The sequence below is a fragment of the Augochlora pura genome, chromosome 9 (assembly GCF_028453695.1).
Source record: "Augochlora pura isolate Apur16 chromosome 9, APUR_v2.2.1, whole genome shotgun sequence".
Lineage (NCBI taxonomy): Eukaryota > Metazoa > Arthropoda > Insecta > Hymenoptera > Halictidae > Augochlora > Augochlora pura.
Window position 1 is genome coordinate 10,852,926 of NC_135780.1, and position 66,876 is coordinate 10,919,801.

Sequence of the window (66,876 nt, forward strand, 5' to 3'; positions counted from 1 at the left end):
CGTTCGTGTTCGAGTCACGTGCGTGTGCCACCCAGCATCGGCGCCCGGACGCCTAGCGAAATTGAATCGACGGCCTTTCCACAGATTTCTCGATTGTTATTAGTCGACCGTGGATTTTACGCGTTTACGAGAAGAATGAGCCGTTTGAATGCAGTACGATAACGATGTTCAAGGAATTCATAAACGCTATTACATTCCTGTCTACTCGTTAAAATCGCTAACGAGAAAAAGAACTGTATACGCAAGCTGGCTTTATCCTACAATCAATGCACAGCGTTCCCAATTTGCATTAACAATCCGCAGTCTAGTTACCGCACACCCTTGTTATCTTCGATGCCATCGGGATCAGAAATATTGTAGTCTTTGCTCCACGATCTTACAGGAAGCTAGAAAAAGCCTCGGTTGTTGTCTTGTTGTTCGATAAGTGAATCGATCGTTTCTAAGTGGAACCGATGCCCACCTGTGAAACCGTGTTCCGTAAGGCGCGGCAGGGAAGATCTCGTAATCGATGGACACGCGACAGTTCGCAAAGGTGGTAGTTTGACGAATAGGAGTGTTCTTTGACCAGGCACGGTGCAGCCGGTATAGGTGTGCACATAGTTGGATGCGGACACCGAGCGAGAAAGCTGAATGAAACCACCTGACGAGTACGAGTCGATTTCGTTTTGGCATATGGCCGACCAGACGGATCAGCTGACGGCATTAGCCCCGGTGTGTGGTATCGATCATCCTCTAGCCGCGTCTCCTCGCGTTCTCTCGCGTAGGAGTGGCCACCAGGCATGCTCCGCGCGGACCCGACCTACGACAACATCCTGTCGATCTACGAGAATGTCCGAGATTCGTCAAGTTTGTGGTTACATACCAACAACGGCTACATAACCTCTATATGACGCCCTCCTTAGACCATCGTTCGCAGCCTTCCAGAAGCAGCGTCTCCCTTTATCGAATTAATTGTCGGATACGTCTGTCTCGTTCCGGTCCTGTCGAAATGCGACGCTTCCGACGCGCGCCGCTGCCGTTCGAGGACTGTCGGGTATGCAGCGATATCCGGTTTCGGTTGAATCGAAAACCGATATCGTTTGGAAACCGTGGAACGCGGCTCGAATATCTCGGAACGTCTCGCTCTTCGATCGACGTGCACGAAATCTGGATCATGTACACGTTTCGATGGAGCATCGAAACATGCACATAATTGGTTCGTATGTACCTGTCCGACGAGAGGGGGAAGATGGATTGTATATTTCCGCGAGAGGTTTTCAGAGCGATTCTAACAAACGAACGAAGCGCCGCGAGCGTCTGCCTATGTATATATAACCTATATCGTGGCGATGGTAATTTCCAGCGTGCCGATTTACCAAGAGCCGCGATTCAAGAGGGAAGTGAATATCGATCCGGAAGAAGTGTTGACCCTCCTGTCCCTGTGGGAGAACGAGCGTCGCAACCGGTAAGAACTTCGCCGCTAATTACGAACGAACGCGTACGCCTCCGAGCCAACGTAGCCCGGCCAATTTTCTACTTTTTTTTTTCTCTCACTCTCCTGTTTTTCTCTAGAAACTGGCACAAGTACATGAACGAAGAGTACGAGAACATAGACGAGGACGGCAATCTTCTCGAGGAAGAGGACCCGCGGAACGGTGAGTGGAGAAATTGGTTGGTTCGCACGATTTACGCGAGATTTATACGCGATTCTCATACGATCGATGGCGATTGTCTTTTACAGTGCTTCCCTGGATGGACTCATCAATGTACCCGCCTCGCCGATACAACGTCGACTCGTTGTCTCCGTCCGACATTGGTATAGTCCGCACCCATCCGCCGAGCTATTACGAACAGTTCGGGAACCAGTACGGTCAACAATACGAAACCGCGTCCCAATACGCCGATAGCCCTCAATACGGTGTCGTCTACCCACAGCAGACCTACTACAATGCTCCGGAGAAGAGGTTCATGGTCACCAGAAAAAGGTCGCAGGTGAGTCAGTCCGTTCGCCTTGGCACGTATCGATGATAGGAAATGGTCGAGGGCGTTGGCCGCTAAGAAGAGAATCTGGTTTATTTAGCAGACGTACGATCCGTACTCGAGCGCCGGCCAGTACCAGATGAGCTCGCAGACACGAGGATTCCCGTATCAGCATCGCTTGGTCTACTAAGTTCGCTCCGACTTCGACTCACTCATCGATAGCCGAACGGAGCCGAACAAAGCCAACCAGGAATGAAATTAGCAAATTACCGTATTTCGGGGGGAGCGGCAGGAAGGATGATCGAGATAGGGGGAGGCGATCCGGACCGGATCGAAGGCGGACACTAGCCGCCGACGTATTCGGAGCCTATCACGCGCCGCGTACACGAGAACCTTTGATTTTTCGCTGTTCTGTCTTTGTTGTGCACGCGGCGACGGGAGCTCGCGCGAACGAAAAAATAGGCGAGGAATGAAGAGAGAAAGAAAGAAAGACTACTCGTTATACTTTAAGAGAAAATACACGGTGCTCGAAAAGACTTTTTGCTTGCGAGGGCACGCCGAAGAGGGTCGGACCGGGTGATCGCTAGATTCGTGACGCGGCGCTCGGGAATGTTTGTCGATCTCGTGCGCCGCGCATAGAGGTAGAAAGGCGGATATTCTGATAGGTGAAAAGTCTTGTCGCTCCTCGGCACGCTCTCGCCGACTCGCGCATTCGCGCATCCTTCCGCTTCGAACGATGAGGTCGTGTTCCGGGCTGCTCGCAGCGTTTAAACTCCTGGCGCGTGCAACGCCAAGGTCCGAGCGAACCATGGCGCCAGCGTCATGACTGAAATCCGTAAACGATCATAGTATTCGAATCAAACTATTACTCGGGCGCTCGGTTTACACCGGGAACAGGCTTTCTTTTTTCCGAAGGAGACGCTTAGGATCAAACAGACGGTCTTCGTGGGACCGGGACAGGGGAAACAAGATGCTCCAAGTACAAACTTTATGAACGGCTCGATTTCGTGGAAATGGAGAACAATTGAACAGGACAATTAAAAGAACTCGTTTTGATAGCCGAAGAAAAAGAAAACGAAAGAAATCAAGAGAAAGCCGAGAGAAAGGGAGAAGAGAATGGACAATAGTCGAAAGGGAAGGGTTGCGTAGAAGGAAATGGTTCGGCACCGATTGTTCGGTGTCGAAACGCTAAACGACATATCTTCTATTTCGATTCACGCTTTATACTCCGATCCCGCTCCGACTAAACGTTCCCCTAGACTTTTTACTGTTATAATCGTCAATTAATTTTCTAGCCGTGTCTACGGTTACCGATTGATAACTATAGCCGATAACCGATGAACGATGTAATTCTTCGATCAGCGTCTATATGAGCTTATAGTAACAGGTGAAATGCTTCGATACAAAAATAATTGAATATCGTTTTGGATGATACCAGTACTGTCACCGAGTGTACCTTTTATCAGTTTCAAGAAGTAAATCACTTTTCGAGGGTACGATTATCAGAGTCTGCTGGTTTTATACTTTAGAACATACATTTGTATGCGTGATGTATTTTAGTTTTATACACGACGCTGCTAACAAGGACAAATGATATCGGCTGTGACTGTAGATGTCAATCGGTTCAGTCCTAACGAACACCGTTTCAACGACGTCAAACTACTTATTATGAACATACTCGACAGCGGCCAACCGTCGACCGTTTTACTTTACAATGGATTCTATGTGTGCGTACTAATTAATAAGTATCGTCTAAACGTGTAAACTTTCGAACTCTATATACGTGTGCAGTCTCAAAATCAAAATGAAAAACTGGGAGGAAAGTCACGGAAAGGAACAAGAGGAACTTAATGCCGGCGATGAAAATCGATGAAAAAACAGAAGGATGTAACAGAGGAAGCAGACAAGAAGAAGAAGAAGAAGAAGAAGAGATCGTGTGTCACCCGTGCGCCGTAAATATTTTTCAAACCCATGGTGCTTTTGATCGAACGATATATAATATTGTAAAATGATATAAAAGAGAAATAATAATAACAACAATAATAATAACAATAATAATAATAACAACAATAATAATAAATAACTATATTCTATTCAAACGTATTACTTCCTATAGCCTACAGCTTCTAGTATTCTATCCCAATTATTTTCAAATTGCGATCTCCCTTTGTTCAAGAACATTCACCGGGCTTTTCAGGATATTCATTTTTCAACATAATATCACTTTACTTTCCATTTTTATTATTAAAAAACTAAGGGGAGACCTCTAGCAACGCACTAATGATAATTCCCTGTATATTTACGTTGCAGTAGCAACTATCTGATCAAATAATTCGTACAGTGTTTTTTTATAAAAGGCAATATAAAATCTGGCGCGACTTCTATTTTCAAATATTCAAATAGCGTCCATTCCGTGTAGCGGGAAAACACTGAAACTGCTCACCAAAATTATCCACGGGACAGTATCAATAATATTATCGCATGTCGATAATATCGCTAACAGTTTGGGCTCCTTGCCGCTGAGTTAATTGACGCTATACGGGTCCTGAATGGAACTTTATAATTTTGCCAGAAGAGTAGCCACTATCGCAATTATCCTTATCCGTTGTTTACATTATCCAAGAGTTTGAGCATTTTGGATGACGAATATTCCAGTTTTTTAAACGTTTTGTTAAAGCATGCCGCAGCAGAATTAAGTAATGCATTGAATATAATTGTCGATCGGTATCCGAACTGGCTGTAATAAAGTAATGTCCTAATATGATTAAAAGCAAACTACACGCTATGAAATTTAGTTTTCAAACTCCCCCTACTGATTAATCGTGGACAGTTGCACAATCTTGACTTCTGCCATTTGAATATTCAAATGAACAGAAAGTAGAAACATTGCATTTTTCAATATTCACAATGACCAACTCATTGTTAAATTTCGCATTACCTAAATTGAAATATGATTTTCGTGGTCAAATAACTTTTTGCATTAATCTTTATTGTTCACAGACGTAGAAAAAAATGACGAATTATATAGTTAACGAAGATACCAACTAAATGCTTCGCAATACGATGTTACGCATTTGATCATGGAATATTGTCAAACTGTGTAAGATAAGTTTGATCCAACGATTTCTGAGTAAATGCATTTTCTCGAGTAGTATTTTTGCGGTCGTCGTTTTAACTGTAGAGCTGTACATAGATCAATTTAATATACAAGAGAAGTGAAAGGTTAGAGAACCGAAGAACCGTGGGCTTTGAAAACCGCGAAATCTATCTGGAATACCGAGAACGGATCGATTGTATTTCAATTAGAAAGTAATAAGAGTACTTTGTCCTACTAGTCCCCGGTTTCCACTTGTCGACCTTGTTTGTGGTGGTTGGTGATCATTATGGCGCCATAACGAGTCTTTAAGGTTACAACATAGAATAGGCGTCAAGTTTGAAAACGGAATGATTGCCGAGAGGTATCTGTGTTTTGGACTTGCTGCGATAGTAATAGCGATTCTGCCCGCTTCGGTCGAAAATAATTCGACCAGTGACGTGAATTGTCAGTTCGGCAAAAGTTCGCGGAAACAAGTGAACGCGGAACCATTGAATGGGACATGTCTAAGGGACATCGTGATTCGGCTGTCAAACGAGTTTCGCTCGATTACGGACGCGGAACTCGGTTTGACATCCTTTCAGCAGATACTCGATGCAATGGAATTCACGAATGCCACCGGCAATCTAAACACCAGGCTATCTTTCTTGGTGGATAAACTAAACAAGAAGCTATTGTCCTATGTTGAGCTTCTCAAGCAGAGCTACGACGTTGTTCAGTCGATACTAGCCAAAAATAAAGACCAGTTTACCTATTCTGCTATCGGAGGATTGGATACTGTATCCAATAAACTGTCTGACTTTTGTTCACAAATAACACAAGGTATAATACGTATTTTATTATAACGTTTAATCCTTGCTACTAAGCACGAATGAATCTGAGATGTATTCTTGTGAATTCTTCTCTGTGTTTCAGTACTTGCAATCGTATTGAGAAATCAAGAATTTAAGAATATACACGTACTGCCATTTATGTATCCTGCGACAATATGTGGATCTTACAGTTCCGATCACAACATCGGGCCCCTTTTACTATCACAATATTGTCCAAAGAAGAATGTACTTTTATTATTTGAGCACGGCATGTTTATGTCCGAAGGAGACATTACATTGGCTCAAATAACAGCGGAAAGAATAATCGATATGCTGTCACAAATGGATTACATTAATGTTGTAGGACTTTCCAGCAATAATTCCATATTTTGTAAAGATGGTTTGTTAAAGGCTACAGACATTAACAAGTTTCAGCTGGCGCGCTATATTCACAGTTTATCAAGAATGGGTACAATTTTATTCTGTAATTATATAACTTAAAAACTGTGCGATTATATTACTTGTAGCTTATTTTTTAATTTCTAGAGACCAACGACACAGTTGAATTTAATTTTCGCAAATTACTGGAGAATGTTAAAGGAGAAGTTGTATTCATACATCTAACCAATACTCTTAAAACTAATTCACATATCACAAAAATAAACAACATGATTTCTATGGGAAAAGTGAATGGATACTTAAGAACAATACTAATACTATCAGGTCGGCTGGTGTTATTATAATTCTGTATGATTATATAATGTATTCTTACAATGTATTGTTAATATATTGTACTCTTTTACAGACCAGGAACCCCACATAAATCTAAGGGAATACAATGACAGCATAATGGTTCTTCCAAGCCAAAATATATTAGCATATGAAATATCAAAATTATTCTCAGACCTGAAATGTTCCGACGAACATAAGAAGGACTATTACTTAACTGATCCATACTTTGACTTGTACAGTAAAACAATGTCATTGTCTATTGGTCAAATCACAGATAAAGCATTGATATCACTGGACATTCAATTACAAAATTTTATTGATGATATAACATACTTCAACGTTGGTCCAAATGTGTATCCCATATTGTTTGATAACAAAGGTGCAGTATGGATTCATAAAGACTTTCCACGAATGGAAACAATAGTGGAACAGCCTCTTAAAGTGAAACTACAACATATAGAAAATATTAGTCCCGAGACTATGGCAATGATGATCGAACAGCATGAAGGGGTTGTGAATGTAAAAACAAGACTGGGAGAACAGGTACTTCAATGTTTACAGATTTCCCGCGATAAAACTTATGTTAATTTAGATTTTACGGTTTAGAAATGGTATCGGTGGAAACATCTGACATACAAGAACTTGATAGTATGTTTAGCGTCGATAAGCAACGAAAGCACATCATTTGCTGCAAAGTTGATGCCGATGTTATCGACAAACATTCTGCATCATCGTCTTGATTTGTTGATACAAAGCCTCTCTGACAAAGGCATTCTCTGTGTTAATAACAACAGACTTGAAACCTTGTGTAAGTCAGTCCTCCGTAATGAAATACAACAATGAATATGTTTTAATTATTAAAGGAAGAATCTTTGTTTTTAGCTACAGGTGTGGTTTATCTTTCTCCATGGTGTCTGCAATCTCCAATGGAACAGCTTAAATTATTGGACACGGGATCAGCCGTAACCATGCAAAGTTATATGGCATATTTGAAGGACCTAACAGGAGTCCTTGCTAACCCTGGTCTACGCCGTTCTGTTAAGCCAGATGTAGCAATATTGACTCAAATTATGGAGTACTTCAAAGGCAGACATATGGAAAGTCCATTAAATAAATTCATAATACGACGGTAATTAAAATGTTTGAAATATCGTTGAAATATTAACTTCAAGAAACGAGAGAAATCATTTCAAATCATTTCAGATACGTCATTGGAACTATGAGTGGAGTCTTAGAAGTATTCCCGGGAATCATGCTGGACTCTGGCTATGATCCTAAAAGGAGAATATGGTATGCAAATGCATTAGACCATCCTGGGAAATTAATATTTGCGCCGCCGTACTTAGGAGCCGGTGGATCAGGATACGTTGTTACTCTTAGCCACACTGTCCATCGCAATTCCAATTCGACTGTTCATGACGATGCTATAGCGGTCTTGTCTATGGACGTGACCATGGGTTTCATTTCGAGGCTGTTGAAAGAAATGTTTCCCTTTTGCAACGAGTCCACGGTGAAGTGTTTTTTAATGGATGACAAAGGATACTTGGTATCGCATCCAGCCCTTTTAGAATCTAAAGCTCTGCTAGAGGGTAAGGTTGAGCAGCAACATTTGACTCACAAAGAATCATTAGTTGCAAACGATATATTGAATCATGAGCTGTTTGTGAAGAAAAAGGTCTGCGCAAATTACTTGAATGGTACTATACAAAGGTACTATCAATTTAATACATCCCTTGACGAGGTTCTCACAAATATACTTCATGGTGAACATTGTGTGAAATATCAAGTAGCAGCCGTACCTGGAACCAATGTATTTTTGGGTGTAGTCAACGTGACTTGTAATTTCTTAAAAGCTTTTTGTCCGTGTAGTACAGTAAGTAAAACTATATTGCCCGTTAATCTCACTTTATCATTAAAAACTCATTGTATATTAAAAGTATATCGATTATTTTACAGAGGGATCGTTCCTGTTTCAACTGTAAAAGAATGGAGCAAACCGAATGCGAATGCCCGTGCGAATGTGCTTTATATTTCTCCAACTGTGCCGATTATACCACGTATAGTTTACATGATTTAGAACCATGCCCAGTATCGCACGAGCAAGGGGGTAGCTCGCAAGTATCTTACACGCAATCTATAAACCTGAAAACATGTCCGTCCATTAATTGCAAAATACTCAAGACTGAAAATGAGTGCTTGGGCATCGTGGGATGTCAGTGGTGTCATATAGACAACGATGGAGAGACACCTTTGCAAGTAGGATACTGCAGTGATATGTCGAAATGCTTCGGAGGAGTTCTTGGATCGTCCATGCCGCTCAACGATGGAACATATAGTAAGAAATAGTCGTTCAAATAAGTATGTAGGTTTTTTCCGAAATTTACAATGATTTTATCTTTTCTGTTTCTTTCATAGATTCTCAATCTACTGAAGAAATTGCAATAAGAGAATGGCCATCGGTTGGTTCGGTAGCTGGAGGGATATTGGCGTTCCTGTTAATATTGGGAGTTATGTTATTTTGTTATAGATTACGTTCTGTACAATCTGGTCTGGAGCATCAATGTTTGCATATGCATACGTCGCCAGATATCTTACGTATGACTCATCTAGAAGGTGACGCCGAGCCTATAGATCTGGATCAAACGAAAAATAATTTAGATTCCCTTATAAGAGACGGTATAGCGCCCATATCGCCGTATAGGGTATCTACGAACTATAGAAAACCGCCTGGTGGTGATAGCGATCATGGATATAGCACAATGACACCCCATGACGACTCAGAACAACAAACGTTTGTTGAGCCACTGTTACTGGTCGGCAACAATACTGAATCGGATCTAAGAAGACATTCCGTTTGTCTTCCGTCCCCAACGACTCACTTAGGATCACCGCACCACGTTCTAGCTCCTGTCACTGTCCATTGCAACATGGAAGCAAACTTTTGCTAACACGATTTCCTACAGAAACAATTTTATGTACTCAGCTATTGTTCCTTTTCAAAAGAACAAATACTTTTTACTCGTTACTACATTATAAAGCGTAATGTAAAAAATATTTTATGATTGGCAGCAGAGTTCATCAGTTTTATAACATTGTTTATAAATAATTGTTTTTTTTTTACAAGATAACGTAGGACAATTACTAGTTTAGATTAACTACTTATAGTTACGTTAATTCAAATACTTGAGTAACAGTATTTTATTGATTTCAATGTTACTTAAATTACTATAAGGACTCGCGGCGATATATTAATCTTTTTTAATGCAATTTTTGTATGATAAAAAAGAATTTAGGAATTCGATATTCTGTCGAATTATAAAGCTGATACGAGAACTAAGGCCATATTCGATAAAATCTAAATCGTATCTGATTTTGTATGCTTTGTAGCATTTTTATAGATAGTATCGTACTACCTAAGGTTTCATTCAATTTTAAGGTCGCATCGTTTATCATGCCCATATCATTGTAAATGTGCTCGAATGTCATATAAAATGATCATTTATTTTTATATAAACTAAAAACAAACTGTGTAATTCAGGTTTCTCTTCTCTCTCTCTCTCTATCTTTCACTTTGTTAATGAACTTAGTATTATCATGTATAATAAGAAACTGAACTTATTTTTTCACGCTTAACAAAATCGTTCAAGACTAAATGAGATACCTCGCTTTACAGTTTGTCTTTTAATGTATTTAGAGAGTCTGTCAAGGACATAAACATCACAATGTAATTATTTATATATCATATATATGTTACTTAGCATTATATTTTATATTAGAGTTTATTGATCGATATAAACTTGCATAATTATTAATTGCGAAGCTATTTACAGTTTTTATACATCGCGATACTTGTTTGAAAAAAAAGTGTATACCAACATCTTTTTGTACGCATTAAAAAATACGAGGACTGTTCTGCAGCTAAAAACGATTACGAGCTAAGGGGTAGTCTCTTAGTCTTACATTGTATACACTTGTCTCGTTGACTACTCGTGTCTTGCCAACGTGTTCAGCTTTTCTGTAAACTGCGAACGCGAATTTTATGCCGTGAACGAAGATTATACTGTATATTTTCCTAACTTGTAAATGTAAAACAAATTACTTTTTGAACGATTTACATGTTGTATCAGTATTTTCGATATTAAAATATAACTACCGTTAAAAAGTTGTGATTTTATTATTACCATACATAAAATACAAAAAAGGAGAGTTTATCAAATCTGAAAGTTTATTCGCTTCATTGTTTCTAACGTTTGGTCAAAAATAAATGAACATGATTTTGGTTGTCATTTGGGATTTTGCTATTTATCAGGAGATCATCTGTATACACGCAGTAACATTCATAGTATTTTCCGCTAGGGACCGATGTATAATGTGAATTATGTTTTTTCGTTTATGTATTAGCGTTTTAGTTAAGGGACAAAGTCTGGATTTTTTCGTAATATTACAAAACCTTCCATAATTGGTGTTAAAGGAATATATTCTTCTGTAGCCAACTCTGCTCGTTCGCCGTACGCCAACAGAACAGGCGTGGTATGCGTTTGGAAACCGGTAATTGTTTTTGGTTTTCCTGCTTGACCCACCACGTCTACGGCAAGACCGACCCTCACAGGAACAGGGAAAGGATTCAATTTCTCATCGCACGTTATCAACATTCTCGGCTGCATAGCAACTGCCAGTGTGTATAGCAGATAGTGCGAGCGACCAAGAATGACTGCAACAAGAAAGTTAAAACGTTAGACTTACAGAAAAACTTCATAGCGGCGAGTGTAAAAAAGAAATAATTCATCAGACTCACTGTTTTTTACATCCAGGAAACCAACTAGAGTAGCCAAAAGACCAGCTAATGCTACAGGGCTTAAGATTTGTCTATCGCTATGGTATGGAGACAATGTCAACGTTCCTTTACCAAGATGGGTGAGACCCTGTGCTATACGCACCATAAACAGATTATTTGGATCTTTCGCATGAAATTGAGCCAGCTGTCTCAACATTGCAGCCAGCCTTGCATTATTTGTTCCTGCTCCCACCAGACCCATTGCAAAAATTGCATTGTGAGCTACTTCGGGATCACTGTCGTGAGAGAATTTGGACAGTGTGTCTAGTATATTCAATTTTGGATTGGAGACTGATATAAGTCCAAGAGCAAGAGGAACCGATCGTCGAATTACAGGCTCACAGTAACGTAGCAAATGGCCGAATGTTCTGTACGCCATTTCTGCGCCAATCTCTTCTCCCATGGCGATCAGAGCTATACCAAGTACAGCAATCGCTTGCCGAGACGTGAGGTCTTTTTCCTTTTCTTCTTTCTTTTCTTTCTCCTTTCGATCACTCTTGTCATCCTTCTCGTTGGACGGTTCATAGTGTTCGGAGCAAATATGCAAGAGATGTTGAATTTTAAGAACGTTCCCAGTGCCTGCGTACGCGCACACTTCTACCAAAGTCGTTGACATCGATCTGAAAGGTTCTGGAACTATTTCCAGAGCAGCTATTATCGCCTCCGCTGCTTCTTGTTTACCTAAGAAACACAGTCCGAGTCCCAGAGGTAGAAACCGTGCATAAGTGTCTCTGAGATCCGCCTCGGACTTATCCATTAAGGTATGCATGATCGTTGTGGTAACATAAGCATTACAAGAACCAACAGCAACCATGCCTAATGCTAGACCGGCTACTCCAATTACTTCCCAGCTTGATTTCGGATCGCTGAGCACAGGAATCAACAAACCTAATACTGCTTCACGATTTGAACCTGCGTATGCCAGTCCGAGACCCACGATAGCACCAATACGCATCGTGTTACTACTATGCAAAACGTAATCTGAAAGAAGAGCCAGAGCAGGATCGCATTCAATACGAACTCTGCAATTGACCAGACCACAAGCTAATAATGCTCCAGATTTAATGTAGTCCTCCGACGAGTAAAGATATTTATCTATCGGCGTTAAACCACCATCGACATCCCATAGCAACACAAGACCAAGAGACGCGGTTGCACTCAACATTCCATGCTCTTTATTTTTGTACAGCCATTTGTTTCCATCTTCGTTTAATAATTTATCTTGGCCGAACGCTGCGTTCACGAATCCGTTAACGAAGCTGGCTGCAAGATTTTGCCTAGCCGAATCTACCTGACCACCACCAAAGGGTGCTCTGGAGTTCTCTAAGTGCGACTTGTACACATCCTCCGGTGTTTTTGGGTCCATTATGTCCAGTTCACGAGCCAAATTTAAAAAGTGATAATTCAGCAGAGAATTCGACATAATCTCTACCAGGTCCTCGTATTCTGGAGTTGATTCTGGCACTTCTAAGAAGATCTGTTGCCTGCCCAACATGAATGCTAACTGTTTCTGTACTGATCTGAAATACATTAAGAATCGTTTAGTATTGTTATTTTTAGACAAAGTTCATCTCAATAATGATCCAACTCACAGATCTGTACATTTGATAAATATGTCTTCAATAAGTGGCAAATCGTTCAGCTGCATTGCAAGCCTTAGAGCTTGTGGATATAGACCAAATTTTCTGTACAATTTAGCAGCTGCATACAGCAGAGTACTATTTTCTGGGTCTGCTACATACGGTACACAGCTTGTTAAATACAAGCAAACACGTTGATATGCGCTTTCGTCTACATATTGTTCTAATAAGTCTAGTCTTTCAATTTCCATCAGGAGATCGCAAGCTTCGGTTTCTGCATTGTGAACCATGTTATATGGCACAATCTCGTGTACAAGAGCGATTAACTTTTTGCTTGTGGCTTCTGCATCGTCTGCGAGCTCGTCCCATTCGCTGGCTAATTCTCCGGACAAGTGTCTCACATACTCGTGTCCCCATTCTCCAATAGCTAATTTAGATCCCGTAAGTCTATACTTTAAACATTCTCTACCCTCGCTCACAGTCATAGCAAGAACAGAAATTATATCGGAACACAATTCTTTAGACTTTATGTTGGTCATTTTATCATAAATAGCTTTCATAGTGTCATAGTGGGGACGTAAGAATTTTAATGGCTTGGGGACACTGGTCATTGAAGTGGTAGACGCGTGAATGTGAGACTGTAGAGATTCTAGAGCAGGATAGTGTAAACTGGTATTCGGATCTTGTAAACGTTCGACAAGACTAGTGAGTTCCTCTTGCAGTAGCTTGTCTTCTTCAGACTAAAAAGTGTTTTGTTCAATATTACTATTAAAATACGTATCAGCGCCAAATTTGTTTTTTCTTAATGATAGAATTACTTTGATGTGTAATATATCGACGTAAATAATATTAAAAAAAAAATCATTGATCGTCATAATATTTTTGAAACAGTCATGCTCATTGTTAACTTTGTTCAGTGGAACAAAAGTCGGAAACTCACCAATTCATTTTTCTCTTCCTCCTTCCCGTTTCTGACATCTTTGCTTGGCTTTGTTTCCGCTTTAATGCTTTCCGGCATTTTTATTCGAGTATATCATACGACGGATATAAAATACAAACACCTCTCGCTTCTTTTGGGGATTGTTAGTGTTTTAGGTTATAGAATAACCGTAAAGACTATTTGCGAGTCACTCAAACGAGTCATAGAACATGGAACAAACAAGAGCTCGGAAGGCGAAAAGTGGTTACGAACACGTACCGAAAAGTGCTGGGAACGCTCCGCGGTCACACTGGTCGTATCCTTTCAGGTTGAGCCATATTCTGGTCACTGTTTCCACTAATCACGGCAAGCACAATTTATCGGGCCAATGAAACGCAATGAAAACGCATCCTAAAAATGGTAAACGAGAGTTTACAGTTGAATATGTACTGAACATTAATTGTTGAATTTAATAGTGAGAAACGCGTGCGTTTTATAAATAAATATGAAATGGAACAATCCCAAGGCTCGACGACACGAGCCTCCAACGATAAATATACAAATTTTATTTTAATGTAAAATGAATCCTGTGATGAACGTGAAGGTTAGAATTCGATAATATGTATTGTACATATTATTTCTTCGCAGATTATTTTATTTCATTGAGACGCTAACTAACAATTATACTTTTTACCTCCGTTTATACATAACGTAAATGTTTTAATTAATTAATTTTTCTTTTGCCAGCCTTTGAGGGATCGATGATATAAATAATGAAAATGTCAAGAACATATACAGTGCTAGAGAAAACATAATTTATTGTCTAAAAGAGATAGTGCCAACATTTCAGAACACAAACATTCGTCAAAGGATACTTAATTCTCTATGTAGCAGGTTAAAAAAGGAAGCATGAGGTATCACATCTCTTGTATATAATAAATTGAATACAACAATACAGCACTAAAAAAATGAATTCGCATTACGATATTGTAAATAAGAGGTTGTGTCATCGTGGACAAGTTGATGTTATAGACATGCCAGTGAAATTAACCAGCCATTATAAATACTTCTTTGTTTATGAAGATCAAATATCTAAGTTCGTTGTATTAAAAGGATTACATGAAAATAATCCAAGGGAAGTGGCTATGAAACTTTTAGATGTATTGGCCATTATTGGAGCACCGCAGGTTATACAAAGTAATAATGGACGTAAATTTGCGGAAGAGGTTGTACAGGAGTTACGTTTTCTGTGGAAAGATTTTATTATTCTTCACGGGGATATTATTGACAACAAGAAAAACAGCAGGGATTTTAAGAACTTACTTGAATGCTGGATTCAGAGAAATCCTATGAGAACATGGCAGGAAGCTTTGAAACATGTACAGATTCTACAAAATTCCACCTTTCGATGCCACAATGGAAAAATTCCATATGATATACTGTTTGGTAGAAACGTACACGAGGAATTTCAAAAACGAACTGGGACCATGACTAGAAACGCGGAAATTTGGACAGAAGAAGACTGGATTAGACTTCAACCCAACAGATCTACTGTTATTGAAAAAGTAGAGACTGAAATGTTTTTTGAAAATACAGATCTTATGGAATTTAAAGACATAGATAGTGTAAGTATAATGCTAGATTATATATTTATTTCTCTATGTTAATTTATAATTGATATATTTTCCTTTATTAGTCACTTGATGACAACAGCGATTCTAATAATGAAGTCATAATCGAGCATACAGCAGGGCCTCTTAATTTTAATTTCGTTAACGTTAAAAGCGAACCTTTAACTATGCCTGCCGAGGATTCAATGTTGGTAGATACGTTGGCTGATGTTAAAGTAAATGACAGATTGGCCGACGACAAAGACGACTCGGCCTCCGAGAATCAAAATTTGAAGTGCAAGGTTTGCCAAAAGCAGTACATGAAACTTGGCCACCTGAAGAATCATATGAAGTCACACACCAAAGGAAAGAAGTTTGAGTGCACTTTATGCAACAAGACGTTTCATGTTTTAAGTTTATACGAGAAGCATATGCGACAATCGCATAAGCAAACGCATAGTTTAAACAGAACTAGAAGAAACAGAGATCGTTCGCAAGCGAAAACGATGTTAACCGCGAAATCATCTGAATTGAATAGTTCTGCAAATGTAAAGGTAGATAAAACGAAATCTAATGCTGTAGTCGTAGCGCCTAAACCTAAACCGGCACCTAAACCAGCAAAAAGATTGGGTCTCTTAAAGGAGAGGAAAAGAATATCTGTAGGAAAATTAAATAGCGGCGAGTCGTCTTTGCAATGCACCTACTGCAAGCAGAAATTTAGTTTCCCTAGTGTATTGAAGAGGCACATGCGGTCCCACACGAATGAAAGACCGTACATTTGCGAGATCTGTAATAAGAGTTTCAAACAGTTAGGGCATCTTACTCAACATGCGCTTACACACAGTGACTATCGTTCATTCCGTTGCGCGTGCTGCGGGACCAGATTTGGATCTATCGGTGCATTGAGGATGCATACGCAGACACACAAGAAGAAAGAATCCCACCGTTTATTCGAATGTGAGAATTGTAAGAAGGTCTTCACTTCTAAAAGCGTGCTAGAGCGGCATATACTGTCTCACTCGCACGAGCGCCAATTTGCGTGTGTCATTTGTGGGAAAAGATTCAAGCAAGCGGGCCACGTGAAGTCACACATGCTGGTTCATACCGGCGAGCGAAAATTTGAATGTACGGTATGTAAGAAGAGATTCAGCTTGTCGAACTCATTGAAAAAGCATATGTATGTGCACAATGGGGAAAAGCCGTTTCAGTGCGACGTGTGCGGCGCGCGATTCCTTGAAAAAAGGAACCTGACCGGACATCTAATGACTCACACGAACGAACGTCCGTTCCGCTGCAAGATATGTGGGAAACGGTATACTTTGGCGGACACGTTACGCCGTCACATAAGCGCAGCGCACGAAGAGGGTCGCACGTACCAGTGCGAAATCTGTGCGAAAATGTTCAAACAATTGGCCCATCTTTCTGTGCATAAGAAAGTGCATAACGACGAGAGGCCGTTCCAGTGTCATTTGTGCGAGAAGAACTTCAAGCATAAAAACGTTCTGAAATCTCATTTGGCCATTCACGCGAACGTCAGGCCGTTCGAATGCGATGTCTGCAAGGCCACTTTCGTAAGGAAGACCAATTTACAAACGCACATCTCGTCCGCCCATATGAACGAGAGACCGTACGGCTGTACCATTTGTGGCAAACGGTTTAAACAAATTAGTCACTTAAACGGTCACGTGGTGGTGCACAGTAATTTAATGCCTTTCCAGTGCAATTTCTGTGACCGACGCTGTAATAGACTTGACAATTTGAAAAAACATATGCGCCTTCACACGAAAACCGCGGGATATATTCCTAAGGAGGAATATATCCTACCGTAAATAATGTTAGCAAAAGGACGGAATTCGTACGATCTCGTTATTCTATGCATCCGTATATGCGAATACTCGTTCACAGCCCGTCCTGTAGGCCCTTTTACGACTTTCTTCCAAGGATAAGAATCGGGGCGGGAGAATTATTCTTCCGTATCTGACGCATGCCTGAAAAGCACAGTGTCATATGAGGAATACGCATGCGTGAAATCGTAACATAGCATCGGTACACGCATGCGTAGAAATATGTGCGTGGTATCGGATTGGTCATTCGGATGCTCTCATTCTATGCCGCTCCACACGCGTCGACGGATGGTGACGGTACTACATATCTTTTGACCATGAAGTGAAGCTAGACCCATGCCCTCGCTCCTATCGCCATTTCCCTAAAGTTTTAGGGGGAATTCCAAGAACGGTTTACGGGCTGTAAACCCTCGACTCGACCCAATGTGTATTATCAATTAAGACTTCTAGATACCAGACAATTGTTGTCTACGATCGAATACCTTTTCGCCGAGAGAAAGTGAGAGCGATTTCGATTAACTGACTTCGAATATTTTTATATATCTGGTAGAATCTCGCAATCCCATATACGGCAGAAAAACTTTACTACTCTTGTCCTGTATTTTTTACTAATCTATAACATAAGTTTTTTCTCGCTAGTAAAAGTTACACATAGAAATCAACGTGCTGTATAATTGTACAAAAACATAGAAAATAAATTTCTAATTTGAGACCGAGTTTTTGAAACGTGCTATAAATTATACATGTACGAACATCGACGATATGTTTTCAAACGTTACATGTTTTTCTTTTTAAATAAATACTTCCAAACGAAACTGAATGAATAATGTTCGAACATTTTATTTATAATCCGATCGCTTCCTAGGGGACTGATAATGAATGTTTGAACGATATTTGGGCCAGGACAGTTGTTTGCGCGTATGCGTTGCATCGATTGGACGTTCAAAGAAACTGTACATGCCGTGAAGCGTGTGTAGTGTGTAGTAATTACGGCGTTGGTGCACTGTTCTCATTAGTGTTTGACATGGGGTACAACAGAGGATTGAAATTCGGTACTGTCGTCACTCTACTGACGGTTTTAGTGGCCGTTTATTATAGAAACACTGAAAACGTTCTTCAGAAACGTTTGCTAACTTTGATTCATGGATTGGAGAGGCTAGAACAAAAACACGTGATCACCTCGAAACCAAAAGTTGCGATAGGTTATGGTGTGTGTACTGACGTTTTCGTGTACGCCGACCAGCTGCTACAATTCAGCGAAGAAGTCGGCCAACCGGAACATTTCGACGAAATTATCACGGAATTGGAGCTTCTGAAGAGTTTCGCTTATTATTTTCGACATGGTGCAGCCACGGAGTGAGTCTCCCCATTCGTTTTTCTCTTTTCACTGACGTTATTTTGTTCCTCTTCTTGGTTATTAAATTATCTTCTTGTTTCGTAGGCGATTCATGGCGAATCGGACATTGTTCGACGAGCTTGTTGCCAAAGCTCGCTCGTTCCCGAACTCGTATTCCACTATCGGCGGTAATGCCGCACTCATGGCACTACGATTCGCTAAGGAAGGCTGCGAGGTAACGTTGGCTGCAAAGTTAACTAAGTCCTTGCACCAGATGATGCCACAGATAATTAATATCGTTGGAGGAGAAGTGAAACGAGACGATATTCACTTGATTATAGAGTATAAACGTGGCGATATTTGGGGTCCTTATTCTAGTGCTAGAGCCAACAGGTAGTGGATTTTAAAAATAATTGCTTAGACTATACGAATTCCTTCTATTATATTTGAATAATCTTTCAGATACATAGTTCACAATGATATCAACAATCCAATGATAAGCTCTATCGATGCATTCGATGAAGTTTTATCTAAATCTGAGCCTAATTTGCTTGTTGTCAGTGGCCTACAGATGATGGACAGCTATCCTTACCCGGATGGTAACTCTTATCCCAATGTATTGAGAACATAATCTTTTCTATTGGTTCGACGAAGTTTGTGGTTTTCCAATTAGGTGAACAGCAGAGACTCCTGCTTAAGGTGAAGAAGCAGATGATGCAGCGATTGTCGACCACGAAAATTCATTTTGAAATGGCTTCGTTCGCGGACGCCGGATTGCTGTTTGAATTATGCGATTCGGTTATTCCCTACGCGGATAGCTTAGGCATGAACGAACAAGAAATTGTCAATCTGCATAATGCTGTGTATTACAGGAATATTTCTTTGGTAGCGAATTCGACGCCGCGTATCGCATCGGTGCTGGATCAAATGCGAACACTGTTCAAAGTGATACGTATGAAGAGCAAATCGATTCCTAATTCACGAGAACTCACGCGAATTCATGTACATACTTTAGCGTATCAAGCGATATTCACCGTGAAAGGATCCGTCTGGAAAAACACTATGGCTGCAGCAGCCAAAGCATCCTTGACCGCTCACAGACACGTTTGCGCGACGAGTAACGTAAGTATAGTACCAATGCGAATGCATATTCCTTCGAGACTTTCTGCCATAGGTAACATTAACATCTCTTCAATGAATAAGTAAATAATAGCGTATTCATGCTTGCGAACCTGTTTCAGGTGGATGTTAAGAAAGTAGCTTTAATGTTGGATGACAGCTTTTCGACTTCCATCACTGACGGCACCCGAATAGCACTGGATATCAACAAACCAGTCTCTTGTTGGGACGAAGTATTGAAGACAGGAACCGAAGATATTGCCATTCACGTGTGCGTTGCGCCTGTTTTAGTTTGTACCGAAGCTGTTCAAACTGCCGGTGGCGGTGATAATGTTTCGAGCGCAGGTCTAATATTGCAAATCTAAGCCTCACATTGTTTGCAAATAATTGGGCGACATTGAAATGTCTTTATCCGTATCTCGTTCAGCTTCGGCACTCGAATAGTGAAATTAGATTTCACAGCACCTACGCTTCGGATGATTAGATTACCGTTCATTCCACGAGATATCATTCCAAAGGATATAAAATGTTCAACCTTCTCACTCAGCAAGTGAATATTTTTTTTAGAATTTTCTGAAGAATGAAATGTTTTGATATCACTCTTCTATCAGAGTACATTGAAAAACTAGCAGGCTTAAATGTAGGCGCTAATGGTTTTTTAATTGATCGACATATTTACTGTTACGTGTGGGTGATGAATTACGACTTTAAAGTAAACTAAAAGTTAATGAAATGTTTTACAATTAACCGTTCTAGCGTTTCATACATGACAGGGGCGGTGACCGTGACCGTGTACGACACTAAGTAATACTTTTGAAAAAGTAGAGACACAATGAATGAAAATGTAAATGGAACTCGATAAAAGTGTTCAAAAAATGAACTACATGTCAATTTATTCCATACACTAGTTATCTCGATAACTAATTATGACGTTGAAATTAACAGCGGTAATCCGCGGTGTAGACAATTTGTACACAGAAAGCAAATAATAGAAAATGATTTGTCTTTGCACATTCATTTCATTGTATTTTAGAAAAATACAGTTGCATCTTGAGAGAATCGTTATTAATTAAATTACGAAGTGACATGTTCGAAAGTGTTATGACAATACTGAAAGGGAAAATTAGGCATGTTTCTTATGCCTAGAATATTATTTATGCTACATACTGTGCCATGCAATGTTTCACGAGTTTAATTAAAAAATTAAAAGAACAGAAATTTCATGTTTCAATTATGTATTGTGTGGAAGATTTACACTTTCAGGGTTGCAGCAATGTAATATACTGTTTAAAGAGTTCTATAAAAAATTGGTGAACAAAAACATAATTGAGCAATATATATTATTTAGCGGATCGTTCGGTTATTTTCTTGTATCCATCACTCTCTCGACACATCAATTCTTTTTTCCCGTTTCATTATTTTATTAATGGAACACTACCAATAAGTTAAATGTACAATTGGAAATTTATTTAAAGCATGTGATTTATACCGCTGATGTAGTTCAAATGTAAGCGTATTTTCCAAGAACCGTCGGGGCTACTTGTACACCTACATTACACCGCTAAAACCACACTATCCTTGCACGACCATCAGTCAGAATTGCAAATTTGAACAAATTAATTTCGCTGGATGTAAAAGAATTTTGCAACACCGGTATTTGAAGTTTTCTTTTGTTATCGATTAAAATTCAACGAAAAAAGTAGTATGTTCAATAAAAAATAGTAAATATCTTGCATGATACACGCGTGTTTCCTATTCTCAGTACGACAATGATGAACAGTACGGGTACCAATAAGCGAACTCGCTATTTACTATTTCCCATTTAAAATACTAGTGTACATAATTACATGGTTTCTATTTTAACGCATGTCTTGCTGTGTATGTGTGTGTTGTATTTATTTGTATGTATCTTATGCGTTACTATTACATGAATTTTACATGTAGAGATACATTCGTCATTTGAACGCATCAGAGTGTTCATAAAAATTCTTATAGGATCGTGTCCCCCTCGTCGATGCCCAACATCTTCAAGTCATCTGGCCCAGGCTGAGTGTCTACTTCGGCATCAGCTTGTGTTATCTCTGGCGGTGGCTGGTCCATGTATTCTGGCCCATAACCAACGCAACCTAGCATACTGTACATGGACGAGTACATTATATTGGTCTCCTGATGACTTTGCTGTTTGGTTTCGGTTTCTTCTTTAGGGAAAATTATGTTTAGAGCCTCTTGCAAGTCGTCAGGCAAAGGAATGCTCGGGTCAGTTCGTTTTTCGGTCGGCTCCGGTATTTCAGAGATATCCGGTGCAGCACCTTCCACTGTTGGCAACGGAGGTGGTGGCGGATTTTGATGATTCTGAACAAATGGTACAACCGGCATCTGTGGAGGTGGATTAGTCATGTATGGCGAGTGAGTCTGCACAGGAGGCCGCACCGGTTGATGCGCTGGGAACCGCGGTTGGCTTTGCACAAATGGTGGTGGATTCGATATGAATGGCGGAGGTGGTCTACTAGGGGAGAATTGAGGCCTGGTTTGACCTGTCTGTTGCTGCTGTTGTTGTTGTTGTTGCGATGGCTGTGTAGCCGTGAACGTGGGTGGAGGTCTATTTAGGGGTGGAGGTGGATGAGGGGGCAGAGGTAGCTTGGATATAGTTGGTGTCTGTTTCTGCTGTTCCATCATTGGCTCCTCTATCACGGTTTCCTCGGATTGATCTTCTATTTCCATGTCTACAACCTGTTGCGTCGGCTTTGCTTCGTTCAACACCGGCGGAGGTGGAGCAACTAATATCTTCATCGGCTGGTTCTTGTTGCTTTGGACCGGCGACGGGCTTACGTTGCTTCCAGCGATGATGCTGGTATTGGTGTTGCTGTTACCAAGATTTAGGGGAGTAGCGAGTTTCGTGATGTGCACTACGCCTGGCGGATTTATGATCTCGTTAGGAACCTTTGGCGTATCCTCAAACTTACTCTGCTGGTACGGGAGCGGAGTGATATCCTTCTCGGGCAGTTTTGGTTCCTCAGTTTTTTTCTTGAACAGGGGCAGTCTACCTATGAAAGGCAGCTTCCCCTTGCTAATTTGGGGAGCGGACTTCTTCGTCTGCACATTACCCTTCTTCGACTTGGACGCAGACTCGTTCGTCTTCTTTTCGAATTTGGACTCATCGTTCGACGAATTATCGTCCCTTCTGTCTTTACCGTACTTATCGTAGTTCCTCTTTGGACTATCACGCCAATTTCTATCACGCCTAGGGGAATCGTTGCTATCCCGTTTCCTTCGGTCATCATAATAATCCCGATCCCTGTCCCTCTCTCTATCCCTGTCTCGGTCCCTGTCCCTGTCTCTTTCACGATCTCGATCCCTGTCTCGACCGCGTCTCCTATCGTATCTACTGTAACGTTCGTATTTATCTTCTCGCCTGTCGTACTTTCTCTCACGATCCTCCTTGTATCTGTCGCTTTCTCGGTCCCTCTCATCTTCTTTTTCCACCGATTTGTTCTCCGGCGGTTTCACGGTCATGTTGACCTGCTGCTTCGTCCAGAATCCCATGTGAGGTTTAGGCATCTCTTCAGGCTTTGGTAGCTCGATTGGTTTGTTGACAATGGGTTGCGGCTTTTCCTCCTCCTTCTTGATCCAGAACGGCTTGGGTGGTTCTTTCGGTCCCCAAGCTTCCAAGCTCTCCGGCTTGACCTTATTCGAGAAGGAGCTTTGCTCCTGCTCTTCTTCCTCTTCCTCCACTATTTTTTCTTCGCTTAACCGTCGACCGCCGATGGTCTTCATCTCCTCTTCCTGTTTCGCCTTTAATTTGTCTCGGATCGAGTTCAATAACTGTCTATCATCGGTCTCCACAGGCTGCGGCTCCGGAGTTGGCGGCTGATTCAAGTGTTGAGTCATTTTCGACCAATGACCTTTTAGCTTGATTCGATGATAGTCTATCTCTTCATTAAGAATAGCCTGAGTTGACGCTTTCATTTTATTTCGCATTGCTACGCGTATGCTCTTTGACATGTCCTGATCTGAATCTGTGTCAGAGTTCTCGGACTCGCTGGAAGTGTCGCTGCCGCTACTCCTGTTTCGCCGTTTCTTTGACTTCTTCTTGCTCTTCTTCGACTTCTTTGACTTCTTCGATTTTGGCGGCGGATCGTCTTCTTTGTGCTTCTGCAACTCCATTTGTATCTGCTTGTGCTTTTCCTCGGAGAATGCTTTCTCGCGATCTGCCATCCAGTCAGTCTCCCAATGTGGATTCTGTTCCACGAAGCTCTAAGGAAACGATGATGTATCAGTATGCATGAGGTATTGTCTAACCGTGACACTGATTCAAATAGAAACTTACGGAATAGTTTTCGGAATGCTGTTTAGACTTCAAATGCAAACTCGCGCAGTGAAGATCACCTATCCAGGAGTCGCACAGCTTGCAGTACCATGCCGTCGCAGCGCTGAAGAACTGCAGACCTATAACCAAATGAGCCAACGCTTAATATCGCTCAAGCTTTGAATGTTGGTAAACAATTTAAGTTCATAAAGAATGACCTTATATTCTGCCACGACACATTCATGTCACTGAAAACAAAAAGTAATATATTAAAAGATGTTCAATAAATGGTTGACAACATTAAATATCTCTTGGATGGTCCGACGTTGGTCTCTAGAAGAAAACTGAGGAATGATAGAGGAGGGGGAAGAACTCGTCTTTTATTTTTATACAGTTATACCGCACAAAGTTTACAAATGAAAGCAAAAAATTAACGAATTACATCAAGTAACATAAATGTACGTACTGCAACTGCCTCGCGTGTACAGTTTCAGAAATATTAGTTCAATTTGTAATTTTCAATTACGGAAATTATTAATGACATTTACTATTTTATATAAGTATCGAATTTCCTAGCGATTGTAGTACGTTTAACAAAAGTACCTGGAGTTATATCATGTATATATATGTATATATAAATATAGTTATTAAGATTAGGTATACTAAATACATAACACGACCGAGTTGTCACAGTTTACACATGTCAGTATAACGTAATATGATAAATGAATTTATACACGCACTATCATTATGATGGTAACATTGATTCCTCTGTACTGATACTTGCACATCGACAAAAGGATCTTCCTTTGTTTCGTTCTTGACCGCAAAATCAACCTAGGTACGATGTATATTCGACGAACGATATAACACTTGCGAAGTATTCGAGAAACAGTTCGACAATAGAAGCTGAAACGTCTGAAATCGCTCGAAAGTGTGCTGCTCGAGTCCCTTTCAAAATCCAGTGCATCTCTACGGTGTTTAACCATCGTTGCTACAAAATTTGCTGCTAACAACGTGTTTTGCACGGATAAAAGTGTTCCCCGGAAACGAAAAAAATAAACAATGCTTCGCGGGATATGGATCGAAAAATAAAACGTGAACATATTTGTACGTATAAGGAGAGACCCACACATTTTTATTCCCCACAATTCGAGAGAGAATCAAAGATTTGAATAAATTGCAGACAAATTTTCGAGCAAACCATAGCCGTAGATTTCTTCAATACATACCGGACACCACAGTGTCTGTGCACAAGCTACGGAATTGTATTCTATTAGTAATTATCCACTGAAATGAACCGTACCTTTGATCGGTGTTCTTTTCGTTGGCAGTCCTGGATAATAGGGCACTTCCTTTTCTGTTCCCTCCCCATTCCGCTCATGCCATGGCATATCAACTATCTTCCGTTCCTGTTGCAGGGAATAATGTGTTAATGGACAAAGGTTGTTACAAATAAAAACGCGTGTACGAGAAATTGAACTCGATGGTACAATTTGTTAATATGACATTGTGTATAATAACACCAATCAGACTATGTACCAAGTACCTGCACGTCGATCGTTATTGTAATATATCATCCTTACACGAAATATGAGATCGAATTAGAAATACATAGTTTTAACCGAATCCGTCTGTTCAGTCACAACGTAAATCGATTATCAGTTACATATTTCCGCTTCCTGTATCTAATATAATTGTAAATGTTATTTACATAAAAACGATCTCCGATCGGGATTTTATCTCTCTTTTTCAGTCTCTCTCTTTCTTTTTTTTTTTGTTTTACTTGGATTGAATTCAATTGATTAAAAGCACCTACATATACCAAAGTCGGAGGAGGCTTTTACTACTGGCTCTACTATGACAACGATAAGGCGACTTACTAAACAAGCTTCTTTGTGCTCATTGCTATGCAGATGATTCAAATATTCCTTTGCCGTTTTAGGAAATATATCGCAGACTTTACACCAGTGCATTTCCGGATCGTAATGCACGAAATTGTACATAGGTTTAGCGTCCTCAGGAGACCGTCGATCTTTCGATTCTCGTTCGATTTTGGACTCCTTCTCAGATTCGGAGCCCGACGACCTGTCCGGTGTCTCCGATTTCCCCTTCGGGAAATCTTCTTTGGGACTTCTCGAACGCTTGTTAATTTCTAATTTAAACTTGCTTTTAAGATCGTCGACGGTCGCCTTGTCTCCAATTATCCCGGTAAGCATATCGATAACGTTGTGGATCGATTTCATTTTATTCTGTATTTCAATCTGTGAACAAGAAAAAAAAAAGGCAAACCGAAAAAATTAGTAAATTATTCAACTTCGCTCCTAAACATAGTGAAACTTCTTACCTGTAACTTTTGATTCTCTTTTATAATGCGATTATTCTCCCGTCCACCTTCTTTACCAATTTCGTCGCATTGCTGACGCAGGATTTCGAGTTCGCGTTGCAACGTGGCTGATTTTTTAACGTATTCCTCTCGCTGTTTAGCTAAGGTCGCTTTCTGCTGTTTTACCTCAGCTGCAATTGCTGCTGGGCATTGAATCGATAGAAATTTTAATATTACGTGCTTGGTACTGTTTGTTTTTCTTAGACATAGAGCAAGATATTAGATGACACACCTTCTTTCTTGGCATCCTCTGGTCTTGCCATAGACGAAACTAATCCAGAGGAACCACTGTCCACCGGTCTCGAGGATTCTTGCTGTGACGTTAATGTTGGCGGTGGCGGAGGTTGCTGATTGTTATATGGCACCTGATTCCCTTGCCAATTCGGCGGTGGATAATCCTAACAAAATAAACAAATGTTTGATCTCAAATACTGGAATAGTATTTCCATCGAACCTTACCTTTGGTGGTCCATACTCAAATCAGAACTTTGGATAATACACGGAAGATTCTTCAAGATGAATCATCTGCTCAATAATACTGGTTTCCAATGTCGATGCCAATAAAATAAATAACGCGGGTGTTATACTTACTTACGCGGGATATCTCGCGACGATTCGCGATATAAAGAAACTTAAACTTCATCCCCAAAAACTAATAACACTGCCAGACAATGTACAGAACACTCTGGTAGCATGAATAACAATTTTGTAATTACTATCACAAATACGACGCAATGAAACTAGCAACTACAAAACATTAAAAAGATTCCTTGCAGCTAGTAGAACTTAATTGCATTGCTTTGCTTGCGATGCAATCTGAATCAATGCAAAATAAGATTCTTGTACACAATACATACTATGTTTGCAAATAATATATACTTTCTATTAAACTTACACTGCGATAACCAGTAGGTTGTTGGTAACTGTAGTCGTAGCTTTGTCCGTAGTTGTAATTATAATTATTGTAGCCCTGATTGTAAGCTGGTATGGGTGGTGGTGGCTGACTTGTGTTTGGTGGTGGTGGTGCCTGTTGTAAATTAAACATTTTTATATAAAAAACAAATATTAATTGTCTCTTTATCCGAGATTCATATCAGATTTTACCTGGTACTGATTATGAACTGCTGGCACATAACCACCGGAATTTGGATTAGGTGTGGAAGTTTGAGACTGAGACGCTTGCTGCTTCCATTCCTGTTGTGAACGATTGGACTCCTTTCTTCTTCTATCTCTAGAACTTGAGCGTGACCTTCTGTCTCTAGAACGAGATCGACGGTATCTGCTTCTTCTTGGAGACGGGGATCTATCGTATTTCCTAGACCTCCTTCTATGAGTAGAATCTTCTGAGTCCGCGCTTGGACTTCTCGGCCCTTTGCGCCTCGACTCCTGCTCCATTCTGTTTCTTCTTTGTACTACAAAAGAGTGTCTTTATCAAAAATCAAATCAATAACCATTTCGACGGCGCAAAAGCAAAACAATTAACATTAATCGTTACAATTTGATCAAATAGCCCTGAAACTTCTTACATATTTCTGACGCGATAATGTTCCACAAACTATGGACACCAAAATAATTAGACGTGAAATTTCATTGAATATTGATTAATTCCTCGGGACGTTGAATAGTTTGATGAGATACGCGTTTCAGGAAAAATAAGAAATTATATTGAATGTCGCATTGCAGCCATTACTATTTGCCGATAAAACATCGACAATGCTTCTTGGCGTGTTCAACGTGATTAAAACTATTTACCTTCGTCAACGATGATCCCACGACTTTAGTACTCCGTTTCTGGTAAGTACTGACGCAAAATAGCGAAAATAACACGGCTTAAATCGCTTTGGAACCATTCATTCGTCGTAACGTAACATGGACCAAAAAACGAATAGATCAAGCCGAACCGAACTACGACTGTTGATGAACTACGGAAAAATAAAAATGTAGATGGACAAACGCGTAGTAAAATCATTGGCGCTTGATTCGATATTTTGTTACTAAAATAAAGTCCCTAAATGCCCTTAATTCCTTCTGCTATTAATTTCTGCCCATGATACTGCTAGGGATATAAATCTATAACGAGCGCCATTAGAGACGTAGGGAGCCTAAAAGTAAATTCCGGCTAGTGCCAATAGGGAATGTGGTCGACGTCATGCTGGGGGAATATCCCCAGAACTGTAGGGCGTCCCTGCAAGCCATCAAGGCCCATTCTCATTTTTTGGGATACAAACTGACCTCCGGTCAATGATTACTGACCGCTGATCACTAGTGTGGACTTTTTCTTTGACATTGAGGGCAGCGATATCTTACCGGTAAATCTCCAACCAATCGAAGCGAAGCAAAATTTCTATATTAACCCTCGCTAATGGATCGAATTTTGGCCTCGAGGTGTGCAAGAGTAGGAGGCGTTACCGTAATACGTAAACGTTATAGATTGACATCATCCTATACCGTTCGCTGACAACAGGAAACGTAAACGGATTTCAATTACATATTCTGTATTTAAGGCGGTTATATGATTTGTATTTTTATTTTAAATCCATTATATTCTTCCATAAAAATGTGCAGCGATACGAAGAGAAAGTATAAAAATCAATCTACTATTTGTACGAAACAGTGATGAAAGAAACGACGAAGAACGATTTAAGAGATTCTTTATTATGATAGTGTCACAAGGTAAAAATAATTTGCGCACCTGTTTATTATTCCTACAAATTTTGCATTCGTTTAATGGATAAAATAATTACGTAGGACTAATCGGCAATTGTACCATTTGAATGAAAATCATTCGCAGATTTTGCACGCTTTGAAAATAAATAATTGTATGTAAAAATCGTAACATATTCTTGAAACAACCAATTTAATATCAGTTGCTTTTCCTTACGTATAGTCATTTAAATTTTATGGAAAGACGAAACTTTCTTTCTCTTTTAATCGAGATAAAATAACTTAATATCTTTAGTTAGACTATTATGAAAATGTAATATGTACGTAGTATATCCACTTACAAATACTAACACGAAACAAGTGATAAGGTGATGTAATCTATATGTTCTGTATTATTTGTCTGTCAAGTAGGTTGTGCCAGAAGGATGATAATTAAATAGTCTTTTCCTTGTACATAATGAGGGATAATCACATCGACCATGGACATAATTAATATAGAGGATGTAGAAGGTAGCGTTAGACCATCAAAGAGCTCTTCGTCGATACAATGCAATTGCATAAATTCAAATTCAATATGTTACATTGTTGTAACGATCACTACTTTGGCTCTCTTGGGAGCGATAGTTTTTATCTGCAGAGACTACATCAAAGTGCTGCTTTATTGGATTGAACATCAAAACATATGGATAGTCACTATAATATTTATCACCTTGTTCACGGTGGTCTCATTTCCCATTGTGATTGGTTATCTATTCCTTATTATAGCCAGTGGATATCTTTTTGGTATATTAAGAGGTATTATGATGGTGGTATTGTCAGCTAATTTGGGAATAGCCATAGCACATGTTACTCTTAGCGTATTGTCATCAAAACTGCCAATTGGGGCACTCTTACAAAATGATACTGCAAGAGCAATACTCAGAGTTATATCTGGACCACAGGCTTTCAAAGTTGTGCTGTTCGCAAGATTGACTCCTATTCCATTTGGTCTGCAAAACACTATTTTTGCAGTGTGTACCATTTTTTCTTTTCTTTTTTTAACATTATACGTATTAATGCATCTAATTAAAATAATAAAATGAAATTAATACTTAGGTAAGCAACATGGGTGGCATCCAATATCATTTAGCTAGTGCTTTAGGTCTATTACCAGCTCAAATAATTAACATTTATTTGGGCAGTAGTCTGCGATCTATGCAAGATGTTCTTGAAGATAGATCAACAGCAGCAACTGGTTATATTGTCTTCTGTTTTCAGGTAAGCAATCTATTTAAAAATAATTATTAAGACATATCTTATACTAATAACCAAGGTATCTTATTTTCAGATTCTAATAGGTGTTTCATTAATGGTGTACGTTGTGCAAAAAGCTCGAAGAGAACTTCAGTTGGCATTATTAGAATCAGACTTGGCCTCAATGGCTGATTCCTCTCATTACCTTCTTGATACATTACCAGATTCTAAGATAGTTTTGACAAATTTACTCGCCTAAGACTCTTATGTAATTCTTATTTCTACAACGGATACTGTTCATATATTTCTTTTCCAAATTCAAAGTATTTCATCACTGGACCATATAAATTAATATAAAAAAAATTCAATGTTATTTAATTGTCGAACAGAAAGAAATAATCTTACAATCGGTATCTACATACATAATGTTATAGTAAAAGAACTGAGTATTTTGTGATACAAAAAGTAATTAATCGCTAGTTATTTAATTAAACATGACATAAAGAAAACCTGCAAGCAATAACAGAAACAAGCAGCGTTTCGTATACATACACAGTTTTCTAATATAAGATTTCTACGTTTTGTGCCAAATTTTAGTTTCGATTAGGAAACTTTTCCGTATCTTATGTCTTCATTTATTCTATGTAAATTTTGTTGCATTTACATTTATTAATAATGTACGATTAACTGCATTCTACGTTTTTTTAAACTTATCCCGGTGCAATGTGTTTAGAAGCAAGTCTTCCAAAAATATAATGATTTCCAAAATATATTTATATATTGTGGATTAAGGATTTAGAAACAAAATACAATTATAAAAATACGGGAAACATGGAAGTTGTTGAACTTTAATTTAAGTTGAGGGAGGAACGATAATTTAAGAAAAATTGATTTTTATTTTTTTGCTTTATGTATATACTTTCGCTTCTATAACGTTTCTAAGGTGGAATATGTTTAAAATATTTACGTTTACAAAAACCTATGCAATCACTAGTTACATCGAAGATACAAGAACTGTTGTGACAATGAAGTCGGAATGCATTTGATCGAGAAGACTGAAACTGCTATGGCGGAAAAAATGTGACAAATTTTCAAATTAAGTTATTATCGTATCAGCAAATAAGTATTCCTGAATTTAACATAGATATGTTCTATACAATATATTCTTATTTAGAATGAAAAAAATGTACAAAAGTTGAACAAAAATCATTTTATTGCCAAATATATTGTTTATCTATACTGCGAATAACCAATTTAACTTAACAGTAGTCACACAGTTTGCATGCTAACTTAATTTAATAACATTACGAAAAGTATATTGTACAAATTGTAATATAGATAATGTAAATTATAACTGACTGTACCAAATAAAAGGGATTGTATTTATATGTTCTTTCTGAACTATATATTTCGTTTATAATTATACTTTAAAATGTTTCAGTTGATGTCTTTCTAACACCTTCTTAATCACGTTGAAAGTGAAGTCCGCATCCTGTTTGGTCACGCACAGAGGTGGTTTTAATCTCAATACCTGCGCATTACAAATACGAATGTTCATACGATGAATATTATAAATATTTATAGAACAATTACTGATTTACTTACGTTTGCATATAATCCTCCTTTGCCAACAAGGACACCCATATTTTTTATGTCTTCGAAAATCTCGGTCATATGTTCGTTTTCTAATGGTTGTTTCGTTTCCGGATTTGAAATTAATTCTATGCCGATTATTAGACCTTTACCTCTAACATCGCCTACAATATTTGGGAATTCCGATAGAAAAGAATTCAAACGATTGATCAAGTGCATGCCAACGACATGCGCATTTTCTTGAAGTCCCTCTTCTTCGATGATCTGCAATTAATTTAATAAAATATTACAGTCTAAAAAAAACTTTATTTGGTATAAAGGTATTAAATATACTTACGTCAAGCACTGTCGTTCCCACAGCACATGCAACCGGATTTCCACCAAAAGTATTAAAATGCAATGCAGCATTTAGACTATTGGCTATTTCGGTGGTAGTGACTACCGCGCCAAGAGGAAATCCATTTCCCATACCTTTCGCTAGTGTTACTATATCCGGCAACACCCCATGACCTTCAAAGCCCCAAAAATGTTCACCAGTTCTACCAAATCCAGTTTGAACTTCATCTGCTATACAAATACCGCCTTTGTTGCGGACATAATTGTACACCCTTTGAAGAAAACCTTTAGGATATTGTACTGCTCCTCCAACTCCCTAATACGTAAAATTTATAATTAATTGAAAAGAAAATGTTTTTCGCAGTATAATTATTTTTCCAAATTACGAGGGTACCTGAATACTCTCAGCTACAAATGCAGCTATGCCCTGTGCACGGGATAAACTAAAACAAAATGTATCCTCAAATTCATTAAAATACTTCTCAGATGCTTCACACTCGTCATTGTTGCAATCACAGTGCCTATTTGCTTGCACCAACGAGTCCCTGCATTTTGAACCACCCCACTGGCCTCTATACACATCTGGATATGTTACCTGAAATCAGATCTTCTATGAATGCAAGTTTGATCATTTGTTATGTAACAGAATATAGCTCTACGTAAGGTTGACATCTACATGCAAATATCCGGGTGGTTGTACAACAAATGGGTACTTCCAAGTACTTATAGCAGTGGATGCTATCGTCCCATAAGTTGCTCCATGATAGCCGTTTTTCAATGAAATGACATTATGATTACGCGTATGAACTCTAGCCATTAAGAATGCTAATTCATTCGCCTCCGAACCACTATTTGTTAAATAAACTACTTTTAGCTTTTCTGGAAATTTTTTAGTTAATTTCTTCACATATTCATGTAAACGAGGTTGCATATATGCGGAGGATACGTGGTTTAACTTTGTTGTTTGTTCAGTTATAGCTTCAACTATTTTCCTAAATAATACAAATAAGAAAAACATTATTTTATTATTTAAATTATATCTCTTTTACAAGCTGTATATTTACGGATGAGAATGTCCAACAGATATTGTGGCAACACCACCAAACATATCCAAATAACGTTTCCCACAATGATCCCACAACCATTGTTTTTGACCCTCATGAATAATTAAGGGTTCCTTATAAAATGGTTTTAAAGAAGGAGACACCACTGACTCGTGTGCTCTTTTTATCTCTTCATAATCTAAACCCTAAACATAAGAAGCTTTTAGCACAATCAGAGTTCAAAAATAGTATTTTTACAGTAAAAAAAAAATATCTCACCATATAACTTGAAGGTATGTATTTACAGTCTGGCATTTTTAAAGAATCCATTGTATTAGTTGCCAAAGATCTTATTTGTTTAGTAAACTCTATCAAAATAATAATAACAATCAATATTATACTACTCTCGGAAATGAAATTTTAAAATTTATATGCTTTAACAAGATTTAAATTTCGCACCATTAAAATGCTTACTGTTTGATTTTTTATAGAGAACATTTGCATACATTTTGGCGACATTGTTTACCGACATGTCAATGTTATGTTATTTATAAAATAGCGTATTATAGAGCACGTCTTCACTGCTGAACAATCAATTCTTTTCTGACAGCACTCCATGTTTACTTGTACTTAAGTCTAAAAATTAAACGAGTTTATTTTTATTTGAACGCTCATGTATATATATGGGTACATTGAATAATGTATAAACAGAAAGACCAAAAGCGCTTTTTTTATGAATGCTGATACATACACATAGAATATTTAAAGTAGACAATGGTGTGACTGGTAGAATGATCAATGATTCAATACATTTAAATTGTACATAGCGCTAAATAATTTAACGCGATCGTTTAAGAAAAAAACTTTTATTTGCGCATGTAAATTATTTACTAACATAAATTACTCATCTTTTAACGTATTTTTATTTTTTTCTTCTATTCTTTTAGTAGCATTAGTATTTTCTTCTATGTACAATGGCCTTTCTGCTACTGATTTTAGTTTGAACACAACGGGTATATGATTTAAGATAGGATTCGTTTTTTGCAAACATCTTATCCAAGATAGCAGAGAATCTTTGGAGGACGTGCCGGTAAGACACATTGCATAATATACACCATCTTCTTGTTCATGTACAGTAACAGGTATACGATTGTGTAGCTTCTCCCAAAAAGGAATTTTTATATTGCAGACATCTAGAAGGAAAATGGTAAAACTATATAATTTTATTATAATATAGTAGCATGTATTTGTTTATGTATAGATATATATTTACCATCCCCACTAGTATGTACAATTTCACGTTTAATTGGATCTCCTTTCAATACAAAATAATCTAAAGAGTTCTCTCCAATCCAAACCATAAAAGGTCCTTCAACATATAAAGGCTTAGTGGTAGGTTGTACAGCAAGCAGTTCTTGCTGCGTTTTACTCATTGTAGATATAATCCATGTATCATCCACAGCATCCTGTATATCCTTTGTCCTATATTCTGTAACTTTGCTTAACACATCTTTGCTAGATAATTTTTGTATAGCATAACCAGCTAGCTCTTTCGGATTCTTAAACGTAGAATCTGGGACTTTCCAAGGATTTAATCTCGAAAATTTTGGTAACCAATACATTATGCGCCAGAACTTTCTTATGGGTATACTAGCCGAACCAAAAATATTCAAAATCATTTCCTGCATCTCATAATCAGGTATTACTTGATTACTTTCCATTTTTTGCAACAATCTAAGAGCTGTATCTTGCTGCTTTGGAAAGTGATACAACATGATTTGATACTTATTTGTCGGTATGTAATGTCCCTTAGGAAATACGTCCATCAGTGCTTTATAAACTTCCAAATCTTTGTTCACGCCGAATTCGTCCATGTATTTCATAGCATGGATAATAAATTCTGCTTGTCCGGTTCTTAAAGTAGTTTCCTTAGAATACATATGTACAACATCTAAAAATGCTTGTTTCTCTTTTCTTTCTGCCATACGGAAAGGATAAGTAATAGATGCTGTATCGTTAGGCTTGTTTTTGTTATATAAAACATTGTTATTATTGTGCATGTAATTTACAAGTGTTAATTGTACAAATTTCGATATTCTATGCGTTCCAATTTTATAGAACATAGGAAATTTTTGTATTAATAATTCCATATTAATTACGTTTATGTAATCCGTCTCATTGAAATTATATTATATTGTATTGTATTGTATTATACACACTGTGCTTGATATTTGTTAACAAAATAGTTTTTGTATAAATTCTTAAATCTATATAAACTAAATTAAAATTCTCCAAATTCGTTATTTACAACAGATGCAATGATATAATTTTTATATTCGGTAATGAATTCCATTACCACACTTTTCCTTACATTAGTTTCATAAATTTATTAAAAGTAACCAAAATTATTGTACACTGATCTCTGCTGTAAAATTATACCGACAGAGTAAATTACACCGGTAACAGTGGCACCTAGCGTCTTTTATGGTAACATTAAAAAGGTCCGCGGTGGGTCCGACAGTGCCAACAAGTGCCAATTAGTAAATGACAAAACGGTGAAACTATTAACCAAAATCTAACCAATGCTGTTGGTAATTTTGCCTATTAGCATTTTAATTGGCATTGCTATTACAGTACTGCATATTGTACATAATGTAATTTCTGTGGCTTGATAAAATGTATTGAGAACCTCTGTCATTACGAAGACCAAAAATAGAACAGCTTTAAATTAAGTTTTAAATTTAAAATTGAGTAGCACATAAGCATGTACATATGTAATTGTTTCGTTAAAGTATATGAGTACATTTTATAACTGTTGGCTTGACATTACATAAATACTCAAATTATGTGCCGCCAAAAGTATTTTCCAAGTTAATTATATCAATTCAGCATGAAAAGAAATGCGAAGTTACACCTTCGTCGTGACATAATAGAGGATAAACCAAAGGTCCGTGAATTTATTTTTCGTGATGAGCCCGAAAGAATTGTGTATGATTATTAAAATTATTACAAAAGAATGTTTCTGTACCTGACGTTACAGAAAAGAAATGAAGAAATGACCGAATGTTATTAGCGTGTAAGATTAAAGCTTATAATAATTTTAATATAAAAAAAAAAACAAACCGTTCTAGTTTCTGTGATATATACTGAATGGGCTATTTACATTGTACATATTGTTAAATACTCTGCAAGTATGAATCCGATGTTTAAAATACTCTTGTCTTACTGTTGGGGAAATATGTATTTAATAATCGGGCTAAGCATGGGCTTAAGCCTCAGCATGATGTCAATGACAATTGATATGGACGAATATGACATTAATGCAGATCACCAAATGCCTTATTCAAATTATCCAGAAACCTTGGATGAATACGAACCAAAGATAAATATCAATAGCAAACCGCAACAGGCGCAAAGAGTACCAAAAACACTGATACGTCCGAGATATTATTCTACAGAGCTTGGAATTAGAGAAAAATTATTTGTAGGGGTAATCACGAGTCAACAACATTTGCATAGTAGAGATATAGCAATTAATAAAACAGTGGCCCATATCGTTGACAAAATACGTTACTTCATTTCTATACCAGAAGGAACCAAGCCTAATGTTACCCTTCCTGGTATAGTTGGGTTCACAGACACTAGAAGTATTCTAAAACCATTCCACACTATGAAATATATAATTGACAATTATCTAGAAAATTATGATTACTATTTCTTGATTAAAGATGTAAGTTACATCAATGCCAAGAAATTAGTTGAATTTGTCACCAAGATCAGTGTAAGTCAAAAGGTTCATATGGGTGTACCCGGAAACATTCAAAATTATTGTTCTTTAGGTAAGTAGATTGCAACCAGAGTCTGTAACATTTATCATTTTATTAATAAAAATTTTTCTTATCAACTTTCAGAATCAGGAATACTTTTGAGCAATTCAGTGGTGCAAGAATTAAAAAACAATTTGGACTGGTGCGTGAAGAATGCCTATTCTGATTCAGACAATGTTAATTTTGGTCGATGTGTTGTTCACTCTTCATCTATGGTTTGTTCCGATCAGACACAAGGACAACAATACCAATTTACCCAGCTGAAACCCACATTTTTATTTAAAGAAAACCTTAAGGATCTAGTTGAAAACGAGGAGTTTTTAAATTCATTTGTGATATACCCAATATATGATCATCTGCTTATTTACAAATTTAACACTTACTTTGCAGCGGTATGATCGAATGTTAATTTATTTATAAGTTACAATGATTATTTATGACTTATTCTTATTGCATATTACTTTCAGATGAAATCCATTGAGATTCAGAGGCAAATTACCGACATCAGAAAATCGATTTCAGATACAGCACATTTGGGCCCATCGCAGGATTACAATATTTCTTGGCCCATTGGCAATCAACCAGGAAACAGAGCATCCAGTCGTTTCGATATTTTACGATGGACATACTTCAATGAAACTCATATGTTCTTTGAAACCGATTTCTCAACTGTGCATAGATTGAAAGCCGATGCAAAGTTTGATATAGACCGAATAATTAACGTAACAACCTCGAAAGTTATCGGTAATTCTCGACAAAAATTGAAATTCAAAAAATTATTAAACGGTTACCAAAAGTTTGACGCATCTCGAGGAATGGACTACATATTAGACGTAGCGTTCACCGACACAATGACTGGCAAAGAAATAAGAAAACGAATCGAAGTTTGCAAACCTCTTGGTAAAGTTGAAATTCTGCCAGTTCCATATGTGACGGAAAATACAAGAGTGAATATATTATTGATTGTTGATTCGTCAAAGAAGCAGGCTGCATTAAATTTTCTTGAACAATATGCTATAGACTGCATAGAGAAAAAGTACAAAACATTTTTGATGATGGTAGGTGTTCCTGTCATTTATTTCTTCATACATATTTTCCATAGGAGTCTGTTTAATACAATCTTTTAATAGGCTCTTTTATACAATTTTGGTACCACATCGAAAGGCAAAGGGGATGTATTTTATGACATTAAACAATACGCGCTAACGCTGGCTGAAAAATACAAAAAGAATCAGTCGAAAATAACTTGGCTTTCTATTCGTTTGCCAAGTAATATAACATCCATCGACTTGGATCCAATGTTAAATATTGCTGTCACAGATTTATGTATTCGGAAATTTTCACCTGAGAGTTTGATACTATTCGCTGAGACGGGAACACAACTGCGGTTGGATTATTTAAACAGAGTATGTATATTATTTACTGTAACTATTGCTATATATCAAAGATGTAAATTAATTGACACCTTCATGGCCAGATTCGTATGAACACAATCAGTCAGTATCAAATATTCAGTCCGATACCATTTGTGGAGTTTCAACCTGACATAGTTCACATAAATGATGCGAAACACGTTGACACCGACATCAATCGTAATCATGGAAGATACGATGATTATAATTATAATAATATTGCGTTTTACGTCAGAGATTACAATACAAGTAAGTGCTTAAAAAAAAAAGTTCAGAATGTCAACTGTATTTAAAGCAAAGGAGGATTAAGATTACTTCTCTTAAATGTTACAGTGCGGAGAATGATCGAGACTAGCATTCCAATAACACACTCCGATAGAGACATTCCACCTCTCTTAAAACTATCCCACGATCTACCTGTTACATCTCTCTACGAAATGTTTGTTTCCTTTAGTAATGTACATATATTGAGGGCAGTGGAGCCAGCTTTAAAAGTCAAATATAAAGACATTGACTGTAATAACGCCTACAGTAATATGTACAAACTTTGCGACCAGTCAAGGATTTTCCATTTGGGTCGACGTAGTCAGCTTGCGAGATTGGTATTAGATTACCAAATTTATAAGAATAATTTATATCAGTCATAAATTATTCTTTCTGATTAATGTATAAAAAAGTCTTCATTTGCATGAGCGACCGATGTTTCTTATTATCAGATTAAAAAATGACAGTAATCTCTGCAGTACAAAAACGTGGTAATGCGAGGAAACATTGACAATCAATTATTGATATAACTAATTAATTGTATTTACATATAATATGATTCATATTACGAGAGGAATACTTTATTAAATTTATACAATTTCGTTTAAATAAATATTTTATAAGTAATACAATTGTTTATCGATTTTGTGTATACATTATATGCTACAACGTTTATCATCTTAAGGCAAAATTCTATGTGTGGAACCAATCGGATGTACCATGTATAACATTCAAATATTAAGGACATTCCAAACACAACAAAAATAAGTTTTAACAAATTAAATAATCGAAAATACTTTCACCACTTTCCTAGGAAGTGCGTAAAAAGTTTTGGCAAGATTTCTACTTTCAAAATATATGAGAAAGTAAAGATCGTATAATTACACTAAATATTAATCAATAGTAATTGTACAGTCCCTAATACCTTATAAATAAATGTACATATACAACGTTACTGTTTACATCCGTTACAATTCCCATGTATTTATTACTGGAAAATGTAAAGGTTCACCATTTACTTCCTATAGAGTAACTTACTATAGTACATGCAAAATATGTGAAGCGTCCTTACGAACTGGCTACACAAATTTATTTCTCTGTTGTAGATGTCTCCATGTCACTGTCATTTATTTTTCGACAGCCCAAAGAAAACGGTTTTGCCAGAATGATCTTTAACAATTTTTTTCGATGTTTCTAAAAAAGTAATATATGTCAATGAAAATTCACTTGTTAAAAATAATGCACTATTGCATATTATTTATGTGTATATTACCACTAATCACTGTCAGACTCTGATTCCGATAGCTTCAAGTCCTCAGTTAAAAGGTTATCTGGCATACTTTGCATATGTCCTAAATAATATATAAAACCAATAGTTTTAAAATACTGTGAGCAAGTGGGATATATACAAATTGTAAATACGTACCATTACTACCTGGTATCACTGGAACAGTTTCCATTTCAGATTCGCTATCCGAACTATCTGAGCTTGAACTACTTGTAACAGAATCACTAAGAGCACCCTCATCACTGTCTGTATTTACTGGAACTTTTATAGTTGGTTGAGTATTCACAGCAGGAGACGGTCGTGGAGGTACAGAAGAATTTGTAGGGAATGACCCGGACATCAGTGGGCAGTCATCCATATCAGAGCCAATCATTGGCAAACTAGCCAAGGTTGGTGCAGCAGATGATTGCACTGGTGAACTAAAGTACTGTGTGTTGTTAGTAAGTTTAGGAAAAAATCTTAATGTATAATAGTATGATTACTACATAGAAAATGAATTAAATTATGTCTGTAACTTAATTTCTTTATCTTGATAAATTATATTGAAGACTTTTTTTGTTCCTACGTCTGAAATCTTTAATAATTTTCATTATTACTAGAGTCATATTTTTAGTATCTTCTAGTTTCCTACCTATTAATTGTAGTAGCAGGTGGACTTTTGTTATGATAGGGAGAAACTCTAAGAGGACTGAATTGTTTTGAAGGCAACTGAACGCTAGGTTCTCTTTTCTTTCCACTTGTAACTTTTGTTCTTCCAGTTGCCCTACCATGGGTGGGGCTTCTCCTGGTTTCTACCGGAGTTATAGGTCTGCCACTACTATTTGTCCCAGGAACTCCTAAATGTGACTGTGACTTTGGCTCTGTTCTAAAAAATGATATAACATGTATCAATCACTTCCATTCACAATACACAAATTGATAGGATAAAATCTAACTGTACCTAGTCTTTTTAACTTGTATGTTCGCAGTCAATTTCTCCAATGTAATCTCTCCTGTATTTCTGTCTATTATAAGAACGCATTCCTTGTGATAAGGTCTTTGAGAACCTTTGAACACTGTATGAGGAATTCCAGCACCATCCAAGTGAGGTACAGTGACTGTCATAGTGTTATTAGTTCCCACATCGACTCTAGCCACTTTGGAAACATCAACACTGGCCGGTTTAAAATCATCTGCAAGTAAGAGACCAGCGTGAACGTGTGAACCAAATTTGAAATTTATTTAACTCATGTACTAACATTTCAGGGTATGAAAAGCAGTGGATCTATTGTTGGTGAAAGTTGGTCCCAACTTCAGTTCCCGAATTTCGGAACCTAAACCGAGCCGCTCTGCCATGTCACGCCCGATGCCTTGAAAACTTGTCTCGGAGACGGAGGCAACCGATTTCATCGGGACCGTTTTGATTATTCGGTCTCCGTGAACGTAACCGCGCAATGTGCTCCAGGCACAAGCAGTTCCTAATAAATCCAGATTACCAATTCAATGTTTTATTGGTCTGTCTGCCAAAATATGGCAGAGACGCACACTTGCATTTTCCAGTAACAGCTGCTCGAGAAAGCTGAGTAATTTCTACTATTACGGCGAACACACTCGGTCGTCTGTTCGATTGATCGCTTCGCAGAAAACTATTATCTTTGAACTGTATTTTAACGATCAGTAAATCGATTCGGCAAGCGAGAAAACAGAATTAAATGATTACTGTTCGCACTACACGATTCCTCGTTGACCTAGTTGAATCCAAGTACAATCTGCGGGCATAAAGATTCAATACTTATGGTTAATTCGTCAAATGATATCGAGAACACTTTCGATAAAACAAGAGATAACCAATCCTAGGAGTTCAAACATTCGATTGATTCGATCGAACTCTGGATATGTTTCAATTGATTCATTCTTAAATACTTGGTAGACGTATCGTACCTAAAGTTCTTAGGTTCTATAGAAAATTAACTTGTCGAGTGTATGCACTGGTATGCAGTATATACATACATACATATGTAGCAATTAAGTATGGACATGGATATTGAAGATTTTCACAGAAGCGAAACTTCGACGGTTTTCATTCAAGTTTTGCAAGTTCTCTATGGGGAATTTCCCCGACCAGTTATATTTTATCCGTGCCTACGTGTATACGTACATCGCGGATATAAAATGAATAAGGAGTCTCTTTGTGGATACCACGCACTTTTAGTCACTTCATTATGTTGTGGAGAGAATAGAGTGAACCGGTTCCTTCCTTCTCCACCAACCCTTAGGGGAAGCGCGCAACCCTTAAACTAGACTTACAACCTAAGAATTAAAAACTAACTATTCTACGACTAGTAATTTATTTTACTTAGCTATCTCTAGATGGCACGTCGGGAGCTTATCGCTACAACGCTTTAGTCGCAGTGCGCTCTGTTAGCATGAATAGTCGTAGGAACTGCTTTGTAATGATTGGCTGATAATTCAATCCTAAAACAATTCACTGGGAAGTAAAAATGAACATGAAAAACCTGAGGGATTAATTAAAAAAAGCAACATTTATTACGCAGTTTGAGAAAATGAATCTCTAAGATTTCGATAAATATTTAATCTTTATAAAAACACTTTGTGTCATAGAAGAAATATTATTTTAAATTTTTAAATTTCTAAAAATTAGTAACATCTTCAAATTCCTATACGTAAAAATATGTTGTAACTCTAGGGAATTTATTGTGCAGCGAAGTTCCGGAAAATTTGAAATCAAGTTTGTACATAATTGGAAAATCTGTTTATTCTTTTCTTCGAGGGTATAAAAATGCAATAACACTTCAATATATCAATATTATTCACAGTTCATTCAGGGTCAATACCATAAAAATTTCTATGAAACAAAGAGAATATTGGGTTAAATCGGTACTTGGAATATCGTAATAGTAGCAAAACTCGTCGATGAAAAATCGTTCGAAAACGAAGGAAGCAACCAGACTGATAACATTGTAATTACTATTTTGCAAGCCTACCAAGGTAATCATTAACAGCTGTAACGTGGAAGCAATATTTTGTAACAACTGATGCCTCCTTATTTGCCTTTCTTTTCGTTTTGTCTGCAGCTGGAAAAATATTGGTAAAACGCCAAAGGAAAGTACTATGAGCCAAACCGTTTCGTTAATCCCATATCCGCTTAGGATACCAGCGGTAAACAGTGCCAAAGGTGCAACATCAATGACTTTGGAGTACCAATCGTAGAAAATCCTTAGGTACTTTACTAAAGTAGTTGCTGATGAGATGCATGGAGCTCCTGGAAGTAACATTGCTAAAAATAATGTGCTTAATGTTTCACACACATAATTCAGTACAAGTGCCATTATATTAACTATGTTTTATTGCGCTCAAACAATGAAACAGAGAATATATATTCTGTAAAGTTTTCAGTGTTCTAGGAGGACTATAACAGTATTGAATTTTTTAACTATTCAATGTGCCCATTTAACAGCATTAGATAGTAAGAAATAAAATAAACACAAAAGATAGTTGTGTAATTGTGAGATTAAATATAAGAATGGATGTAGTAGTTGGAACTTGCGAGAAATAATATGAAATGTTATTGCTGTTACCATTATAGATTTAGTAATCTTTAGTAATCTTTTTAATATAATAAGTGTAAGTCAGTGTTTAGTAATAGTTACTTTAACATAAAAAGAGTCAATATTGAATGGGAAAAAATGAAAAATCCATTAATATTAGAATTTCATGGCCAAAACTATAGCATGCAAAGTAGTTTGACCATTAAGCCTCATCAACATGCAAAAGCAATGTTTAAATACATTTCTTAGTTAGTAAGATAAGGAATTTGGACAGACATTATACCTTGCGTGGATAAGCGTAAAGCAACTAATGTGCATGTTCTCTTTACTATGCAAACTTCTAGACAATATGATCACTATCCTCTGCATAGTGATAATTGCGTGCAATCATTTTCTTTCTTTCACAAGTCCCGTTCGAACCGGTGTGTAAGAGCTGCAGTATTATTTCTCACCTGTTCCAACAACATGGAAAAGCTACTAACGACGAACTAAAAACACATCATCCTCTGCTAGAGTTCTACGTTTGAAAGTCAAGTACAATACCCTCATGTAGTTTCATACCAACTAATCCTCTGCATGACCCCCAATATTTTATTAGTCATACATTTTGGGGGCTCTGTACAGATAATGTTGTTTTAAAAAATATACTAGACGGATATCAAGATGCAGGATAATGAAAACATTGAAGGGTACTTCCTTACCAAACCTAAGAATCCCTATGACGGAGTGTGAAAGTAGAGTTTGGAAGGCACGAAGTGACCAGACACTTGCTTTACTATACGGGTTGCTGATAGTGTATATGCAACCAATTGTCACAATTAATTTGGCAAGGTGAGCTATAACACCACTGGGACAAACCATGGTCACCTTTTATTCACGAACACCTTGCTTCTCGGCGAGATTAATCTCGTGTTGCGAGATATAATATGTTGAATGAAAAATTCCATGCGATTGCAATTTCAAATCAGCGGTACACGAAAACCTTTCAGACTCGAATCAATGACATTTTTCATTGATTCCTTACGTTCGTTAAGAGTGATTAGGTTAGAAAGATAAATGACCAATACCACTGTAAATAGAACGTCTATGCTATTTATGTTGTATTACTGCTCTGAATTTATTCGAGTTTGACACATTGCTGTCACAGGCGGCAGCACATACATATGACTATACTACGATACAATCGTAGATGCAGACAGTTTCGGGGCAAAGAGGATCAGAACGATTACATGTACACATAGATAGGATGATAGGATAGAAGTAGACGCGCATGTGGTGTATATAGTTGTGTGGATGTCATGCATAAACATCGTGTTTCTGTTGCAGCTGCTCGGGAAGTTACATTGTGTTGATAAAATTAATAAAAAATAATTAAGCCGGAGAATTGAATTGATTTAAATTCATAATAAAAAATGGGTCCGCCGAAGCGGTTTAAAAAAGATAATGGTACGAAATCAATTGTCTTCTTAAATCAAATATCATATTTTTGGTAAATAATGACCTATAGTAGAGTGACAGGTTATGTGAGTACAAATGGCAATACGTTTGAAATTGTTTACTTTTACAGATCGAGGTAAATGGAAAAAACGTAAAGAAGATCCTGAAGAGTACAACGACGACGATTCTGTAGACGATAATGAAGCGGACGGTGTACCAGATGCAGCGAAAAATGATGTTGAAAAACAAGACGAAACAGCGTTGGAGGATGAGTTTGGCGCAAAAGATTATCGTTCTCAAATGATTTTGAAACCTGACTGTGCATCAAGACCACTCTGGGTGGTAAGACCTCGGCATTGAATCGTTTTTTATTGTCATATTATTGAAGGTTTTATATTAAATGTTAAAACAATTTATTCAGGCACCAAATGGACACATTTTCTTAGAGTCCTTTTCACCTGTCTATAAACATGCACATGATTTCCTAATTGCTATCTCCGAGCCTGTGTGTCGACCAGAGCATATTCATGAGGTAAAATAATTATTATGTTAACAAATTAATGCTACAAATCAAAATACTTTTAATAAGCTTATTTTATTTTATTTTATAGTACAAACTAACTGCTTACTCATTGTATGCCGCTGTTAGTGTTGGTCTTCAAACACATGATATTATAGAGTATTTAAAAAGACTCAGCAAGACTAGTATTCCTGATGGTATTATAGAGTTTATAAAGTTATGTACATTATCCTATGGCAAAGTGAAGTTAGTATTGAAGCACAACAAATATTTTGTTGAATCACCTTACCCCGAAGTGTTACAAAAATTATTGAAAGATCCAGTGATTCAAGAATGCAGACTGAGAAAAAATGTAGAAGAGGAGAAAGAAGAAATAATTACGAATGTTCAGAGCAAAACAAAAACTCCGCAGGTAAAACTTATTATTGGTAAGGGAATAAATCGATTGACCATAGTGTAAGGTATTTCGTTTACTTCTAGTTTGGAGCAAAAGCAGTGACTAATATTCCAGTTGGAACAACTAAAGTGCCTGAGACTACCACTGATCAAGTTCCAGCAGAAGCTGCTGTAGTTCCAGAAGACATAACTACCTTTTATGATAAAATGGACAAAGAAGATGAAGATGAGGAAGAGGAGCAAGAATTAAAAACTGTTAGCTTTGAAGTAAATCAGGTGTGTAAATTTTCTTAATTTATTGTAATAGATCCTTTTTCTAGAACGAAAGCTTATTACAGGAAAAAATTGAAGTCATACAGAAGAGATGTATAGAATTGGAGCATCCGTTATTAGCAGAATATGATTTCCGCAACGATAGCGTAAATCCGGATATCAAGTGAGTATGGCGATCTGGATAAGAATTTAAAAACAATGCAGGAAGATCGATCAAATACATTTAATGTGTTTCCAGTATCGACTTGAAGCCGTCAGCAGTGCTCAGGCCTTATCAAGAAAAAAGTTTACGAAAAATGTTCGGTAATGGACGCGCCAGGTCCGGTGTAATTGTTTTACCTTGCGGTAAGTGACTAAATTATTAATAACACTTTCCAACAGATATTTACCTTTCTCGTATTTTTCGGTAACACAGGTGCTGGTAAAAGTTTAGTTGGTGTAACAGCTTGTTGTACGGTACGGAAACGTGCGTTAGTATTATGCAACTCCGGAGTGTCAGTGGAACAATGGAAGCAGCAGTTTAAAATGTGGTCCACTGCCGATGACTCGATGATTTGTCGATTTACAAGTGAGGCTAAAGACAAACCAATGGGCTGTGGCATTTTAGTTACGACTTATTCTATGATTACGCACACTCAGAAGCGTTCGTGGGAAGCTGAACAAACCATGCGATGGCTTCAGGAACAAGAGTGGGGAATCATGGTTTTGGATGGTAATTGTGACTTATCATAAAACTACTATTAAATTGAATTTTAGTACATATATAGTATAATTTTTAGAGGTACACACGATTCCTGCAAAAATGTTCAGAAGAGTTCTGACCATTGTCCAGTCTCATTGCAAATTGGGTTTAACTGCAACGTTGTTGCGTGAAGACGATAAAATTGCTGATTTGAATTTCCTTATTGGTCCGAAATTGTATGAAGCTAACTGGTTGGAACTCCAAAAAAGAGGTTTTATCGCGAGAGTGCAGTGCGCCGAAGTTTGGTGTCCTATGACACCAGAATTTTATAGAGAATACCTTGGTTGTAAAATGAGCAAAAAGTTGGTAAGTAATTGTATGTTATTTTAATGTAACAGCGATTCATTTTTAACTATTTTTAATTTACAGTTACTCTACGTTATGAATCCTAACAAATTTCGTTGCTGCCAGTATTTAATACGGTATCACGAAAGGCGTGGTGATAAGACGATTGTATTTTCAGATAACGTTTTTGCTTTAAAGCATTATGCCATTAAAATGAACAAACCATACATCTATGGTCCTACTAGTCAGGTAAGTAAGACAATGATAAATATTCAGTTATGTGCAAAATTTAATGCATTAACATGATGACATGTTCACTTTAGAGCGAACGAATACAAATTTTGCAAAACTTTAAATTTAACACCAAAGTGAACACGATATTCGTGAGTAAAGTGGCGGATACGTCGTTTGATTTACCAGAAGCTAATGTCTTAATACAAATATCATCGCACGGTGGTTCGCGACGTCAGGAAGCCCAACGATTGGGTAGAATTTTAAGAGCCAAAAAAGGTAAATTCTTGTAATTAAAGATCAAATTTGTTTCACTTAAAATTAAAACATGAAATGTCGTTTTTAGGCGCGATTGCGGAAGAGTATAACGCATTCTTTTATACATTAGTTTCACAAGACACAATGGAGATGAATTATTCAAGGAAACGTCAACGGTTTCTCGTGAATCAAGGATATGCTTATAAAGTTATTACAAAACTCGCAGGGATGGATGAAGTATGTATCATCGCTTGCTGATTTCACGAACACTTTCTAACGATTTAAATCTTAATTTTCCTTTCTGAAACAGGAGCCAGACCTAATGTACGCGACTCGAGAAGAACAGGGACATTTGTTGCAACAGGTTCTCTCAGCTAGTGACATGGATGCGGACGAAGAAAGAATACCTGGGGAGGGACCTAGACCAGTAAGTTCTACACTTCTAATGTATTTTCGATATTATTCTAATAACAATGAAATTATTATTATAGATTATGCGTAAGGCTGGTAATATGACTTCAATGTCGGGTGCCGACGATGCAGTTTACTACGAATATAGAAAAGCCCCTGGATCATCTACTGCAAACAAGCATCCATTGTTCAAAAAGTTCAGAGCATAATCATTTTTCGCCAAAAGTGTACATATTGTATTTCCGAAGTAATATTAATTTTATAGTTAATGCAAAGAATTTTTTTATTGAAGAAAATTGTTAATAGAATGCGCTTTACAAAAGTGACAATCAATAATTCATTTTACCTACATAAAACACTTTATGTCTTGTAGTTATTAGTAGTCAGGTACTCGCTGGTACGATTTACGTGGCAGTAATGCAATTTACGTAAATATAAATCTTCGGCTCAGTTGACACAGTAATGCGATAAGGATATATCCGATAATTCAGTTTACAGTAAGCGATAACTGTATTCATAGCACTGGACTTCCTCTTGTTTGTAGAGGACCCTTATCGAAATCACGAAAAAATATTATATGAAGATCAAGCATAGAATTGGTATAAACACTGATTATCTTGTGGCCTAATCGAGGCCTACCAATACAACATGTACTAATAGAACAAATATTTGAGCCGTTTATTTTGAAAGTGACCTAACTCCGTTTGTCAATTTTTTCCGGTTGCCATGGTTACATGTAAACTTCATGTTATTTATTAGTAAAGCATTTCAGGTTGCTTATAATCCGAGCAAATACGATAATTCTTGACACAAGTTTTCCGAGTTAATTCAATAATTGAACCGTGTAGTTTGAAAGTGGTTTGTAGTTTGAAACTCCATTTATACTTAAATCAAGATATTTACTATTGATAGTGTAGAGTAGCGCAAGGAAAAATTCCGAACAAAGGAATCAGAGACGAGGAGTTGGCTTTAAGCGGTCATGATCAAGAAGTAACGATCGGCAACCGATCGTCATTAATGCGAGGACGGAGCGTTTCGGCCTTCTATGTGCGTTCGTCTCGGCGTCAAGACGCCTCTAGTTGTAGACCATTTGCAATAAAAATACTATCGTTTTACTATAGTGTCCGAAGGCAGTCATAAAGGTAATTTTAATTAATTAGTATTTAACAACTTAACCTCAGTTTTTGGACAATTGCGTTAGTTGAATAACCAATCTTAGGAAAATGTTTAATTTCCTCATACAAATTTCGTCCAATATACTCGGTCGTTTAGTTCTCGAATGTTTCCGAGAACCCAAAGATTTTCGAGATTCTCGATATTATCGAGGCTTCGTCTCGCTTCATCTCGAACGATCTCGACTCGTCTCAAACATCGAGACCTCGAAAGTTTCGAGGCCTCGCCCACCTCACCTGTTTACTCAACCAATATTTAATTCCGTTCTAATTTTGTAACCTATAATTCTTCCGACTATTACCTCCATAGTATGAAATACTAACGATTTGCGGAACAGTATCTTAGATAATGATAATCCGGACACTTTGTTATCGGATGACACATGTTTCACTGATTAGAGCTTCGAAAGGGAGAGATCATGCCAATCCCCTATTTATTCATAAAAGTAACAGACTGCGCGCGCCAGGTTTCAGTTGGTGAAGGCATCGAAGGACGCGTTTGCTTTGAACGTAGTCACGAAGTGGCCGTGCGAGCCTGCCGGCTGTGCGGCTGTCACATGCAGCGATGCAGCCAGTTGTCCCGTCCACGCTTGACGGTGCATCGTTGCATGCTGCTTTTAAACACGCGTACATTCGATTTTCATCCTGTCGGGATTTACTTTTCACCCGCGTCCACAAGAATAAATCGGTCGAATTCGAGCATAGTACGCACAGGCTTCGACAACAGAGCATGTACCGACAGACGACGCCAGTGCCGTAGCTGCAGACAAGCTAGGACAGATCTGGACGTATCCGCTTAGTCGCATCGTCGTAATGAATGGAAGCGGTCGTTCTGTTTGACATAACCGTGTTGCATCGTGACGAAGTATCGAACGCAACTCAAGAACCGTCTGGTTTACCGTCGAAGCGAGCGGAGTGGAATGCTGATATCTGTATCGGCTGTTAAATCCAAGGGAGAGAAGGAGGACGCGCCGCATTGTTGAGAGGACCGTCGCGTTAAGAGCAGATAGGACAGAAACAACTTTGCAACAAGGTTCACCGTGTCGTCGAGAGGGGCGAAGTTCAATGCATTCGTGAAAATCGGGGAGAAAGCGTCGCGACAAAGAGGGTGTTCTCTCGCGGCGCGTGCACGTCGGTGATCGGAGAATACAGGCGGTCCTTATTCTTTCGATTCGAGATTGAACGAAAGAGGAAGAAAGAGATAGAAAAGAAAGAGAAAAGAAAAGAGCAACAGTGACCGGGGCGGAGAGGCAGGAGTTGTACGACCGTCGGCAGCGTGCCGGCGTTTCGAGTGGCTGAAGTCCGTGGACGGCTACCCTAACTGCAAGAACTGCGGTGAGAGCTAGTGCGTGAATGTATTGGATGCGATGGCCGCGTATCCGTCGTCGTCGTCGTCGTTGTGATCGCCGTGAAAACGGTGCTACACCGTGGAGATCCTCCAGAGACCTTCTACACCCATGGACGCATCCGAAACGAAGCCGCAGCTTGTATCGTGATCGCGGCACGACGGTAACCTCGAGGATGCCGCGAGCGTTGTTCATGTCGAATGGAAGGATGGCGGGATTCGAGATCGTCGATAGAATCGGGATCGACAGACAGAAGAAGAGGATCGTTTAATTAAATCGGTCGTGCAGCGACAAACAGCATACACAACGGGTGAACGTGTGGTGAGGTCCGGTGAGGTGAGGCGAGGTCGGAGGTCGGCCTCCGAGCTGAAACACGAGAATCGTCGTTCGAAAATGAACTCCATGCTATATACCCTGTATGGGTTCGCGGTATTCTTCATGATATTCTGGTCAGGTATGTGGATCGTACACCTACTGGCGTTGATAGCCGGCCGTTGGAAGCTGCACCGTAAAGTCACCCAAGTACCAACCTACGAAATCCCATTGCCCGGCGTGTCGATCATAAAGCCGTTGATGGGCGTTGATCCGAATCTGTTCAATAATCTAGAGACCTTCTTCATTATGGAATATCCTCGTTACGAGCTATTGTTTTGCGTGGAGGATGACTCGGACCCGGTGTTGATGCTGGTGCGCAAGTTGATTGAGAAATACCCGGAAGTGGATGCTAAACTGTTCACCGGTGGCCGAAACGTCGGCGTCAACCCAAAGATCAACAACATGCAACCGGCGTACGAGGCGGCGAAGCACGAGCTCGTGTTGATCAGCGACAGCGGCATCAAAATGAAAGAGGATACGCTACTGGACATGGTCAACTACATGACCGACAACGTCGCGCTGGTGCACCAGATGCCGTTCACATGCGACCGCGAAGGTTTCGCCGCCGCGTACGAGAAAATCTTCTTTGGGACTGTACAGTCGCGGATGTACCTGGCCGCGGATCTGTTACGAATAAACTGTCACACGGGGATGTCCGCGTTGCTTAGGAAAGCTCCTCTCGACGAGGTGGGTGGTTTAAAAACGTTCGGTGTCTATCTCGCCGAGGACTTTTTTTACGCGAAGTCGTTGACCGACCGCGGATGGCGGATCACAGTCTCCTCGCAGCCGGCGTTGCAAAACAGCGGCCACTGCGAACTCCACTCGTTCCAGGCGAGGCTGCGAAGATGGGCAAAGCTCAGGGTGGCTATGCTGCCCACAACGATCCTGCTCGAGCCTTTAAGCGAGTGTTTAGTGTTAGGTGCCTGTGCTTCCTGGGCTGCCAGTGTACTACTAGAGTGGGACTCGCTTGTTTTCTATCTAGTACACATACTGTTGTGGTTCATGTGCGACTGGACGCTGCTGTGCGTCGTGCAGAACGGCCCGTTGCCGTTCAATAAATTAGAGTTTGTGTGCGGATGGTTGCTCAGCGAGATCACCAGGCCCTATCTTTTCCTCCAAGCGGTCCTAGACCCTCTGATACAGTGGCGGTCCCGCGTTTACAAGCTCAGGTGGGGCGGCGTCGCCGAAGAGGTTAAGACGAAAGTCAAATATTAAACGGACTAGAGGACAGACGCCGAAAAGTCTCTCCAGTTTTTCCATACGTCTTTCTCTCCCTGTTTTCTTTTCTCGTTTTTTTTTTTGTTTGAGTGACGCGTCTTGGGCCCTCGATGGGTACACACTACACTTCCAGCAATCTGAACACGAGTACGAGTACTTCTAGAAACAAGTCGTGCGGTGCTATTATGCCACGCAATCAATTGACATGCGACCAATTACAAAATTATGTGCAACGTCTAATAATCGGCCAGACTTGCGATTGTTCCAGGTGACTTCTTTCTAGTCGTGCTAGGTAATCAAGGATCCGAACTTGAAACCGCATACCTTGTCTATCCGGATTCGAGTTTCATTTCCATGTATGCCGGCATATTCAGCAAGTGCAACGACACTCTTTCTGTATAAAAACAGAAATTTATTCATTTCCCGTACAGAAATGGATCAAACCTATTCAATTACTCGGATTCAGATTTAGTGAATACCTGAATACTCGGGCTTGGTTATCCGTAGATTCGGATACACAGTAAAAATAATAGTAAGAGCTCTAGTACACACTCATTAAGGCCGACAGACTTTTATTCACGAAACAGATGTTCAAGGGCAAGCAGTATTAATATTAATTCTCAATTTCGTACTGATGAAAGGAAAGGAGGAAGAATGGGGGGGAGCAAACTGTACCACTTTTGCTACCGATCTTATACTTACCGATAAAACTTTAAGTCGAGTCTTGAGAATGGATTTACGTTTGTTAACGTCAGGTCCACGACGCGTCGAGACTAACGTGACCATATGTTCGTAAAATTCCGGTGCTGGACAGTCTGAGCGAAAATTTTTAATTTTTAAAATTTATATTTTTAATTTTTAAAATTTATATTTTTTATTTTAATCGCGAGTTGTGCAACAAATGCAGAGGTATTTATTTAATATTTATTATTTAATATATATATGTACAAATAGAATCACGAGAATATAATTATAAAAAATAATTTACAATCGGTACATTTTTCGAAGTCACGACTGTTTTGCACAATCCGAGGCATTTTTTTGGTCATGTTTGTCGAAATACACGTGTCCATGTGACACAACAGCGTTGATGTTATTTTTTTGTAATGTCCGATATATTTGCTATTTTCGTGTACAGTACTTATTATACTTGTATTATGTTAGAACAAGATACTAAAATACGCGCCGTATACGCACGTCACACGGAGGCACACACGCACACACGAATACACACACGTGCGCGTCAAGGTACACATAGAGAGATTCATGTAAATATTAAATGGGGGATGTTTTGTGCCACGGGTGCGTACGCACACGCACGCGTCTTTCGTAATCATGATACAGCGCGATACGCAAGTTTTCGATTGTTTTACATGCTATACCCGCCGACTCGCGACGGTAAGCTCACTGATTGTGCAATGTTTTGTTTCTTGAGCGTTTTCCTCACTGTTTTTTTTTTTAGCTACTTTTATACTAGCGAGCTGCGCTTAATTAGACTGTGGATATTAATAATAAAATGCATTTGTTGTCCCGGTGTTCTGTCACAGCGATACTTTCGCTCCAATGTTTCGTGTCACTTGTAAATAATAACGATGAAACCGGAAGTGTCGTTGAAATGGAACACAGGGAAACGATGGGTCAATCATGATTATTGAAACTTCTACGGTAGAACCCTCTACATTCGAACATCTATCGGAGTGTCTCCACATTGACATAACATTCAACTGCTCTCTCTCTTTAAATAAATAAAATTTAATGTCAAATTGTTATATTATCCAAGCACTTTTTATGCGAACGCTTTTGCGCTTCCTCTCCCATGGGATTCGTCTACGGAAGGTTCTACTATAATTCGTTTTGAAATTTTTAAACTGTTTCATCAACTGGCTAAATGCCCATTCAATTCCATGACGTGTAATGTACGGAATTTTGTCGATATGTCTGGTGGAAAAATTTTTATGCCATTTTGGAGTGGAACGAAGGAAGGGAATGGGGATTGGTATATATCTGTCAACAAGGTCGGTCTCAAAGTCCCTTGCCATACTAACGAATAATTGATGGATTTTAATGAAACTATTCCTTCGAGGAAACAGTTGCGAAAGTGTATCGTAGCCGTTTGGACGTGTATAATGACGTAATGTCTCATCGCTCTGTGAAAATTTTGTTTTCTTCGTCGTTCCAATAACTCGAGTAACATTAACTGGCATCTCAACGATTTTTCTACTAGGAAAACGCGTGTAAGTATAATAAAACTTAATATTTACATTGAAATATACAGCAAATAAGTAAGATTGATACCAGATCGTACAACAAATTGGCAGTCTTTAATAACTCTTTTTAAATTGACCGAAAACAAACGTTCTACGTTAACCAAATACACTTTGGCATTTCGTTCCTTGTTTATCTACCGGATTAGGTTATGTTCAGGTAGTCAAACTGCATAAGGATCGGAAAGTTTTGTGCAAAGTAATAACGCATTATGAGATTAAAGTTGGACGACAGAGGAAAAGGTGTCGGTATCCGTGAAGCGGTAATATTTGCGTTGGGCACCGCATTGTTTCTGTGTCGATAAGATCGGGAGAAAGTGGAATCGCGATGGAACAAGAATGTTAGCGAAATCGACGCGGCAAAACCTGTGCAGGTGGCGTTGTTCTCGTTTAGAAATTGTTCGATCACGATGGCAGATAGTTTTCTCTGTAATAAAGGGAACGATTTTCAAGGAGGGTGAGCGTAATTGATAACGATAGACCAATTTAAGCAAACGGAACTTTATAGTCGGAATTATAGTAATCGGTAAAAAAATGCATTGTACAATTGGAATCCAGCAGATTGTGGCTTGCAGGTACCAAAAAAAAGGTTAGTATAGAATATTGTAGAGCATTTCCTTGACATCGATAATTTTTTCGAGACAATTGGAAAGAAAATGATTAGGCTTCCAGTAACTGAAATGTTAACAACTTTTTCCTATATTTCACATTGTTATTCCACCAACGCGGTTGTACAGATATTGCGAATCAATTATTTTCTGTGATTCTACTTATCTTAGAAATACACGCCGGCAGAAGTGATATTTCCAGTAGAAATATATCGTCGGGAACAATTCTTATCCCTGGCGTCGATTAAATATCCGCTACCTCCATTCGTCATCTTCGAATATTATGGGAACGAACGTTCATCACGATCACGATCGTAAGATGTTGGCCGGTCAATCTGGGTGTATGGTCATGGCCAGGCCCCCCTCCGATCGATCATCGAGATCCTCCCATTTAATTAATTGTGACATCGGAATTTCGCGTATCAACCCATCGACCGCAGTGCTCAGATATACGAATGTTTCCGTAACTTGAAACCAGCCGATGTTGCGCTGTACATATGTACATATAGGTCGAAATGACCGACTGTAACTAAAAGTGAGAGCCGATCATCATGATTACATAATTATCTTCTTTGCTTTCGTCACGCAGCGATAAAAAATTGGATCGATAAGAGATTATCTTTTTCTTTGATTTGAGCTTTGTTTCCAGTTGTTTCTACAACGCTATAGTCTAGTTCCGAGCATCCGTGGAGCAAGCAGACTTCTCTTTTTCTTTTCAACATTCCTCTCTCCGCGCGTGTCACGACAATCGCTTCGCTCGTTTTTGTAACCGATTGTTGTTCGAAAGCGGTAGCTACAATCTAGTTTCCAAGGGTTTTCCCTTGACGCTTGTACATACATATGTACATACGAATATATATATATATATATATACATACATATATTTTTGTTTCCTTTTGAAACGAACGCGTTCCATAATTTTAAGACGATCTTCCACCGTTTCCTAGAGTCATTTGATGCCGCGTGATTGAAATTCACGTAACGAGACATAAGGGGACCCACCGGAAAGCTTAGCTATCGTACATTATATGTACATTGGTTGGCAGTCTATCTAGCATAGCGCAGCGGTGCTTGGCTTTCCGGTGATCTCGCAATTCGCTTGTTCAGCGTGGTCGCGACAAAAGAGACACGAACAACGGCGGGAAAACACGTTAATCAGATTCGGTCGCGCATCGTGCGGCGAATAATTATTACTATTTTTCACAAACAATTCAATTCCGCTGTTACATTCTTCGCGTGAGCGTATTTTACACGGCGTATAAACAACAGCCGCGCCGTGACGCGGCGCGTTTTGCGATACGGGATTAAAATATTTGAGTGCATCTACGACTTGCACCGACACTGATATTGCATGAGCACCGGTGGGTTTAACGCGTATTTAGCTAGATAGAAGAAGCGAAGTGATCGACAGGAATTAAGCTTTATATAATAAATACACGTAATCTCCTGTTAATAGGTTAGATTAAAAGTGCGGAAAAAACATTTATTACGCGACGCCGCGTATCAAAGAGTAATCCCAGTCTGGAATTCTTGTTTCCTGTTTTTTGCTCGTCCGCGATATCAGTAAAAATCAGTTACCTCGAGGGACGTTGCTTTCTCAATGCACAATGGTCCGTGAACACGGTTTCTGTGGATTTAATTGAATTTTCAATTTTAATATACACATTGAACAAAATATTTCTACTATAAACTAACGATCCTCCACAGTTTCGAAATCCAAAATATTATTCGCTTTAGATAATACAGCGGTGAGATGCATACGGTGTTTCAAATACGATATCGTAAAAAATTCCAAAGTAAAATAAAACGTGTCGCGCACACCAGAAAAATAGGGTTTTAGCGATGGTTTTATACGACGTGTTAACGGGCGCTCTTCAAGTACGTAAATCCATTTTTCTACAAATTTAAACTATAAACGAATGTAGAAGATATATTTCCTTTGATAAAAAATGGCGGTCGCCTTGACTTTTTAAATGTTAATATATATTTTTGACCTACTATACTATAATCATAGGCCTTTAAATAACGTTTAAATAATGTTAAACAACAGAAAGCGTGTTACCGGACTGCTGTGCGGCGAAACGACGTTAACGACAACTTCGAATGCACATTTTTTTCTTTTTTCGAACATCCACTCCGTCGGCGCAGCCTTTTTTTTATGTTTGTTTCGGACGAAAGAGAGGAGCAGTGTTAGGAATTCGGCGAATCAAAATAGCGTCCTAACGATAAAACTTTTTAACCCTGACACTACTTTCATCGGCCAAAGTGGCCGGCGAATTAAAATGTTTCTGCTGTCGTTTCGCCACGCGGTTGGATAGAATTGTTTGAACCCTCGAAGATCCGGGCTTCGCCGACTAATAGGTTTAATTGCCCGACAAGTGGGGAAATGGGCGAGATTGACGATTGTACGACGCGGTCCGCCTAAACAAAACGTTTGGCCGTTCAGCGCGTGCATCGTTCAATTTTATTTTCTTAATCGACACGATAAGAACGTCTTGCAAGTTTGGCCTACGGTGTTATATGGGTCCAGTCCAAAGATCTCTCTTTCTGTTCGCGTTCATTGTTAACAAACTGCCGATACGCTACTGCTACAACTATCTACTTATTTCTACGATCTATTCCAAGTATTTTGCGGCATCTGTTTGCGGGTGTAAGCCGAAACAATTTGTACGGTTCTAAATGCGAGAAATTAAAAAGAAAAACGTCAAATAGGATCAACCCGTGCAGCATTACAAATAAGAGAAGATGAAAGAAAAAAAATCCAATTTATACTGTTCTCAAGATCGCAAGATTGCAGGTCTGCCTAGGTTAGCCGTTGCGATTACACGGGACGTTACTTGTCGCGTACTTTATCGTAGATTACGTTATCGAGCCAGATATAATAACACCAGCCTTATCGAGTTCTCGCGATATTTTCTGATTGTGAACGGTCACGTCTTTTGTTCTTAGAAAGTGACTTAACGATTGCATTATTCTTTTCACGCGATACTGCTGTCTAAATATTATAATCGGCAGGAATTGCATTTAACTTCGCTTGTAAAAGTTTCACGTTCCGTGATAAGCTTTATCATTGTTTCCAGTGTTAGATACCGTCCTAACCTTTACAATATTTATCAGTTTAGTTTAAGATAGCCGGCCAACGATATTCCTCTTCATCTTCTCTACATGATTATTCATCGATCTCGCAAAGTTGCACCGGAAAATAGGAATTACGTCTATCAGCCTAAGCCAGTGCATATATTAGGTTATTAGTAAAGTGATTGCGGTTCTTAATCTCGAAACTTCACAGCGACATATATTTTATTTACGATGGAAAGTATGTTCATCTTATCTTTTTCATCTGTTTCACAACCTCGCGAGATGTTCTTGGAGACTCTGCCCCGACAGAAGTTCTCGGTTCATTGCGAATTACAAACTAACGTACGCGACGCCCTTCATTTTCGTGACTTAACCATTTCCGTTATGGAAACTTTTCGAACATGAAACTCTTTAAATTATGCCCACCCACGTAAACAATACTAGAATAATCTCTCGTTCGAAACGTTGGAAACTGCAACTATATTTTACAACAATCTAACATATACATATGTATATAGAAGCGTCGTGACAGCTCGACGGTTCTAGAAACTATAGTCTATAGGTGGGATTTACTGTACGCGTCGAACGTATGCGTGCGCGCGCGCGCGCGCGAACGCGTTCATACCGATGTAACGGAATGATAATTCATTTCTTTGTCCACGTCTGACGCATTGCGATTAATTTTAACGTCCGCTTATAAAAAAGGTAGGAGGAATCGTTCAATCTAAAAAACTGCTTTCCATTATTCAGTAAATTTTTCCTTATCGAAATACATACATACAATAGCGTTGGTCATGCTGCCCACTCGGCTACCACTCCTCGCTATATGTAACGCGCATTCATTTTACACGGTCTGCCTTATATGGTGCAAACCTTAAATGAAAATATCTAAAAAAACCAACGGCCCATTGTGACGAACCCCATTAGGGCTTCTCGATATTAACCGCGCGCCGTAACTTAAACCCCCCAACGCGTTTCAGAAACGATTTCCACGATCGTAAGTTTCCGTTGTAACCGGCGAACGCGCACGCCCAGCTGTTCGCGTCTGACGCGTATAGGAAATCCCACCTTTTAATAGCGTTGGGAAACATGTAAGATTTCATGCAGAGAAGTTTCGCATAATAAAATGATAATCGTACAAAAGTGCTGCACATCGGAATCTAACACCGGTTACGCGACGTTTTCACAATCCGTTGTTTTCGCTTGTCGTTCGATTGTCCGTGGTTTATTTTTTAATGGTGTACGACGCGTGGTCGGTCCTACGAGATATCCTGTTCGGGTTCTCTCGGATCAAAAGGGGAACACGTAGATTTCGCGGGCACGAGAAGCGTCGGCGCACGGGCGTCGTTATGCAGATTCGTTCAACGACGAAATGACTCGCATAAGCCGGATCGTATCCGGGACTTAGGCCTCGACGTAGAATCTAGGGAAATGACGCTTGTCACAGACAATTAGATAAAATGGTACATGCCTCGTTCCTTTTCGATGAACACGAGACCACGATCTCTAGGAACTTATTTTATAGAAACTTTACACAGTGTTCGAACGGAGCCGCTCGTTATCGCGTATTTTGTAAAATTAGACGGATGTATCGTGTGTGCGCGCAGAAGTAGGCTACGTATTTACCATGGCAGCGCTAACGCGTCTTGATACGCGCGTTAATCGTTCCAATATCATTACAAACGGATACCACCGAGTACATACATGATTCACGATCGTCCGATGAATAAAAGAGCGACGATAAAAAAGGCTGACGCATGTAGAGCATAGCGGTACAGATAAAGCGGGACGGTTCGGTGTCACTTTTTTCGATATGATTTCTCCGCGAATTGTTCTTTTATGGCTCGACACGATCGATTCCGGGAACCTCCTTTTCGCCGCGCCCGTTGCGTCACGAGGATTTGCATGGATATTCTTGCTCCTTACGCAATACGATCGCCTCCAGTTTTCCTCCTCTGCTCGACGACATATGAAAAATCATTAATTACTGCGATTTCACGGCAGTCTCTCTCTCTCTCTCTCTCTCTCTCTCTCTCGGGGCGTGGAAAAATAACTACGCGTTAATGGGACGACGTTAAACCCCGACGAGATACGATAAAGTCAGATCCGCGGAATTCTTTCATCTGTTCAACGGGACAATTCTAGAAATCGCGAGGAATCATTTTTGCGACATAATCCCGCGACGATGGACGGAGGATGATCCGACCGAAAACGACTCGACGGAGAGCATGATTCGTACGAGTGACCGAACGAGGGGCAATTTGTAATTCGATACTCGTCGCAACGTGCAATTTTTCTCGTAGATTAGACGCCACGATAATAAGACAGTGCTTGTACGAGATTGGATTGGTTAATTGTCGGGTCGAGCGATATCACCGCAAGAACAGGAGAGACCCTACCCGCTATTAATGCTATCCGGGAACGCGGAGTTAGCGTGGAATAGGATTGAAGCTTGTCAGCGGAACGGTCATATGCATAATTAAAAAGCGGAATGATCTCACGCCGTAGCGACCAATGAAACCGTTGAGTCACTCCGGGGAACGTAGAAACCAGTGGTCGCCGTGCACTGCATACATCTACATCTCCTCTCGTTTCTCAGAACGGATTACAGCCGATAGCGTCACGATACTATTTCTCTATCTGCTTTCATCGAAGCATCGATCCGTTTTTCTTCCAGTACCAGCCATTATTTTGAACAATGCAGGTCCGTGTTGTTGGAAACATTGGCGCGGTGTCCACCCGCGAATTACAACCCGTCCTCCCATCGTCGAGGTTCCTTCAAATTCCTACGTGTATCTGCGCGCTCGCCTCTGTATATGTGCGCGCGTGTGTGTGTGTGTGTGAAGAGATTGAGACCACTTTGATCTGAATTGCCTCCGCTATAAATACGGTGCAACGAGCACACTTAACCTTGTAACCTCACTTGACGCGGCGCCAAACTTCTTTTTCAAATTTCGCCGGTTTGACACACCGAACAGGCGGTCGTAAGCGGCCGCGTTCCAGAATTCATCTCGGGGAACAAGCTAATCGGTGGCCTGAATACGTATTTTCTTTTCGAGCGATAATTACGGTTATCGTAGTCAGGTTGGCTCAGAGTTCTCGGGTCAAACGTCAAGGTTGCCGGCTTGAAAAAGAGATCTTTTTTTTCAAATGGAATGCAACGCCAGCAAACGGAACGGAACGAACTTCTTCTTGTTTATACCTTTTATGGTTTCGTCGATCAAAGGTCTCTTCTTCGATTCGATTCAGAACCGCGAATGTTTCGTTGCAACGGAATTTGTCTAACCGGTGACGATGATCTAACCGTTAATTAAACAGGTGGCTAACGGTAACGCGACGGTAAAATTTTCTGTTGTTACACCTAACGCTGACATGCGTGTGGACACTCGTCGTTTTAATGCTGTGTATTCGTTTGATCGTTCTCTGAATATATGTATATATTAAAATATTAAAAGCTCATCTCGTGAGTCATCGATATACGATGTCGGATAAGATGTCGTATTTTCACTTGAACGTGATCGTCAAATTCTTCGAGCGGCGAATCGGGAAGGAATTATTATTATGCTTGTCAAGCATGTTTTTTAATATCGTATAAACTTCTCTACGAATACGTCAGAGATTAGATATTTTCTTCAGACAGATATAAGAGTCAAGAAAGTGTCCGCACACTTGTAAGAGGAAGTGTGCTATCCGATATTCATGATAAATTAAACACGATATACATATTGTATATATGCACGAAAGCCGTCGGCAGAAGTAGGGGGTCCCTGTTCATGATTCGATGCACAATGTGTTAGATTTGTTAGAACTATATCAACGCGTGCCGCGTGGCCGTGACGATGGCGGTAGTGGCGGTATAGTGATAGTAATGCTGGTTAGGTCGATAAGTTTACTATTCCGATTAGTTTGCGTCGAATTACTCATTTGAAATGATACGCACCGCTCGTTTAGAGTGTTGAATCTCGAAGCGCCGGCTTTTCTCTCTCTCTCTCTCTCTCTCTCTCTCTCTCTGCGCTCCTTTCTTTTCTCTCCATTGTCTTCTCTTTTCTCTTTCTTCCCGTTCCCCCTTTTCTCTCCTCGATTCTCCCCCTTTTCTCTACCCTATACCGCGGTCTCGTGCGAGCCGCTCTACTCTCGTTGCACACAAATTGCAATTGCAGCAATTGCACACGCGGCGCATAGAGGTTAATGTCAACTATCGCGGCATGAGTCATAGACAGGTCGACGGGCACCGCGTATCGTTCCGGGTGTTATACCGTTCGAAGGGTATACATACATATATAAGGGTATACTCTGAATCTCTTCGGAAACCGCAATTGCAAAATCAATTCTTTCAAGAAGTTAGGAAACCTCGATATGCTGATTTTCCATCGAATTTATCGAGCCGCAACATTCTGCGTTTCCATGAGTCTTGTTACGATTACTAACGTGTATCTTGTTTCAATATTTTCGAAGGTGGCATAGTCGACCATGATAATTTCGAAATCGTAGAAAATTCGAAAGAACGCATTCTTTTAATTCATTTTATAAGAGACCAGTCTTATGTTTTATTTTATTTCTTATATTTTAATTGAAAACTATAAAATCGAATTTTGAAACGTTGTTTTCGTTTCACGCAGATACACTATACGTTTCTGTATTCGAAAAAAACAAACAATGTAAAAGCTTGCAAATCCGATCGAAAACGATTGCGTAGTTTTTTATTTATTGGATGAGCCTGATTGGATTTGTTTTTTTAAATACGATTCCACGTAGACTGTGCGTACATATAACCCTGTACATCGCTGTTTATTCTAAAAATCGAGGAGGATTCCATTTGGCACCGCGTGTAATAGGCAACGCGTCGGAGTCCCCATACCGACAGCACCCGCTGCGAAATCGTCTGGCTGTTTTACGCTCTTTTGTTTGTTAGATTCGGGGAATCGTCGGATGATTCAGGAACGCCCCACGCGGGCTGATTCACCGAACCGTGTCGTCGTTTCGAGATCTCGCTGGGACGTGTTTTACACGATGTAATACCGGACACGAGTTGAAACGCTTCCGAGACGGGGCAGGGCTTCCGAATGATGGATCGACAGCTTTCGAATTGATCGAACTCTTAAAAATTCCCCAAGACGATTCGACGTGACAGAAACACGGGCCCGGAATTTCGGGAGAATTAACTGGCCTAATCATGTGCCAGTTAATATTCAGCGGTAGCTTACGCGTAATTCGACGCGCGTAGGTCACACTCATTATGCTTAATACACCTAATTATCGGTCCCGCCGTTCCCTCCAGCTCGATGATGCCGGCGACCTTCTTTATAGCCGCGTTACACGACCGCTTCGGCTCGCGAGCAATCGTACGATTGTTCTTGAAACAAAAATTCAGAAAATCCACAGTCTAATAATAAATACAATTTTACCAAGTCGATCAGTGAAAAAAAAATAAAAATAAAATCACGAATAACGAAAGTTTGATTTAGTTTCGAATCGTCGTAAGATACTCGACACAGACCTAAGTATACGGCGCGGAGGTGCGAAGGCGCGCGGATATGCGTCGGTTCAACCGTTTCTTACTTATTAACCTGAAAGCGATTAGATTTTGCCAGCGACGCGAGATTATTCCAGAACGTTCGATACGACTGAATTCCACGGACGAAACGATCATCCTGGAAGCGATACAATGAGAGCGCGAAAAGAAGAAAAAGAAAAAAGCGAACAATACGAACGCGTCTTCGCAGCCTTATCGACAATGCCGCGGCCGATCGTCGTTCCGCGGAACGTAACCATCGAGTGGACGACATTTTTCTAGATAATCGTCATCGTTAGACTGCGGATCCTTACATTTACATTTACAAAGAGAAAGGAAACGAACGAACGCCGAAAAAATTACAGATATTCGAAGAGGTTTCGCGATATCGTTGGAAACTCGGGTAAAATTCGAGCGAGACGGGAAACAAACTATTCCAGAGGCGGCCACGTTTATGTTTTATTAAAACATCCGCAGTCCGGTCGTCACACCTTTTTCTCTCGATCGTCTCGTTCCGCGGGCGACAATCGCGCCGGCCCGACCAAATGGGGACCGAGACTGTTCCTCGAAGGAAGAGACCTTTCAATCCAGAACCGTCTGAACTTTTATTCTGAGATTCTTGAAGAAGAAGAAGAAGAAGAAAAAAAACAAAAAGAAAGAAAAACGTTTCCACCGTTTTCACGTTCCAAGCATTCGGTTTTTCGTCCAGCAACTTCTACAGACTGAGAAAAAAAAACACACACCCACACACAGCGACGCGTTAATAGACTATTCAGGATCTCTTTCGAAAAGCGAGAGGAGAGAGTATTAGTTGCCTGGCGCAGCTACGTCCAGAAAGGATCGTGCTAACAAACCGTAGAGTCGTAGAAGCGTAGACGAGAGAGCGTGCTTCCGAGCGGGTTTAGACCGACGCGTAGCCGGCCGGAAGCGGGCACCGATCTGCTTTAGATGGGATTTCCGCAGGTGTACTTACGTGTTCGCGAATCGCCGGAATCGCGGCCGCGCGCGTACGTTCGTTATAGCTTTAAAACAAAAGTCCGTGCGCTCTAAACCGGTGCGAGTCGAACAGTCGACAAGATTACGACGCCGCAATAATTTCTAAGTTGGCTCTCATGGGCGGGCCATTCTCCTCGTACACGCACGGATCCGATCCGCGATCGTTCGTTTCGTCTCTTTTCCTCCTTAATTCTCGTTTCTATGTAAACACGATAAAACGCATCGGAAGCGATTATTATATTTACAAGATTTACCAGCGCCTCGAAGAAGATCCTTGTTAATCGTCTTTGTACAGTACGACGAACTCCGACGCGGCGCTAAATGTACTACGCACCGAGACGTTCCGTATGCGTTCTCCGTGCGACTTTTCATTGCTTGCTTACTTACTTACTTTTTTGTCCCGAATTAAAAGCGACGCGTGTAGAGCACGTTGTTCCAGCGCGGGAGAGGTGTAAAGCTCGATCCCCGTCCGGCATGGAAACCAAAAAGACAAAGAAAAACACCGTCGTCTACTTTTATCGTTTCCACGGCGAAGCCGGGGGCGAATTCGCGTGCCAGAATTCGAACGTTCTCGCGCGACTCCCGGGTGCATTCGATCGGTGGTGTCTCGGCGGGTAGCCCTGGTCGACGGGTAGCCCTGAAAATGTGCTAACCAGATCGATTATAACGTTCAGCCGGGCGAAACGGACGAGCGTGCCTGAACTCTTTTGTACTTTCGCTTTCGTTCGGATCCGCTTTGTTCCGGCCGGGTTGTCCGGCCGGCCGTAACAACGCAAACAAACGCGAAACGAATGCGAAACCGAATTTCTTACACGGTTCGAGGGAGAATATCTAGCCTGAGTTGAATCGAGGGGCGTCGACGACCTATCGAACTTCTCGCTGTCAACGCGGAACGGTTTAGCACTGGAACTATCGAGCCGAATACAGCGAACGCTTCGAAAATAAGTGAATCGTTCTTGTCAAAATGTTACGCGATTTCGATCGGTAAAGGCGTTCGAACGAACGTGGTTCTATACGGTTGATTAGCCACGGCCGGCGTTCTTATAGTCCCTGTAACGCGAAGAATCCGAAGCCCGCCATTTTTGTCGGTAGTTCTAGTGTTAAGCGGCCGTGTCGAAGTCGAACACAACTCGGCGCCCGTCGTTCCGAACAAATCCCCGCATACTCGATCGAACACCGCTTTACTCTTGTTAGCCAGAGGAAACCGTACATCGCGGGAACAAAGCTCGCCACTTTCCCTAATCGCGAATCGCCGACCAAACCGTGCGGTATTATCGCCGATTAATCCCGCGCCCGCGGTGCTGGCTGCGAAACGAGTTCTACGAACCGAGCCGAATCGGGTCAAGGCCCCCCCGGTTTGCCCGACATATTTTAACTTTGACCTCTCCACTTTTGGAATCCCCGATACCGGCGAGGAAAATAGACCCGGGGAGAACCGAATCGGTCGGAGAACGGCCGAGCTACGGTAGGCGCCGTTCGTAATTCTTCTTTTTCTAAATTTAACGTTGACCCGCCGGAAACAGAATATATATATATATATAAATATAAATATATATATATATATCGGAGGTATTTGCACGCCTTCGAAGAAAACAGACGGAAACGGTTGATATTCGGAGCAATTGTCACCGTCGCGCGGAATTATGAATCGCAGCGTCATGATTTCCTTCCGGCTTGACTATGCCCGACTCGGGTCGCTAGCCTATTACCATCATTGTCGATAAGCCGCGTTAAGGGGATCCGCAAATCGTGTTATTACGCGTCCAACCGACCGCTCTCGTTAAACAGTCGCAAACGGATGCGGCCAATTATCCGAATGGTGTGGGTTACCATCGCGGTTTCTATTTCGGGATCGACAGGTAATACACAGATATAAAATCTAATCGACAGCGGAAACATCGAGCGATTCGAGGAGAGATCGAGATCGTTGATTCGCGGAGCAATCGATTCTTGCCACATTAATCTTATTATACGGTAACCGCGAAACGTATCAACGCTATCGCATATGTATCAGA

The 66,876-nt window shown here is 39.3% G+C and overlaps 14 protein-coding genes across 27 annotated transcripts in view; 8 read left to right on the top strand and 6 right to left on the bottom strand.

The window, feature by feature from the left end:
• LOC144475045 (prohormone-2) overlaps positions 1-4,058 on the top strand; it is a 9,733-nt gene extending 5,675 nt beyond the window's left edge. For 2 of the 4 annotated variants that reach the window (XM_078190569.1, XM_078190570.1), the window contains exons 6-9: positions 1,343-1,444; positions 1,552-1,634; positions 1,721-1,971; positions 2,060-4,058. In XM_078190569.1, the coding sequence (XP_078046695.1) occupies positions 1,343-1,444; positions 1,552-1,634; positions 1,721-1,971; positions 2,060-2,149 (526 nt within the window). In that variant the 3' untranslated portion in view covers positions 2,150-4,058. The remainder of the gene's footprint in view (positions 1-1,342; positions 1,445-1,551; positions 1,635-1,720; positions 1,972-2,059) is intronic. The other 2 variants (XM_078190571.1, XM_078190572.1) reach the window with 2 other exon arrangements.
• A 939-nt stretch (positions 4,059-4,997) lies between these two features.
• LOC144475076 (VWFA and cache domain-containing protein 1) lies at positions 4,998-10,746 on the top strand. The gene is made up of 9 exons (XM_078190634.1): positions 4,998-5,875; positions 5,969-6,334; positions 6,412-6,588; positions 6,671-7,140; positions 7,204-7,405; positions 7,480-7,726; positions 7,801-8,470; positions 8,554-8,932; positions 9,013-10,746. Exons 1-9 carry the CDS (start codon positions 5,404-5,406, stop codon positions 9,543-9,545), a joined length of 3,516 nt encoding a protein of 1,171 aa, XP_078046760.1. The 5' UTR covers positions 4,998-5,403; the 3' UTR covers positions 9,546-10,746.
• Position 10,747: 1 nt separating this feature from the next.
• Positions 10,748-14,232, bottom strand: Rpn1 (regulatory particle non-ATPase 1). The gene is made up of 4 exons (XM_078190635.1): positions 13,952-14,232; positions 13,024-13,751; positions 11,393-12,951; positions 10,748-11,308 (listed from the first exon to the last, which is right to left on the bottom strand). The coding sequence occupies exons 1-4, from the start codon at positions 14,027-14,029 to the stop codon at positions 11,007-11,009; spliced, it is 2,667 nt and encodes an 888-aa protein (XP_078046761.1). The 5' UTR covers positions 14,030-14,232; the 3' UTR covers positions 10,748-11,006.
• Positions 14,233-14,350: 118 nt separating this feature from the next.
• On the top strand, positions 14,351-18,233 carry LOC144475078 (uncharacterized). The gene is made up of 3 exons (XM_078190637.1): positions 14,351-14,534; positions 14,678-15,555; positions 15,627-18,233. Exons 2-3 carry the CDS (start codon positions 14,899-14,901, stop codon positions 17,367-17,369), a joined length of 2,400 nt encoding a protein of 799 aa, XP_078046763.1. The 5' UTR covers positions 14,351-14,534; positions 14,678-14,898; the 3' UTR covers positions 17,370-18,233.
• A 115-nt stretch (positions 18,234-18,348) lies between these two features.
• On the top strand, positions 18,349-21,070 carry LOC144475079 (ADP-dependent glucokinase). The gene is made up of 5 exons (XM_078190638.1): positions 18,349-18,740; positions 18,826-19,113; positions 19,183-19,319; positions 19,394-19,842; positions 19,962-21,070. The coding sequence occupies exons 1-5, from the start codon at positions 18,409-18,411 to the stop codon at positions 20,202-20,204; spliced, it is 1,449 nt and encodes a 482-aa protein (XP_078046764.1). The 5' UTR covers positions 18,349-18,408; the 3' UTR covers positions 20,205-21,070.
• Positions 20,442-28,445, bottom strand: LOC144475075 (uncharacterized). 2 transcript variants are annotated; one of them, XM_078190633.1, is made up of 9 exons: positions 28,284-28,445; positions 27,636-27,943; positions 27,427-27,558; positions 26,764-26,929; positions 26,493-26,671; positions 26,029-26,409; positions 25,452-25,557; positions 24,167-24,285; positions 20,442-24,093 (listed from the first exon to the last, which is right to left on the bottom strand). In XM_078190633.1, the coding sequence occupies exons 2-9, from the start codon at positions 27,924-27,926 to the stop codon at positions 21,829-21,831; spliced, it is 3,639 nt and encodes a 1,212-aa protein (XP_078046759.1). In that variant the 5' UTR covers positions 27,927-27,943; positions 28,284-28,445; the 3' UTR covers positions 20,442-21,828. The 2 variants fall into 2 exon arrangements, with proteins under 2 accessions (XP_078046759.1, XP_078046758.1); XM_078190632.1 differs by having other exon boundaries at positions 26,493-26,674.
• Positions 28,446-28,946: 501 nt separating this feature from the next.
• On the top strand, positions 28,947-31,816 carry LOC144475014 (transmembrane protein 64). 2 transcript variants are annotated; one of them, XM_078190511.1, is made up of 4 exons: positions 28,947-29,204; positions 29,604-30,205; positions 30,291-30,452; positions 30,523-31,816. In XM_078190511.1, exons 2-4 carry the CDS (start codon positions 29,675-29,677, stop codon positions 30,685-30,687), a joined length of 858 nt encoding a protein of 285 aa, XP_078046637.1. In that variant the 5' UTR covers positions 28,947-29,204; positions 29,604-29,674; the 3' UTR covers positions 30,688-31,816. The 2 variants fall into 2 exon arrangements, with proteins under 2 accessions (XP_078046637.1, XP_078046636.1); XM_078190510.1 differs by having other exon boundaries at positions 28,948-29,204; positions 29,607-30,205.
• A 6-nt stretch (positions 31,817-31,822) lies between these two features.
• Positions 31,823-34,144, bottom strand: LOC144475011 (alanine--glyoxylate aminotransferase 2, mitochondrial). 2 transcript variants are annotated; one of them, XM_078190501.1, is made up of 8 exons: positions 33,875-34,144; positions 33,680-33,768; positions 33,422-33,606; positions 33,034-33,349; positions 32,752-32,952; positions 32,359-32,673; positions 32,034-32,285; positions 31,823-31,959 (listed from the first exon to the last, which is right to left on the bottom strand). In XM_078190501.1, exons 1-8 carry the CDS (start codon positions 33,930-33,932, stop codon positions 31,849-31,851), a joined length of 1,527 nt encoding a protein of 508 aa, XP_078046627.1. In that variant the 5' UTR covers positions 33,933-34,144; the 3' UTR covers positions 31,823-31,848. The 2 variants fall into 2 exon arrangements, with proteins under 2 accessions (XP_078046627.1, XP_078046626.1); XM_078190500.1 differs by having other exon boundaries at positions 33,860-34,144.
• Positions 34,145-34,250: 106 nt separating this feature from the next.
• Ecsit (evolutionarily conserved signaling intermediate in Toll pathway, mitochondrial) lies at positions 34,251-35,864 on the bottom strand. Its single transcript, XM_078190503.1, has 2 exons — positions 34,674-35,864; positions 34,251-34,593 (listed from the first exon to the last, which is right to left on the bottom strand). The coding sequence occupies exons 1-2, from the start codon at positions 35,548-35,550 to the stop codon at positions 34,301-34,303; spliced, it is 1,170 nt and encodes a 389-aa protein (XP_078046629.1). The 5' UTR covers positions 35,551-35,864; the 3' UTR covers positions 34,251-34,300.
• An 85-nt stretch (positions 35,865-35,949) lies between these two features.
• Positions 35,950-39,535, top strand: Chpf (Chondroitin polymerizing factor). Its single transcript, XM_078190499.1, has 6 exons — positions 35,950-37,239; positions 37,312-37,619; positions 37,695-38,285; positions 38,358-38,633; positions 38,705-38,888; positions 38,973-39,535. The coding sequence occupies exons 1-6, from the start codon at positions 36,594-36,596 to the stop codon at positions 39,284-39,286; spliced, it is 2,319 nt and encodes a 772-aa protein (XP_078046625.1). The 5' UTR covers positions 35,950-36,593; the 3' UTR covers positions 39,287-39,535.
• A 152-nt stretch (positions 39,536-39,687) lies between these two features.
• Positions 39,688-43,309, bottom strand: Eaf (ELL-associated factor). Of its 6 annotated transcripts, none has more exons than XM_078190506.1 (8): positions 43,176-43,309; positions 42,532-42,645; positions 41,430-41,939; positions 41,132-41,363; positions 40,823-41,056; positions 40,330-40,610; positions 40,177-40,255; positions 39,688-40,097 (listed from the first exon to the last, which is right to left on the bottom strand). In XM_078190506.1, exons 3-7 carry the CDS (start codon positions 41,578-41,580, stop codon positions 40,179-40,181), a joined length of 975 nt encoding a protein of 324 aa, XP_078046632.1. In that variant the 5' UTR covers positions 41,581-41,939; positions 42,532-42,645; positions 43,176-43,309; the 3' UTR covers positions 39,688-40,097; positions 40,177-40,178. The 6 variants fall into 6 exon arrangements, with proteins under 6 accessions (XP_078046632.1, XP_078046634.1, XP_078046635.1 ...); XM_078190508.1 differs by lacking the exons at positions 42,532-42,645; positions 43,176-43,309 and adding an exon at positions 42,112-42,513 and having other exon boundaries at positions 41,430-41,648; positions 41,722-41,939; XM_078190509.1 differs by lacking the exons at positions 42,532-42,645; positions 43,176-43,309 and adding an exon at positions 42,112-42,514 and having other exon boundaries at positions 40,339-40,610.
• Positions 42,695-44,930, bottom strand: LOC144475016 (uncharacterized). 2 transcript variants are annotated; one of them, XM_078190513.1, is made up of 3 exons: positions 44,441-44,582; positions 44,023-44,355; positions 43,338-43,453 (listed from the first exon to the last, which is right to left on the bottom strand). In XM_078190513.1, exons 2-3 carry the CDS (start codon positions 44,106-44,108, stop codon positions 43,375-43,377), a joined length of 165 nt encoding a protein of 54 aa, XP_078046639.1. In that variant the 5' UTR covers positions 44,109-44,355; positions 44,441-44,582; the 3' UTR covers positions 43,338-43,374. The 2 variants fall into 2 exon arrangements, with proteins under 2 accessions (XP_078046638.1, XP_078046639.1); XM_078190512.1 differs by lacking the exon at positions 44,023-44,355 and having other exon boundaries at positions 42,695-43,453; positions 44,441-44,930.
• Positions 44,931-45,009: 79 nt separating this feature from the next.
• On the top strand, positions 45,010-49,799 carry Hay (ATP-dependent DNA helicase hay). Of its 2 annotated transcripts, XM_078190497.1 has the most exons (14): positions 45,010-45,185; positions 45,307-45,518; positions 45,598-45,708; positions 45,788-46,108; positions 46,177-46,368; positions 46,431-46,528; positions 46,604-46,710; positions 46,781-47,077; positions 47,145-47,413; positions 47,477-47,641; positions 47,716-47,902; positions 47,970-48,118; positions 48,192-48,308; positions 48,373-49,799. In XM_078190497.1, the coding sequence occupies exons 1-14, from the start codon at positions 45,152-45,154 to the stop codon at positions 48,499-48,501; spliced, it is 2,388 nt and encodes a 795-aa protein (XP_078046623.1). In that variant the 5' UTR covers positions 45,010-45,151; the 3' UTR covers positions 48,502-49,799. The 2 variants fall into 2 exon arrangements, 1 of the variants encoding a protein (XP_078046623.1); XR_013494806.1 differs by lacking the exon at positions 48,373-49,799 and having other exon boundaries at positions 47,716-47,901; positions 47,968-48,118.
• A 155-nt stretch (positions 49,800-49,954) lies between these two features.
• Positions 49,955-60,355, top strand: Glct (ceramide glucosyltransferase). The gene has a single exon (XM_078191331.1). The coding sequence runs from the start codon at positions 51,204-51,206 to the stop codon at positions 52,398-52,400; it is 1,197 nt and encodes a 398-aa protein (XP_078047457.1). The 5' UTR covers positions 49,955-51,203; the 3' UTR covers positions 52,401-60,355.
• The last annotated feature ends 6,521 nt before the right edge of the window (positions 60,356-66,876 follow it).

Coding starts and splice junctions, on each gene's coding strand:
- LOC144475011 (XM_078190500.1), bottom strand. CDS start 33,932: ATGTCGGTAAACAATGTCGCCAAAATGTATGCAAATGTTCTCTATAAA. Junction 33,350..33,421: donor TCTGTTGGACATTCTCATCC/GTAAATATACAG, acceptor TGTATTATTTAG/GAAAATAGTTGAAGCTATAA. Junction 32,674..32,751: donor TTGTAGCTGAGAGTATTCAG/GTACCCTCGTAA, acceptor TTTACGTATTAG/GGAGTTGGAGGAGCAGTACA.
- Ecsit (XM_078190503.1), bottom strand. CDS start 35,550: ATGGAATTATTAATACAAAAATTTCCTATGTTCTATAAAATTGGAACG. Junction 34,594..34,673: donor TGTACATACTAGTGGGGATG/GTAAATATATAT, acceptor TTTTCCTTCTAG/ATGTCTGCAATATAAAAATT.
- Chpf (XM_078190499.1), top strand. CDS start 36,594: ATGAATCCGATGTTTAAAATACTCTTGTCTTACTGTTGGGGAAATATG. Junction 37,620..37,694: donor TTAACACTTACTTTGCAGCG/GTATGATCGAAT, acceptor TATTACTTTCAG/ATGAAATCCATTGAGATTCA. Junction 38,634..38,704: donor GGTTGGATTATTTAAACAGA/GTATGTATATTA, acceptor CTTCATGGCCAG/ATTCGTATGAACACAATCAG.
- LOC144475078 (XM_078190637.1), top strand. CDS start 14,899: ATGAATTCGCATTACGATATTGTAAATAAGAGGTTGTGTCATCGTGGA. Junction 15,556..15,626: donor AATTTAAAGACATAGATAGT/GTAAGTATAATG, acceptor TTCCTTTATTAG/TCACTTGATGACAACAGCGA.
- Glct (XM_078191331.1), top strand. CDS start 51,204: ATGAACTCCATGCTATATACCCTGTATGGGTTCGCGGTATTCTTCATG.
- Hay (XM_078190497.1), top strand. CDS start 45,152: ATGGGTCCGCCGAAGCGGTTTAAAAAAGATAATG. Junction 47,414..47,476: donor GTAAAATGAGCAAAAAGTTG/GTAAGTAATTGT, acceptor TTTAATTTACAG/TTACTCTACGTTATGAATCC. Junction 47,903..47,969: donor AATTTTAAGAGCCAAAAAAG/GTAAATTCTTGT, acceptor TGTCGTTTTTAG/GCGCGATTGCGGAAGAGTAT.
- LOC144475076 (XM_078190634.1), top strand. CDS start 5,404: ATGATTGCCGAGAGGTATCTGTGTTTTGGACTTGCTGCGATAGTAATA. Junction 6,589..6,670: donor AACAATACTAATACTATCAG/GTCGGCTGGTGT, acceptor ACTCTTTTACAG/ACCAGGAACCCCACATAAAT. Junction 8,933..9,012: donor GCTCAACGATGGAACATATA/GTAAGAAATAGT, acceptor TTTCTTTCATAG/ATTCTCAATCTACTGAAGAA.
- LOC144475016 (XM_078190512.1), bottom strand. CDS start 44,600: ATGGTTTGTCCCAGTGGTGTTATAGCTCACCTTGCCAAATTAATTGTG. Junction 43,454..44,440: donor CATAGGGATTCTTAGGTTTG/GTAAGGAAGTAC, acceptor TGTTACTTCCAG/GAGCTCCATGCATCTCATCA.
- LOC144475075 (XM_078190632.1), bottom strand. CDS start 27,926: ATGGAGCAGGAGTCGAGGCGCAAAGGGCCGAGAAGTCCAAGCGCGGAC. Junction 27,559..27,635: donor CAGTTCATAATCAGTACCAG/GTAAAATCTGAT, acceptor AATTTACAACAG/GCACCACCACCACCAAACAC. Junction 25,558..26,028: donor AGCACAAAGAAGCTTGTTTA/GTAAGTCGCCTT, acceptor TCCCTGCAACAG/GAACGGAAGATAGTTGATAT.
- LOC144475014 (XM_078190511.1), top strand. CDS start 29,675: ATGGACATAATTAATATAGAGGATGTAGAAGGTAGCGTTAGACCATCA. Junction 30,206..30,290: donor TGCAAAACACTATTTTTGCA/GTGTGTACCATT, acceptor ATTAATACTTAG/GTAAGCAACATGGGTGGCAT. Junction 30,453..30,522: donor ATATTGTCTTCTGTTTTCAG/GTAAGCAATCTA, acceptor TCTTATTTTCAG/ATTCTAATAGGTGTTTCATT.
- Eaf (XM_078190506.1), bottom strand. CDS start 41,580: ATGAAATCGGTTGCCTCCGTCTCCGAGACAAGTTTTCAAGGCATCGGG. Junction 40,611..40,822: donor CCTGCTACTACAATTAATAG/GTAGGAAACTAG, acceptor ACAGTACTTTAG/TTCACCAGTGCAATCATCTG. Junction 40,256..40,329: donor AGTGATACCAGGTAGTAATG/GTACGTATTTAC, acceptor TATATTATTTAG/GACATATGCAAAGTATGCCA.
- LOC144475079 (XM_078190638.1), top strand. CDS start 18,409: ATGGGGTACAACAGAGGATTGAAATTCGGTACTGTCGTCACTCTACTG. Junction 18,741..18,825: donor CGACATGGTGCAGCCACGGA/GTGAGTCTCCCC, acceptor CTTGTTTCGTAG/GCGATTCATGGCGAATCGGA. Junction 19,320..19,393: donor CAGCTATCCTTACCCGGATG/GTAACTCTTATC, acceptor TTTTCCAATTAG/GTGAACAGCAGAGACTCCTG.
- Rpn1 (XM_078190635.1), bottom strand. CDS start 14,029: ATGCCGGAAAGCATTAAAGCGGAAACAAAGCCAAGCAAAGATGTCAGA. Junction 13,752..13,951: donor AGGAAGAGAAAAATGAATTG/GTGAGTTTCCGA, acceptor AACACTTTTTAG/TCTGAAGAAGACAAGCTACT. Junction 12,952..13,023: donor TTTATCAAATGTACAGATCT/GTGAGTTGGATC, acceptor AATGTATTTCAG/ATCAGTACAGAAACAGTTAG.